Below are 72,089 nucleotides of genomic sequence, written 5' to 3'. Positions count from 1 at the left end.
TCGTACTTTAGTGCAGAGGTGTGGCAGAGGGATGTGTTCTTCCTACAGATCAGCTTTATCGGTTTTTTTTTTTTCTTTACATTTATTTAAAATTTTTTTTCTAGAATATATTTATTTATTTATTTACAGAGACAAGGTCTCACTCTGGAGCCCAAGCAGTGGTGTGATCATGGTTCACTACAGCCTTGAACTTCTGGGCTCCAGCCATTCTCCTGCCTCAGCCTCCTGAGTAGCTGGGACTACAGGTGCCCACCACCATGCCCGGCTAACATTTTTGTTTGTTCATTTGTTTTTGTAGAGATGGGGGTCTCGCTGTATTGCCCAGGCTGGTCTCAAACTCCTGGCCTCAAGTGATCCTCCTGCCTCAGCCTCCCAGAGTGCTGGGACTACAGAAATGCACCACCGAGCCTGGCATCAGCTTTACTGGTTTCTGAGAGGTTCAAAAAGCTGCTAAAACATGGGACAGCTTAGCAATAAACACTGGAAGGGTGGGTGAGGGACATGTGGCTGTGGCCAGAAGTGCAGTGGAAGACAAGACCATCAGGTAATGTAACGAGCAAGACCATCCCTCAGATTCACATGTCGAAGGCCTGACCATCAATGCCTCGGAATGTGACTGTGTCCAGAGACAGGGGCTCCAGAGGTGATTAAGCTCAATTAAAATGATGAAGTTAGGTTAAAAAAGAGGCCCTAATCCAATCTGACTGGTGTCCTAATAAGAAGAAATCTGGACAAAGATGCCAGGGATGTACCCACAGGGGAAAGACAACCTGCAAGGAAAGGAGAGACCTCAGAAGAAACCAGACGTGCCAACACCTTGATCTTGGACTTCAGCCTCCAGAACTGCGGGAAAGTAAGTTTCCGCTAGTTAGGCCACTCGGCCTGTGGCAGTTTGTTGTAGCAGCCCTAGCAAACCAGTGAGGCAGGATGGGCTACCAGAGGGCTTTGTAGACCACAGTTAAAGAGGAAAATGTTTCTGAAAATATAAAGGAATGCGAAGAACGGTCAAGGTCATTGAAAACAATGAGCATCTGAGAAACAGCCACAGATAGCCAAGGGGAGCTTAAGGAATTACGATGACCAGTTGTCACGGACCCCGATGGGATCAGATAGGACATTAGGTGAAAACTAAAGAAATTTGAATAAAGCATGAATTAATAATTTATCAATATAGATTTATGACTTGTGACAAGTCATATGTGTGACAAGTCATATGTCTTGTGACATATTAACTTAACATGCTAGTACTGGGGGAAACTGGGTGTGGGGTATCTGTGCTAAGGGTGAGGAGGAGCAGAGCGATCTTCCTGTCTCACTCACCGCCCAGCACACACTTCCGACATCGGATATGGGGGTGTCCCTACACACACCGAACAACTCTGCGACAGACACCAGCTGGGTGTTCTCTAATTCCATTCAATTCTGGCACCCCCCAGAAACAGCATCAGATCCCACAAGACTGGCCCCCACTTCAGATGCCAGCCACGAGGAGCGGGTTGTCACTATACTTCCGTCCTGCTATGAATTGGGGGCTCACACAACGCCCCCCTTGGGTTCCATTAATTTGCTAGGACAGCTCACAAAACGGGGGAATACTTTACTTATGTTTACCCATTTATTATAAAGGATGTTACAAACAACACGGAGGAAGAAATACCTAGGGCAAGCCATGTGAGAAGGGACGCGGAGCTGCCGTGCCGGCTCCTGGACCCCCACCCTGCTGGAACCTCCACGCGGTCAACTATCCGGAGCCGTCCCAGTCCTATCCTTTTGGGTCTTGTGGGGGGTTTCATTATGTAGGCGTGATTGATGAAATCTTTGACCGTTGGTGACGAACTCAACCTTCGGTCCCTCTTCCCTCCAGGGATGTTTTGGAGTGAGGTTGTAAGTCCCAGCCCTCTAATCCTGCCTTGGTCTTTCTGGGGACGCCCCCCACCCCCTGCCACCCGCCACCAGTCTCTATGCCGGGAAACAAAGATGAAAATCAAATACATATCTCACAATAACACAACTAGCGCCACAATTCTTCTGTAAATCTATAGTTAAAAAGTCTAGCCTGGGTATGGTGGCTCACACCTGTAATCCCAACACTTTGGGAGGCTGAGGCGAGAGGATTGCTTGAGGCCAGGAGTTCTAGGTCAGCCTGGGCAATATAACAAGATCCCATCTCTACAAAAAATAGAAAAATTAGCCAGGCATGGTAGTGCTTGCCTGTACTCCCAGCTACTCAGGAGGCTGAGGCAGGAGGATCACTTGAGCCCAGGAGTTTGAGGTTGCAGTGAGCTATGATGATGCCACTGCACTCTAGCCTGGGTGACACAGTGAGATCCTGTCTCAAAAAAAAAAAAAAAAGTCTATTTTTTAAAATAGTAAAGAGAAGCATTTATATAAAATTCTAGAACACTATGGTGACAGACAGCTGATCAGTCGATGACAGGAGGAGCAGGGAGAGGGTCCTCAGCAAGGGGGCAGTGGGTGGAGGCGGGCTGGGCTGTGGCTCTGCCCCTTGATTGTGGTGATGGTCACACAATTGTACACAATGACCAGAACTGATCAAACCTTAAAATGTGTGAATTTTATTGTGTATGTAAATAATACCTTAACAAAAGGGGGGGAAAGCAATGGGAGGATGTTGAAAGTCTCTTAAACTATTGTGTAAGCGGTTGTAGAAAACTATTTTAGCAGCAGTGTAAAGAATGGTTTGGGGCTGAGATCAGCGAGGAGGTTGCGGCAGAAGTCTAGGAAAGAACAGGCCAGAGCCTGACAGGGAGCCGGTGGGTTGAAGGGAGGCGACTGGGTGATTTCAAACCAGGCTGGGGGAAGGCCACGCCGTTACGACGGCCATCCCTCGCTGAGCGCTCAAAGCCACTGTCCGTTTAGTTCTCCCAGTCCCTGAGAAGGAGCGGGAGGGCCACCGCATCCCCAGGGAGAACTGACTTGGAGAAGCGCAGGCAGTCGTTGCACACGGCCCCAGAAGGGCAGCTGGCGGTCCCGGGACCCTTCTTTTCCTGTGATAAGTGAGGTTTTCGGGTCTTGAGATCTCCCCTGGTCATGTTCGTTTGTACTGTAGTTTGCGTTAGTTGCATAAAATATTTCTGGACTAGTTATCAGGTAGTCTTTCATTTTAAAGTTTACAGACCATAAGTCTCAGAGATTAATAGCAAACTGCTCATCATCTTCCAGACCTGTACCACACCTCACGCCCACATTCGGGGGAAAGAAAACAAAACCATGACCAAGTCAGACATTAATAATGGGTTATTTTTAAAACCATCTGATAACTTAAGGCCACAGAGTTCATGCTTCTCTGTATCTCTCATGGTGTCCACCACTGCGCATTATTCTTATATGAAGTACAATAATTATTTTGTGATTTATTGGCCTGGATTAGAGTCTTATTTGTTTGATTTGGAAAAAAAATGGGGGAAGGCATTTCTCAAACTGGAGCAGATTTCAACAATAACTGTTCGGATCTAGGCTTTCTGGTAAAAAAACAAAACAAAACAATAACCACAGAAGTTATTTTTTAGAGATACCACTGTAAGAATAACACATCCCAAGAGAAATGGAACTTATCATTCCCATTCATGTCTGCTGACAAATAAAATACATCTGTGCACACACACATGACCGAGGGCCCTGCTTGGATGAATGTAGAATGGTTCCCCCTTTGGCTGGTTGGTTATTTATCTAAGTACTTGTTTTAAAGCCTGCGTTCCTCACTAGAGGGGAGACGGTCTATATTATTTACCACAGTTACGTGTTTAGGAATCCGTCAACAGCTGTTGATTAAGTACCATGTCGATTAACTACCATGTACTGAGGCAGGCGTTTTAAGTGTTATCTCACTGAACCTCCTCATCAGTTGGATGGGCAAGAATCATTACCATTAGACATACGAGTACACTAACTAGGAAGCTTTAGCGACTTGCTCAAGATCCTACAGCAACTAAGTGGCTTCACTAAACAGGAATCTGCAACCAAGAGCTGCACAGTCCTAGAAGCCTGGGCTCTTTCCGCAGGTTAGAGCAGAGAACCATCGAGAACCACACGCACGCCTGGAAAAACGGCCACACCCTCTGCTGTCCTAACTTCCCCTTCCCTTCTTAAAAAAAGGACCCACTACACATAGTTTTCAGCCACCCACTGGATAATAATTACAATTTCACACTTAGATTTTCTTTAACTCGTGAGTCACAAACTAGCAGGCTGAATCTGGTCGTCCAATATGTTTGTGTGGCGTGGTGATTTTTTTTGAAAATTGAATTTGAATTTTCACACAGCCCCCACCAGACGCTGTGGTCTTGGATTAGGCTGTTTTGCTCATTTATGTTCCCTGCCCTGCACCTGTAGGCAGCCCTGTAGGGGCGAAATTGCCAAAACAGAATCCCAGTTACAATGTTAGTATCCCTGGGAGAGGTGGATACTTCAAACTGTTAATAGTTTGTACCCTATTGTGAGGAAGTTTAGAGTCCTCCATAGGGGAGCGGCTTGGAGGAGGAAAGACACAAAAGCTGAGCAAGAAGGGGAGATACTGGGAGTCGAGAGTAGGAAACCCCGGTCCGTCCCGGCTTCCCACAGGCCTTGCTGGCTCCTGCGTCCTCCCATGGCTCAATGCTCTCCTTCATCCACCCGCCTAACTCTCAGGCAGGAATTCCTAACCAACCACTTCCCAATAGGTAGCATTCATTCGTCTGGAAAATTAAATCACCCCCATAATTAGAGGACACAGCAATAACATTCTGGCATGATATGCAACTCAGAGATGCCTGATGTCTTTACCTTGTAAGATTTCACTTCCATTTTTGCTGAAACATGAATAGTTCTGAACCTTCTTCCTTGTGACTGATGAAAGTCCAGCATTTTTAATTATTAATAACGATTGTGGAGGGATAAACCCACGGCTAGTGGAAATGGGGCCACTGTATGGGGGAAGGACACGCCTGTGGCCCTGGCGTGGGCGAGGCAAATGCATTTCATGTAACCAAAATGTTTTTATCCCCATAGTATCCTGAATTAAAAAAAATAACGATTAAGTTTTATTGAATTCTTATTATGTGCCAGGCACTTTGATCTTCATTTACATAAGAACACACAGAATACATATATACAAGAATGATCAATAATTTTCAAGGACAGCAAAGAGTAAAAATCATATTTAAGAAGGAAACATCCTACAGAAATCATAATTTGCAGGGATGTAACTCCCACAGTGCAGACAAATGTGTCTGAAATATTATGCAGAACAGTAGCTGTTCATTTTCTTGGATCTTTTTATCACGAAATAGTATCATTTTTATACATATGCCAAAAAACCCCATTGACATGTTTTTCCAAAGACCGGGAAACAAGGGAACAGTCTGCCCTCAGAGATAAACTTAAGCTCCTCTTCTGGCAATATGAAGCTGAGTCTTTGCAATTATGAGTTTCTCACAGTTTCAAGGACCCCGGGACCCGGATCGTCAGGGAAAAGCTACCTGAGATCCCTCCGGTCCAGTCGGCCTGGAACGGAGCCCGGGCCGAGAGGACCGCGGGGCTCACCCCCACCTGGCACGCCTGTGTGCTCCCAGTTCTTCATTTGCCACATTCTTAACTTTAAATATAACATTTTCTGAGATAGATAATTGAAGAATTCAGTTGTGATAACCTGGAAACTATAAACTTACTATGAAATTACAATGGTTTTAAAATACAGCGTTGTATTTAGGGAAAAGTGTACCGATGTCTGCAGTTTGATTGGAAATGCACCACAAAGGAGGTGGACGGACAGCCGGCTGGACAGACGATGAAGGGCCGTGACGTGGTAATCGTAGAACCGAGTGGCAGGTGTACAGGCCATCACTGCAAAACTGTGTTGACTTTGTTGTAAGTGTTAGAATGCGAGAGGCTGTCGCTGCGGTGCCCCGAGAGGAGCAGCTCTAGCCGTGGCGGTGTCGGTGCGGGCGGCGCGGGCCGTGGCGGTCTCGGTGCGGTCTTGGTGCGGTGTCGGTGCGGGCGGCGCGGTCTTGGTGCGGTGTCGGTGCGGGCGGCGCGGTCGCGGTGCGGTGTCGGTGCGGGCGGCGCGGTGTCGGTGCGGGCGGCGCGGTGTCGGTGCGGGCGGTGCGGTCTCGGTGCGGTCTCGGTGCGGTGTCGGTGCGGGCGGCGCGGTGTCGGTGCGGGCGGCGCGGTCTCGGTGCGGGCGGTGAGGTGTCGGTGCGGGCGGCGCGGTCTCGGTGCGGGCGGTGCGGTCTCGGTGCGGTCTCGGTGCGGGCGGCGCGGTCTCGGTGCGGTCTCGGTGCGGTCGCGGTTCGGTCTCGGTGCGGTGTCGGTGCGGTCTCGGTGCGGACGGTGCGGTCTCGGTGCGGTCTCGGTGCGGTCTCGGTGCGGGCGGCGCGGTCTCCGTGCGGTGTCGGTGCGGTCGCGGTGCGGGCGGTGCGGTCGCGGTGCGGGCGGTGCGGGCGGTGCGGGCGGTGCGGGCGGCGCGGTCGCGGTGCGGGCGGCGCGGGCGGCGCGGGCGGTGCGGGCGGTGAGGTCTCGGTGCGGTGTCGGTGCGGGGCGCGAAGGCCGCGGGAGCCCGGGCTCCGGCTCGGCTCAGCCCAATCGCGTCGGCAGCAGCCCGGGCTCGGCTCGATCCGGGGAGCTGGTGGGGCCTTCGGGAAAAGAGAGCAGGCGGAAGAGGGTCGGTATTTCCGGGCAAAGACCAGAGAACAACTGGCAGCCTGGAAAAAACACCACGAAGTTGAGGTTGGTCATCATAAGAAGGAGATTGAGCGTCTGCAGAAAGAAATTGAGCGACATAAACAGAAGATCAAAATGCTAAAAAATGATGATTAAGTGCACGCAGTTCCCCACAGAATGGCACATATTTTAATTAATACTTGTCTGTGTGCCACTAACAGATTCTAATAAATTGTCGTCAGTGAAAAAATAAACATAAAAATAAATAAAATGTATAAGGTGAAGGAATGTACAAATAGATCAACAGAATCATAGAATCTTTAATCTTAGGAAGCTCAGAAACATCCCCATGAACATATGGGATCTTGGTGTTTGACAGTAGTGTTATAAAGTAGAGGAGAATGACAGATGACTTAATAAATGGTGCCGGGGAGGGAGTCTGTCCATTTAAAAAATTAGATTTCTACCTCAGTCGGCTCTACAGTCTCGACTCTTCTACTGAACTGTAAGTTCCATGAGTGCAGAGTCTGGGTCTACTTTTCCTCCTGTTGTAACCCCAGGGCATGGTGCGTATTACGTGGTCGATAAATATTTGCCAAATGAAGAATACGTGAATGAAGACCTCAGTCCTGGGAGACACGCTGTGGGTCGTGGGATTCCCGTGATCTGTGTTGTTGCCAGGGTTTGCAGGAAAGAGCCAGGCGGCTGAGTCCTGAGTCCACCCTCTTCTCTGCTCCTTCTTAGCTGAGCTAAAGCAGCTATCACGCTATCATTATTATCGATTGCAAATAAGCAAACTTAATGATGAGTGCTGGCGGTTGTCCTAGACTACTCAGTGGCTGGCAGAGCTCCCTTGAAGACTTGCTTGTAAACTCAGACCTGCTTTGGCTGTTTGCTCTTCCTAAGGCTGTAACAGATGGGATAGGGAAACAGGGTTTGAAGACGGGGTAAGAAATACTGATGTAGAAATAAATGATAGACCCCAGTTACAGATTATATACACATATAGTATATATTACATGTACATGTATTATAGATACATGTATCATATGTTACACATATATATGTGTATGCATGAATGTGTGCATGCGTGTGTACATAAAAAGATAGCAAAAATGTTTTACTATGAGCTTAGTCAGATCTTATACACATTTTCCTTATACCCCTGAAAAAGGAGAGCAAATTATTTCACAGTGAATCAAATTTGGCAAAAGGCACTTGGAACTACTTTCACATATTGATTTGAAGATTTTGCAGTCAGGACACACGTTGTACTTTGATTCTGGTAAATCACGTGCTTATTCTCGACGCACCAATCATGAAGTGAAAAAGCTGCGTTTGAATTATACATAGCATACTTAGAGCTACTGTTCTGACTGCCAAGTCAATCATAGTGTGTTTTGTTCCATTTACCATCAACATTGATATATACATTTTAATATAGTTGAACATTTTTTTTACATCTGCCAAATCTTAAAAGTCAAAGGGCTAAACTAAATTAAGGTGCTTTATAGATCTTTAGTTTTCCTCTAGTATCAAATAAATACTATAATATAAAGTGGAAACTTAGCAAACATTCTACATGTTACTGTGTATTCTATAGACTGTGTTACATAAACAACTAACATAAACATGTACGCTTTCCGCAAAAAGAACCGGAGCCCACTTTGCCTTTGCTTAGATAAGCCATATATGTAGCATAGTAAATGTTCTTTTTCTTTAAATACATAAATTCAAATACTTTTAGAATAAATCAAAGCAGATGAAGTGCGACCCATAAAAGAAATGCCTAACAACAAAGATTCTTCCCATCTAAAATCTATGTTTTTATTGTTGATCTAAATGAAATATTAATAACACATTTTCCTTCTAGTGGTTTCCTTATTCATCAATAGTAAAGTTGGCTCTTTAATCTTATGAGCATTAGAACTACTAACTGCAGACGGGCTGAGTACAATCACTTTCAGAAACACTGAACAATCGCATCCATTTCAATGTTGTGAATAAAAGATATGATGCCTAACAGGTTCATCTAGCAAGCAAACCATCGTAACACTCTTTTACTGCCAGCTCTATTCAAGTACCACCCATAAATAATAGATTAATATTTACAGTTCCAGAACCCTTACAAAAATTGTGTTTATACATCTTTGCCATAGTAAATAACTTAATGGTTACTTTGGGTATTTGTACAGCTAAAACCAAGGCGTGAGGCTGTGGTTGTCCTAATTAAGGTAGTACACGCCTGCAAAAGGCTGCACTAGAACAGACGTGCTACAACTTGCTTATGGGTAGGATGAGAGAAACTTCACCATCTTGACTTAAAGAGTCTGTTTTAATCCTTTCTATAACAAAGATGTCTACAATAATATATCAGTCTGCACTTTGACATCACACTTCAGGGCCTCCAAAATAAGAAAGAAAATTTCATTGCCTTTCTAAACAGGCTTTGTCCTGACTCCTAAACTTGTAGAGTGACAGTAAGAGACAGATCTGAAAGGGAGGTGGTCAGTGGTGACACATTGACGCTCAAGGTTCCAAAGGTTCTTCAACATGAAGAAACACACTTAGAAGGAGTTTACCATGCCTACCAGTCAGAAAAGCTGGAAGTACCTGAACTCCGGGAAGGTGTTCGCTGAAAATGAATTTCAAGTTGTCTGCTTTTCAGTAAAGCTATTCAGCTGCTTGGTTTTGGTTTTGTTTCGTTTGTGATAAAGAAAGAGCAGTTGATGCAAGGGCATAGACTGACGGTTCTTACTACATTAAAAATCAAGTCTTTGCAGAAATAGACAATACAAAATTTTCCAGGCCAGGGTCAGTGGCTCATGCCTGTAATCCCAGCACTTTGGGAGGCCAAGGTGAGAGGATGTCTTGAGGCCAGGAGTTCGAGACAAGCCTGGACAACATAGTGAGATCCTGTCTCTACAAAAAACATTTTTTTTAATTAGTCAGGCATGGTGGCACGTGCCTGCAGTCCCAGCTACTTGGGGGACTGAGGTGGGAGGATTCCTTGAACCTAGAAGTTTGAGGGTGCAGGGAGCTATGACCGCACCATTGCACTTTAGCCGGAGTGACAGAGCAAGACCCCATCTCTAAAAATAACTAACTTCCTAAGTGTCCTGCCCTGCAACATTGGTGTAGTAGATGCATTGATGTGCCACCCAAGCTCCCAAATTCCCCACTTATGACTGAAGCTGGTGGAGGCTCACAGCCTCCCTGGGAATTGCCTTCCTCAAAAGGGAGCTGCCTCACCAAAAATTATGCGCCTTCCCCAGGAGCAGCAACCTTCAATGATTAGCCCTTTGTCTCCATCAGAACAGCCAGCCCTGCTCCAGAGCTTCCCCATAAGATCAGCGGGGATTCCATTCCAGCTGCACCACAGTCCACCTCCCCTCATTCCTTCGTAGACGGTGTTGTTGACAGCTCTCCCCAGTTAACCTCCTGCAAGCAAATTTCTGCCTTCTCTGAACTCTGGGAAGGTGTCACTGAAAATGAGGTTCAAGTGTCTGCTTTTCAATGAAGCCATCCAGCTGCTTGGTTTTGGTTTTGTTTCATTTTTTGATAAAGAAAAGAGCAGTGGATGTAAGGACACAGACCGACAGTTCCTGCTACATTAAAAATCAAGTCTTCACAGCAATAGACAATATAAAATCTTCTAGGCCAGGGAAAAAGAGACTTTCCCCCATGAAACCCAATCTAAGACATATGGTAAAATTTTTTGGTACAGTTAAACATATCATAAACTATTTATGACAGTGTAGGTTAGTGGCTCTGTTGATTTGGTTTGAATGAATGGACTGGTTGCAATAAAATTCCTGCCAGTTTTTCCCGTGGATCAGTCTACTTAATCCAAGTACAGACTTGGGTGTATATATGTTAATTTAAAAAGGAGTGTGAAAAAAAAGTAAAATGTTTCCAAGTCCGTTTTTTTAAAAAATACAATTAATAAGCTTGCCAAATCACAGTAAATATGTTAATAAATAGGAGATACTCTTTAGTTTCTATTTTCTCAATTACATCCATTCTCCTCATAATGTAATTAATTGTCACTACTGGGTGACTTGCTGAGTAAGAATGAACCTTGGTCATAGAAGCACAGGGCAGCTGCTACGCCGGGTGGAGTCACAGCACGTCCCAATGTTCTGCGTACAACAGGCAGTTTGAGAAAGATCTTGACAGTCATCCATAGTATCACCTTCAAATGGCTGGAAAGTTTCCCCAAAATATTCATTCTCTGAGCGCTCATGGCACTGCTTTTGTAGAACCTATCCCTGAGATTTATACCCATTCTAACTCCCCCGCTGGAGTCCTGGTCTTCTTCAGTGGGAAGCGGTTCACATTTGTATCCCCCCCCCCCCCCCCCCCCCGTCTTTGAGCAGATCACAGTAATTAATAGGTACTCATTGAATTCCAGTTTCAATCAGTAAAGATTTATTAGCACTTACAAGACCCTGAGGGCTGAGCTAAACATTGTTGGAGAAAATGACTCACAGTGACTGCCTTCAAGGAACTTACTGTATTCATGAGGGGACAATATCCTTAAACAACTGGAGACCAAGAGATAAACTGTGGCTGATTAACTGTAGCAGACTGAATGTTTACATTTATTTTGACCCCCCCCACACACAGCACCACTAAAATAGCAGTAAAGAAATACAAAAGTCCTAAAGCCACAAGCGTAAAGAAAATTTGAATGAAGACCTTCAGCAAACAGGGTTTCAGCAAAATGTTGGAAATGTGTAACTGCCTAAATAGGCTGGGGCATGCTAAAACCTAAGCTTGCAGGGCAGGACGTCAAGAAGTCAGTCAATTCTCTATATGGCACACCAGAAAGCCTCAGGAAATGTAGACACCAGGAGGCAGGAGCACAGGATAGAGCTGAAATTAGGAAGATTTAGTTAAAAGTTTACATAAGGAGCTGTTAAAATGCAATTCCCCCACCAAAAGTGCCAGAAGATTGCCCCTGCGCCAAGCACAACAGAAGGGAGGAAGCTCGCTGTCCAGAGGAAGTGAACCAGAGAGGCTGCGGACTCAGGGACACCAGACACATCTGAAGAGAGGGGTGAGCTGCCTTACTGCAAACGGTGAAATACAGTCTACAGATAGAATGTTGAGATCACCCAACCCCACTCACTTCAAAGGAAACTGGCACCGTGCAAGAAATTAGAAAATTCCTCCTTGGGGAAACTAATCAGTCCAAAAGAAATGTTATGAAATGACATTTAGGTCTATACTATCCAAAGCAATGTGTAGATTCTATGCAATCCCTATCAAAACACCAATGATATTCTTCACAGAAATAGAAAAAACAATCCGAAAATTCACATGAGCTGGGTGGTGGGGTGGTATGTACCTGTAGTCCCAGCTACTCGGGAGGCTCAGGCAGAAGGACTGCATGAGCCCAGGAGTTCTGGGCTGTAGCGTGCTATGCCAAGCCTCTTGTGTGCCCGCACTAAGTCCAGCATCAATATGGTGGTCTCCCAGGATCGAGGAACCACCAGGTTGCCTAAGGAGGGGTGAACTCACCGAGGCTGGAAATGGAGCAGGTCAAAACTCTCATGCTAATCAGTAGTGGGATTGCACCTGTGAATAGCCACTGTACTCCAGCCTGGGCAACACAGCAAGACCCCACTTCTTAAAGAAAAATTCATGTGGAACTACAAAAGCCTCCACATAGCCAAAGCAAATCTTGAAAAAGAAGAATAAAGCTATAGGCATCACACTACATAACTTCAAAATATACTGCAAAGCTATGGCAACCAAAACAGCATGGTACTGGCATAAAAACAGATATATAGACCAGTGAAATAGAGTAGAAGCCCAGAAATAAATCCATGCATTTACAGCCAATTGATTTTCAACAAAGGTGCCAAGAACACACAATGGGGAAAGAACAGTCTCTTCAATAAATAGCACTGGGAAAACCGGCTATCCATATGCAAAAGAATGAAATTAGACCGTACCTCACACCATGTACAAAAATCAACTCAACATGGATTAAAGAATTTGGCCAGGCGTGGTGGCACTCTGGGACGCTGAGGCGGGAAGATCACTTGAGATCAGGAGTTCGAGACCAGCATGAGCAAGAGCGAGACCCTGTGTCTACTAAAAATAGAAAGAAATTATCTGGACAACTAAAAAATATATATAGAAAAAATTAGCTGGGCATGGTGGCTCATGCCTATAGTCCCAGCTACTCGGGAGGCTGAGACAGGAGGATCGCTTAAGCCCAGGAGTTTGAGGTTGCTGTGAGCTAGGCTGATGCGACGACACTCTAGCCGGGGCAACAGAGTGACACTCTGTCTCAAAAAGAAAAATAAAAAAGATAATTAAATGTAAGACATGAAACTATGAAACTACTAGTAGAAAACATAAGAAAACAGCTCCGTGACATTGGCTGGGCAATGATTTTTTGGCTATAACTCCAAAAGCATAGACAACACAAGCAAAAATAGACAAACAGGATATATCAAACTAAAAAGCTTCTGCACAGCAAACAATCAACAGAGAGAAGAGATAAGTGACGGAATGGGAGAAAATATTTGCAAACTATACATCTGATAAAGAGTTAATATCCAAAATCTACAAGGAACTCAAACAACTCAATAGCAAGAAAACAACCCAGGTAAAAAATGGGCAAAGAACCTGAGTAGACATTTTCAAAAAAAGACATAAAATGACCAATAGGTGTATAAAAAAATGCACAACATCATTGATCATCAGGGAAATGCTAATTAAGACCACAGTGAAATACCTCACATTTGTTAGAATGGCTACCATCAAAAAGGCAAAAGATGAGAAGTGTTGGACAGGATGTGGAGAAAAGGGAACCTCTGCTCACTACTGGCGGTAGTGTGAATTAGTACAGCCATTAGGGAAAGCAGCAAGGAGAGTCTTCAAAAAATTAAAAATAGAACTACCATATTTAGTAATTCTCTTTTTGGGTTTTTTGTTGTTGTTGTTGTTGTTGTTTGTTTTTTCGTTTGTTTTGGACACAGGGTCTTGCCCGGGCAAGAGTGCAGTAGAGTACAGTGGCATCATCATAGCTCACTGCAACCTCGAACTCCTGGACTTAAGTGATCCTCCTGCCTCGGCCTCCCAAGTACCTGGGACTACAGGTGTGCTCCACCATACCTGGTTAATATTTCTATTTTGGGGGGTCTCGAACTCCTGGCCTCAAGTAGTCCTCTCACGTTGGTCTCCAAAGTGCTGGGATTACAGGTGTGAGCCACCATGCCCGTCCATGATCTAGCAATTCTGAATGAAATGCAGAAGGTGGAACTGACAAAAAATGGATAGGATTTGGACAAACATAAGGTACATACATGGTGAGATCAGCATGACTATGAAATTAGCAAATGATAAGGAGGGAAGGGGAAAAGGCCAGTTTCCAGGAGTTCAGAAAGTAAGCGGTGCAGCAGTGGAACACCCTACATACATAAGGGGAAGTCAGGTGCTAGAAGGCCTTGGAATGCAAGCGGGGGAATTTGAACTTGTTTGCATAGGAAAAAAGGGAGTTGTGGGTTCTTGAGCAATGAAATGATGTAATAAAAGCAACGTTTTAGGAAAGTTAATCTGAAACTTGCAGGCAAAATTGTGGACATGGGAGGAATTATTTAGTTTTTTCACCATTGTATCCCCAGCAGCTAACTCAGTACCTGGCCCATAGTGGTAACTCAATCCATATTTATTGAATGATCAAATGGGAAAGAAGATGAGACCTTTTATGCTCTAGGGCTAAAGTAGGGAAGCCCTGGACTGGGAAGGGTTAGTGGAAATGGAAAGCAACAGGTGTGTCTTCACACGTTTGAAAAAGAAAGATGCTATAACTTCCTATTCTGAAAGAGCATTTTTAAAAAGTCATTTCACATCAAATATAAAACAGATTTTCTCACGCTAATAATGTTATCAATAGTGGTTATGTTCTTTGATCCCTTCCAACTATTTAATTTATAATTAATCTAGAATATGGTACAATCTAAGTACATTATACGTAAGTAACATTTCATAGGATTATTTCCAGGAGATGAATTTTAGGTTCCAAGTTTTAGGTTATTATTCCAGGGAGCTCCTGATAGGTAACAAATTATTCAAAACCGAGCAGCTTAAAACAATAACCCTTTTATTATAATCTCATGATTTTGTGAGTCAGAAATTTGGGCAGGCCTCAGCTGGGTGATTCTTCTGCTCCAAGAGTGTTAATTGAGATTACTCACTGGTGTTCAACTGCTGGGTATGCTGGGGTTCAAGAAGGCTTCACTAACAAGTCTGCTCCCCGGGCGGGGAAGGCTGGAAGGCTGGCATCAGCTAGGGCTACTGCCTAGTGCCTACATATGGCCTTTCCAGGGTGCTTGGTCGTCTTGCCAGTTCAGAGCTCCTAGAAAGAGTGTTCCAAGAGACTAGGGTGGAAGCTGCAAGGCTTCTTTTGAGCAAGTCTCAGATAGCATGTATTGTCACACTTCTGCCACATCATACGTGTTACAAGTGAGCCATAGGGCCGAGATCCAAGGAGAGAGGCTACACACAGGTGTGAATCCAGGGAGGCACGGTTCATTGGGGGACAGGCACTGGATACTAAGTTCCAACTAATGTTCTTAATCTGTATAGGTGAAAGCACCACTCACATTTTCAGAAGAAAAAGCTATGTTAATGAGTCTCAAACTGTACTGTCAAGGAAACCTACTGTTTCACTGCTAATGTTGAATAATGACAGTCTGTTCTATATTTGGAAGAAAAACTAGGATTAACCAGGGTTTTTTTTTTAACTCAATCTTTTGTTTCCCCATGAAATTGTTTCTTAAACCCTTGCTGCCTGATGCCATTATTCCTTAGTGGTAAGATAGGACACGTTTTAGAAATATTTTGTTTTTCCCACAGCATTTTTCTCCTTCCTGGTTTTGTGATGACAGTCAGGCTGTTTGTGCTCCCTTGCCCGGGTCTGAAAGCAGAAGGCTCTTGCAGACACTTCCCTTTCTGGCTTTTGTTTTCATGAAGCCTACACTTCCAGAATCTTTGTGTAGGAGGATAGGATGGAAGAAGCAGAGTTGAAAGGCAGCAGAAGTTAGCCAGTGCCTTGAGCAGGCAGGTTTCCAGAGCTTCGCTCCACCACCTTTCCGTCTACTTCCTTTCCCTCCCCATACTCATGGAGTCTCCCAAAGTCGCCTCTTGGAATCTCTGTTTCTGTGGAGAAGAATTTGAAAATCATTGCTCTAGATCAGTCATTCCTCAGCTCCTCTGAGTTGGGGAACATAGGGGAATGGCAGAAGTTGGGGAACTTCAGATACAGATGACCATGTTTCTCTTCTGCATGTGTAGGGGATAAAGAAAATAGTAGAGTTAAAGGTGATTGTAACTTTTTTAGCCTGGACATATGGAAGAACGCTGATATTTGAAATACCAGTGAGTAATCTTGCTACTATTCAACTGGTGTCATGGATACTGGAGAGCTGAGTATTCACTCTTGAATATTAAATATTGGCAGGGAGTGAAGAATAATTAATTTCATTTCTGTAATGCTAAGTTTGAGGTTATGGTACAACACCCTAAACAAGGTAGCCGATAAGCAGCTGGAGAGACGGAATGCCACACAGATGAAAAGGTCCGAGATGTGGATGAGAGATTCCAGCCACTGTTGAGGAAGTGAGCGCAAAGATAAGAGAGCAGAGACTGAGGACAGAGCCTTCAAGACATCCTGCAAAGGTTGAAAACTGGGGGCCCACCTGCTCCCATCCAGTGCACAGGCATGCTTTTCTTCATTCAAACATTGCTTAAATTATTTTTAAATTAATGGTTAATTTAACTTACTATAAAAATTGGGAGTTTTAATGAAATCTGGATGCCTTTTCTGGCAAATAGGAAGACTTGACAGTGTTGGGCCCACATTCTCCTGTGGCGAGAGTTGAGTGGCCTCTGCTGTATCAGATGGCACTGCCTCTGAGTGGTCAGACACAGTCCCTCTAGTCAACTTCACCCATTTAATGGCAGCAAGAAGTGACAAAGATTCTCTCCCTGATCAAACTCTAGCCAGGCTCCTATGAACCCTTTCTCAACTAGACCTCAAACTTGGCCCACAAAGACTTGAACAAACACTAACATAGTTTCTAACAGCTTAAGGCCACAGCCTCCATCAAAGTGCCGTAACGAGAAAAGTCAAGATCACCAAAAAGATACCGTTTGTTCCAGCCACACCTGAAGATAAGACTCCAGTCTCCCAGCCTCCTGGGAGAGCCAGTCAACAAGCCCAGATGGGTTTCACATGGACCAACCACCCCCCCACTTCTCTCTTTTTGTAATTTTTCACTTCTCTGGCTCTACTGGGTCCCCGCTCATCCCCCTCTGCATCCCTTTCTCCCTTTTTCAACATCCAGTTATCTCTGTACAAATCAATGGTGAGTTCAGTCCACTCTGGGCTCTCTTCCCCCTTGCAATACTGTCTTATGATTAAAATCTGTCCTTACCACTTGACTGGTGTCTGGCTCTGTTTGTTTTTGACAGAAGGCTGCTAGTCAACCCAAACCAATGAAGGGGTTAAGTTTTGTTGTTGTTTTAAAGATGAGGAGGCTGAGCATATTTGTTTCCTTTTTTTGCCTTCCAGGAAGCTGAGAAAAGGGAGAAATCAAAGGTGTAAAAAGATGTTGACCGTTGATGGGGTCCAGGTATTGGATGAAGTTGGGAAGAATTCCAAATGTAACTGAAAAATCAGTTATAGAGAGGGAGAGAGCTGCCTTCTTCTGAAATTAGAGATAATGATGACAGGATGTAGAGATGATGAAGAAACCAGATCAAGAATAACAAGACTGAAAGAGTGGGAAGGTAAAAACCTACCCTTCATTCATCAGACTGGAATATAACAGCCACAGATAAAGCCGGCCACAAAGTGAGCACGAAAAAGTATTTCCCTCAAGGACATGCTACATCCATAAAGTGTCACAACAGCCTTTTTTGAGTGACTACTGATTTCTTACTCACTGAGAAACTTGGTTCTGTAAAATCATAGAATGTTAGAAACGGCTCCTTGAGATTGTATCATTACGAATAAATAATCTCGCTGTTGCCTGAAGGATCTAAGACTTAGAAAAGAAGCCTGGATTTCCAAGGCAAGTGAGGAGTTCGGAAAAAGGGGTTTCTGAAGACATTTCACATCTATCTTAATTTTGTAGTATTCAAGGAAATAGGACCTGGGGTCTCATGTAGTCCAGACACGATGTTGATGCCTTTACTCACAGATCTGCTTTGCTTGGAGCTGCTTAAAACACTGCTTCATTTAAATTTTCCCAAAACTCCACACTTCCCCTAAAACCCTGAGATAACTCAATCTTTTCCTTTGGTGAGATCCTCCACAGTTTCTCTGGCGTGAGCTCTTTCTCATTGCAGTGGATCAATAAACCTGAATCTGTTGAACCGTGGATTTGTTTCTGGAGGTTATTAGGATGACTGGGTGGGGGAGGGGGGAGGCACTGGAGGTTTTCATAGCCCAATCCTTCATTTTTCAAACAAAAACTGGGGACTAGAAGAAAGGTTCCCAACTGTCATTGTGACACTAGTGCAGACCACCACCTACCCTGGCAGAGAGGGATCTTGACCTCCACACAGAAAGGAATTCAAATGCAGGGGCACAAGTGAGAGAAAAGAGTTCAGACACGAGGTCGGAGTGAGAGCGGAGAGGTTTACTGAAAGCAAAGTACACTCTCGCAGAAAAGCGCTGAGTGGACCGACCCACAAAGGAGCAGTGTCCCCTGGGGTTAAGGTCCATTCTTTTTTGTGGAATCTTAATGCTGTGCTAAACCTGGGGCAGAATATTCATGGATTTTCCGGGAAAGGGGTGGAGAGTTCTTCGAACTCTTTTCCTCCACATAGGGTAATTTCTGGGGGTTGCCATGGCATTTGTAAACTGTCATGGTGCTGGTAGGTGTGTTTTTTTATTATGCTAACGAATCTAGTTCATTCAGGGACAAGTGGCCTCAACGGTGCACATGCTCCAGTTAAAGGAATTCCCCCTTTTATCTTAAAGATGTTATGGCTAAAGTAAAACAACTATTGGTTACATTTATCTTAGCTAAGCATATTCACATGCTTGTGACCTTCTTTTCCTGTTGGCCTTCTCCTTCCGACCCCTACCCTCCTTGCCCGCAGGGTCTCTGACCCCTGTCTCAATTGCAGTTCTGCTTACCTCAGACCCACTTCCGCGTGAAGAGTTTTCATGGTACCCATCTTCTGAAAATATACGGTGAAGTCAACTATGGAGTGGTTTTCCTTAAACATGTAATCCACAAATCTGTCTAGGCCTTTTAAGACCATCTTTACCCCAGGTCAGTCATTCCTGCGGTATTGAGACCGATGAGTTCCGCGTGCTCATTACCGAGGTGAGACCTCTGAGTACGCGCGAGGCAGAGTGTGCGGGGCTGGGTGCCAGGCCAGGGCAGCTGAGGATGACAGAGGGGACACAGGGGTTCTTCCCCCACCTCCCCCTACTGTGCCACGTCTCTCCAGCAACCTTCTTCACTCCTTAGGAGAAACTTCCTTTCACCTTCTTATTCCTGTCTCCCCAACCCACTGTCTCAGGAAGGCGCCACCGGTTCGACTGGAGAGCCACGTCCCCCCCCGTCTTTCAAATCCTCCTTTTTTGCAAACCTGCTCTAAACACGTGGGCCAGGATTGATTCCGCACCCCCGCCCCCTACCGAACTGAAAGCACACACTTCCTTATAAGAATACAGCATTTTATTTAAACGAACTACAACATCAAGAAGTTACAACAAACCCCTTCTCCCCCAAAGAAAAGAAAGCTAAGCGCGTCCGTCTTAGCTCTGGGGAATCGTCCGGCGGCTCAGGATGGTGGCGGGGAGCGGCCCAGCCGAGGCCGAGGGCACCGCCGCCAACCTCAGTCCGGTAAAACTTGAATCTGCTACTCCCGGCGAGGAGCGGCGGCCGAACCGACGCCCGGCGAACCGACGGCGGCCCGGCGCGCGCGCTGATTGGTCGTCCGGCCTCCCGGGCCCACGCGCCTGCGCAGTCCTCCTCCCGCGCCGCCCAGCCCGCCGCCCCGCCGCGGGTCTGCAGTCTCAGGAGGGACCGGGAGGTAGCCGGCAAGCAGACGGCAAAGCGGACCGACGGGTGGGCCCGGCCTGCTCTTTACGAGGAGGAAGGAGGGGGCCCCTTTCCCGGCCCCCGGAATCTCCGCAGCCCCTGCAGCCTGCGAGGCCGGCGAGGGAGAAGCTGAGGAGCTGCAGACGCTCTGCCCGGTGCCGCCGCCGCCATGGCTGCCATGATGGGTCGGAAGTGAGCCTCAGGGCGACGGCTGCCGGCGGCGGCGCTTGGAGTCCCCGCTCCCCGGCCGCCTTCGCCCGGGGAGTCGCGGCGCGCCGACTGCTGACTCTCACGGCCTCGCGACCCCGGGCTCTCAGCGCCGGCCCCCTTCTTCCGAGACCGAGAGGCGGGGAGTGGTTCCCGGCCGCCGGCCCCGGCCGCGAGGAAGATGGCGGACCCGGCCGAGTGCAACATCAAAGTGATGTGTCGCTTCAGACCTCTCAACGAGTCCGAGGTGAACCGCGGCGATAAGTACATCGCCAAGTTTCAGGGGGAAGACACGGTCATGATAGCGGTGAGTGACCCTTGCCACCCTCGCCCGCCCCCGCTTCGCTCCTCGGGCCTGGCCGGGCCGGGAGTTCGGGGAAGTAGCGGGTGCAGAACCGAGAGGCAGCGGTGGTGTCCCGGCCTCCCCTCGCGGGTTTGCCGGCCGGATGCCCCCGGGGAGGGGACTGCGCAGCTCCGCCGCGTTCCTGGCTCGCCCCCACCCCGGTCTCCGGCGCCGCGAGACGGGAGGCACCCAGTCGGTCTGGGACACTCCCCCACCCGGGGCGCTGGAGGAGCCGTCCGGGAAGCAAGTTTAGTGCGTATCCGCGTTTGTGTGTGTGCAGCTGCGGTTGCTGATGCTTTCGGTGTCCGGGACCACCCTCACGTTTATCTACGCATAAAATAAGGAAGAATCATTTCAAGTTCAGCTGGGAACATTGAGCTCTGAGACCAGCCCTACTGTACCTTAAATAGTAAAGATACTTAGTTTTATAGAAACACAGAACTAGGTGTGGAGCCGTATTGTTTTCCCCGGGGAGAAGAAAAAAGCCACCAAATAACTGCAGCTATGCTAATACCACAAATGTTCCCCCACTCGCCTTTTGAATGATGAATGACTTCTCGTGTTAACAAATGGCAAATCGAGGACTGTGAAAAGAAGTAGTTGAGTTTTCTTTTGAAATGGGAATGATCAACTTTGTTTAATTTTCTAGCAGTTCTGACTGATTCTGACTGGGTCAGTCAGTGCTCAGAAAGATACAGAATCTCCAGTCTTACTGGGTTTTATGGGATAACAGCTTAGGAAAAAAGTGTTAACTTTTTGTGTATCAGACAGAAAGTATTATAAGAGCAAGCTTATAAAAAAGATAAAAATTGACCAGTATTAGATTGATACTTACACAGTTAAGACTTACCTTGAAGAATATTGATTTTGATAATCCTAAGAATAGTGAGATATTGTTCTTTTGTAGCGTCAGACTTAACCAGAGTTGGCTGATCATTGTCAGGGAGACCAGAATGTGAGGATTTTTGAGGTCTGATCTCTGGTATTGAAAGAACTCTGAATATAACACTCCCTGGTTCAAGGAGATTAAAAAATAGGTAGTAAGATACTGCATAGAGAACAGTGAACTGTGACTAAAAATTAAATTCACCTTTCCTGGTAATGCCATGTGGTAGAAGTTTTTTACATTGTTATGGTACAAAATTTTAATATGCTAATTTTCCCTCTAATTGCATTCTATATTTAGTACTATATGGTTAGGGCCATTTAATTTGGAAATAGGGCAGAGAGGTCACAGGAGATGGGACATTGACGATTGAAAGCATTGACATCTAAGACCGGACCAAAGTTCTTTAGGGTTTTAATGTAAAGGTTTCCAAAATTCACCTCTAGAAAATGAGTATCTTAACTCCACATCGCTCTTGTAGGCTTTTGGCAGCAAGTTATTAGGTCACTAAGAACTGCCAGCTACTACTTCTGTGTGAAGACTGTCAGGCAGGTTCTTTGTTAACAAATCCACAAGAAAAACTCTTCCCTATAAATGATGTCATAGCGAGGCCGAGCTGGAGACGTTAAGGGCAGTAATCCTTTTCCTTTAAGATGGCTTATTTTACATGGAATCATGGAGAAAGAGCTAAAAGAAAACAAATAATTACCACAGTAACATAAATTTATTCTAGGTTTCCATTGGAGAAAGTTATTTGTAAGTTCTGTTTCAAAATTTCTTCAGTGGTGTAAATACATTTAAATTATAATATTGAAAGTAATGGATAGGTGATTGGTGTGTGAATCGGCAACGAACAGTTGTTAGTTGGCCTTTAGGTAAACTGATAAACATTTTAGTTTGTTTTTTTAAAGTATAAGCAAAAATACATTACAACTGAATAACATAGCCTTAAAAATGTAAGGCAACATGTTCATGTTTAGTTCGTTGTTTTCAGGCCCTGGTTTCTTGTATATAGTGACTAATTACTCTGAGGGTTTTTTTTTTTTTTCCAATTTTTTAAAATGAATTATTTTATTTTTTAAAAGCTTGTTTGGGAATTTATAAGGGCAGCTGGGAGGAGCGGAATTAGAAAATCTCTAGGTAAAATCATCTCTTAATTTGTTTTGTTCATTTTCCTGGATCCTGATTCATAATAAATAGAGAATTGCTACAATGCAGCATTTAAAACTAAATTTTTAAAATATGATTTAAGAACATTTGTATACAGTCTTCTATTTAAGTCAAAATTTGAAGAATAGTTTATGATGTTACTGAGTCAGTGCTCATGGAGAAAATAACTTTTAAGGAGCCTGATTTTCTTCTAATTCAGTTTTTAATACTTTGTCCAAGAAAAAGTACTTTGTCTAAACTCTTTCCCTGTCACTCATGTAATCAGTGATTTTTAATGTAATATGACCCCACGGCGGTCAAGTCTTTCAATTTTATAGTGTTTCTCTGTGTGTTGTGCTGCCTTTAATACAGATTTATTTATAATGGGGCGGCGCTTAGTGAAGTGCTATCTAACATATCGAATGAAATAAGTGGATTATTTTACAAAAACTTTTAAATGATACAAATATAACCTAAACCTACTTGCTTTAAATTAGCGAACTTGTTATCCACAAAACAGGGAGAACAAAGGAAACAACCACTTAAGGTTAAATGAACTTGCTGAAACTACTAGGAAAAAATGAATAGAAGAAATTACTTCTACATCTGTTTATGCATTATGAGAGTAGAACGTGCTCATTTGCATTGTTGAGTATCTTTACTAATCAGAGAAATTAGAAGAGAATAAAACTAATTAATCTTTCCCAGTTCCTTGCCTAAAGCAAAACATGATTTTCCTTTTCATTTGAATGATGATTTGGTGTTTGAACCTCTTTGATTACCTTCGAGAGTGAAAATTAAAAGGGAAATACCTTTACACTTGTGGAATGTTGGCCCACAAGCAGTGACTAAGGAAAATCTAATATAATACAGTCCCATGTGATCTGAAAAGATTACTATTCAAAATTGCAGAGAAAGGCATATCCCTGCCAGAAGGGTGTCCTTCGTAACCAAATTTGGTGTTCAGCCTGCTCTGTTCAGACTCAAATAGGAATCACTTCACTTATGAAATCTAAGGTATGGTTGCAGCTCAGATAAACTTGTTCCTATTTGGTTTGTCCCTTTGAAGCCTAAGTCAAAAGTGAATGCATTTTGTGACTTGGAGTTAGTAAAATTGAAATTTGAAACTTGGAATATATTTGACGATACATAGAATAAAAGGCTGCATAATGTACATTTCAAGGCTAAGAACCAGGTGTTTAAAATATAGGTGTCCAGATACTGAGTTTTCCTTTGTTTAATTTATTTGAAAGATAGAGATAGAAGTAATGCCTTAGTTATAGAACATTAGAAATTTTTATGTTTCACAAAGTCATGATATTTATCCCGGGAAGCCAGGGTCAGTTGGTAACTTAGGGATAGATCTTTAATCAAAACATTTACCTTATTTACTATACTTAATTATGATTTGGTTTTGCAGTCAAAATAAGGAGACTTTTGTAAACTTGATGCTAGGTACTTCTATTAATTTTTTATTTAACAATGTTATAACTTCTACAAAAATAATCACTCACTCTCAACTTAGGTATTTTCATGTTTGTGTGTTGCCTTTTAGTAAATGCCATTTATATTATTTTAGTAAGGTTGTAGGGATAGTTTGCATATTTGCTGTAAGATGATGCTAGAGTAAACAGCTGCCCATAAAGTATTAAGGCAGGCTTTATTATATTATTTTTGGCATATCTCTTTGTAAATGGTTTAGGAGCACTATTTTCTATTGATATAAAAATCGAAATATGATTCAAAGCTCAGTATTGTTCTTTCTATTCTTTAAATGTGTATTTTAGTAATATCATTAGACTTATTTTGTAGGGATGCATTTGTCTTCATACTTTTACCTATTTTCTATCGAGTAACTTGTTTCTTCCAAGCAAAATTAGAATTAATAATTTTTTTGCTTTCGTATTATTTTTACACGTTATTAAATATACATTTGGGCTAGTTACCATCTCTTCTTGACTTCTTTACCAGATTATGAGTTCTTTAAGGCTAGAGGCTGCCACGATTTCAATTCATTGACATTACTTCGTCACCTGTATTGGATCTTAGTATATAGCTTCTTAGCTTAGTATTCAAGACTTTACTCAGCCTTATCCTCTACTACTCTTTGAACCCTACAGCCTGAAATGATATTTAATGATTTTAGAAATATTTAATTAGTAAGATTAATTAAATGGTCTGTACTAACTAAAATATTTCTAAAATGATAAATGAATGTGTTATTCATCTACAATATCTGATATAGTTGGTAAATAAATGTTTGCTATATAAATAAAGAGAAAATTACTTCCTTTTTGCATAGAAAAACAGTATGGTTTATTTCTGGGTGGTGAGTGTTACTTTGATTGTACTTGTATATGTTTTTAGAATTATTCACCATGAATATACCTTGGATCATCAGTAAAATGATAGATTACGGGTTTTTTTAGCCACACTTATAGAATTGATTGTTAATGTCTCAGCATCTGAGTAAAAAGATACTTTCATGTTTGTTATAGCTAAAGAATAATCAGATGTTGATGCCTCTTTTAAATTGATGCCAAAGTGAGGTCATCTTAGTATATCTGTCAGGAATGCTTTCAGCTTCAGAGGGATAACAAACAGCTAATAGTGGCTTAAATAAACAAGAAGTTGTTTTTCTCACATGACAAAAAGCCTGGAGATAGGTCATACTGCTACTACTTCAAGGACCCTAACTCTGTTATACTCTGTCATCCTTAGCCGTTGACTTTTCATCATCATATTTGTCATGTTTGCAAGATGGATACTACAGCTCCAGACATTCATTCCAGGAAGGAGAAGGGGCAGTTTCAGCTGAGATGGTCCCTTTTATCAGGAAAATAACACCCTTCTCAGACACCTCCTCGCAGACCACCACTTCATGTTATCCAGAACTTGGTCGTCTGACCACTAGTTGCAAGGAGACTAGGCTAGCAGGCATTTGGCTTTCCAGCTTATTCAGTGGGAGGTAGCAAGGCAAAGGGGAACTGGGAGTGGCTTTGGATAGCCTTTCAGGAGGATCTGCTTTATTATTGCTGTTATTCCAAGCTTTGGGTGGGGCAAGATTGTGGGGTATAGTATCTAAAAGGTAAATCTTTTTCAGCTAAGACCTGGGAAGTATTCTATAATATTAAGGTTTTGTTTTGTTTTGTTTTTTAAGGCCCAGCTGCTTTCCTTTTCTTTAGAAGAAACTAGAGAACAGGCAGATACTTGCAAATACCTAGAGCCTCCTTGCCTTGCTCATCTTCAGATGCTCATTCTGTCTCCCAGATTATCTTTCTTTCTTTCTTTTTCCTTTTCTTTCTTTTTTTCTTTTGAAACAGAGTCTCGCTCCATCTCCCCAGGTAGAGTGCAGTGTGTCATTGTAACTCACTACAACCTCCAGCTCCTGGGCTCAAGCGATCCATCAGCCTCCCAAGTAGCTGAGACTACAGGTGCACCCGGCTAATTTTTTTCTATTTTTAATAGGGGCGAGGTCTTGCTCTTGCTCAGGCTGGTCTTGAAGTCCTGAGCTCAAGCAATCCTCCCATCTTGGCCTCCCAGAGTGCTAGGATTACAGGCCTGAGCCACGGTGCCTGGCCTCACCTATCTTTAAAACAAAAAAATCTTTCTTAGGTCCACAGCCAAATTTTCTGCTCTACTTGGTTACCTCCCAATATGTTTTCAACCCATTCCAGTCTTACTTTTGTTATTGGATATTTTTCAGTCCGTCTTGACCTCACAGCTATATTTGACATAATCACTCCCTCCCTGAAAATTTTTTCCTTGACTTGCATGGACACTATATTCTGATTTTTTTCACGCCTCTGGCTCCTCCTTGGGCTATATTAGCATTTCTCCAAAAATGGTCCATGGAGTCCCCAAGATCATTTGAGGGGTCCAGAGGGTCAAAACTTTTCAAAATAAGATGCTGTTTGTCTTTTACGCTGTTGACATTTGCATTTGATCCTTGCTCCTTGTATTAATACATCAAGCTTAACAACTTGTTTTGGTTTTTGAGTGCTGTAAGCATCCTAGTCCCAACATCTAGACTACTTTCCCACATTAAACCTCCCTCCCCCTCCATGACTAATGTTGAAAGAGTTGACATTGAGCTAGGTGCTACATTTATTCCTTAGTTCTTAAATATCCCTTAGCCTTAAACATCCCTTCTCTGAGAGTGTTTCTCTGACATACTTCTGGTCTCCCCTAGACTCAGGTTCTCCTCGTATATGCAGTCTGCAATTTTCATAGCACTGAGTTGCATGAGTCAGAATTCTATTCACCTAATTGTCTAACGTCTACCCCTCTGTTACTGAGGTCCACTAAAGCAGAGAGTGACTCTGTCTTGGTCATCATTCTAGCATGGCGCTTTACAGTCCATAAATACTTGTTAGACGAAAGAATGACTGGAAGGCTGTTGCAGGCCAGGCACAGTGGCTCATGCCTGTAAACCTCGCTCTTTGGGAGGCCAGGACAGGAGGATCACTTGAGGCTAGAAGTTCAAGACCACCTGGAGCAACATAGCAAGACCTAAAAGTTTTTTTAAAAATTAGCTGGGCATGGTGGTGCACACCTGTAGTCCCAGCTGTTTGGGAGGCTGAGACAGGAGGGTTGCTTGAGCTCAGCAGTTTGAAGGGACAGGGAGCTGTGATCGTGCCACTGCGCTCTAGCCCGGGCAACAGAGCAAGACCCGGTATCAAAACAAAACAACAACAAAGAAAACAAGAAGGAAACACTGTTGCAGTAAATTGAAAAGCTGACTGGAGTAGTGGAAAGAGGCCTGAACTGATGATCTGGGTTTGAATTTTAATTTAGTTTTGTCGTTAACAACTTATGTACCTTTTAAGATTCTGGCTGCTTTTTTCCCCACAAAATGGTATTAGTATTGAAAATAGAGTCTCAATACCTACCAGAGTAGATACTTACTTTTAAAAAATTTCCTTGGCAGTATTTGAGTGGCTGACATAGTAGTGCTGTTTATAATTACTGTGCTACCTCGGAGAATACAGCAAAGACTGAGACAGAATTCTTGTTTTCCTGGAGTTTATAGTAGTTGGTTTGTACGTGATGGCCCTCTAAGGTCCTTTCTACTCAAAAGATTCAATGACATGAAGTAATGCATGCTAGGTATACTATTTTGAAGATTAAATATGTGACGGCATCTGTAAAGGAGCTTAGAAATGTCTTTACCTTTAATTTGTGTAGTTGAAATATTTTTGTTTTTGTTTTTTAGTCCAAGCCTTATGCATTTGATCGGGTGTTCCAGTCAAGCACATCTCAAGAGCAAGTGTATAATGACTGTGCAAAGAAGATTGTTAAAGGTAAATATATTTAACCTGCTGAGTTATCCCAGCAGTGAGTAAAATTTTGTGATCTTTACCACTCATTCAGCATTTTCTTTTTCATTTTAATGCCCCTTTCTTCTAAGTTAATTGCAGAAGAAAATTGTTTAATAAAAAGGTCAAATACAATCAGTAAACATACTATATCACTCAAATTCCATAACCTGATTATAAACAGTACCCGGTGAAGGACATTATAAGAATTATGTTGTACACTTATTCTTGAAAGATAATTTCTATTAGATATTCCCGGGAGTTTCCAGGGTGGCAGTTCTAGAAATTGAACACCATGAGAATGAAAACAAAATGGCTAGACAAGTTTCTAAAAAGTAGTAGAAAATGGCAGTCTGTCATTCTTCCATTCCATTGTCATTCTCTCCCCAAAGACTTGTCAGAGACTCTCTTGAGAAATTTAACACGGGTTGCCAAGGGCGAGAAAAATGAGTGTATTCCAGTTAATACTATTAACTTAGACTGCAGTATTATTAATTTTATATTTTCTAAAACCATAGAAGTCCAGAGCTGAGAGGGTGCTAAGTGATTATCTGGAGTTAATTCCACTCACTATACAAATGCCTTTTATCAAAGGAATCTTAACATTTAAATGGCTATTACTTTGTGATATGATTTATTCATTTTTTGACAGCTCTAGCTGTTAAAAAGTGCTTCTTATTAGACTGAGACAAAATCTGTCTTGTGGCATTCACCAGATTAGAGGGGTTGGGATCCAGTATAAAAGTGGGCGGGTTAGGATAATATAGGAGCACAGACAGTTCAACCTAGTAACAGGAGAGGAAGAATTATAGAAGCAGGTTTATAGATGTGATGGAGGGAGATGTAGATGTTCTCTTTGTATTAATTCTGTCTTGTCTAATATAGGGAATAAAGTCATCACAGAGATTGGGGATGGGGAAGAGGTTGTAGGAAAAGGCATGAAATGGATAGATTCTGGAAATGTGACAGTATTGCTGGGATGTAGTAAGGGCCTGCTTGAGGGTAGCCGCTGGAAGAAACGAATTCGCCCATTTGGAGTTTTGCCATGGAAGTATGAAAGAGGGAGAGAAGGGCAAGAGAATTGAGAAATTTGTCAAGGGAGTGATTATAATGGTGGACCATGGAATCTAAGGTGGGTAAGTTATAGGAAGGAGGACATGAGGAAGGCTGAAAGATAGTGGGAAAAGGTGGTAAGATTAGTGGGTTATAGATCTCCGTGGGGTCAAAGATTTTTGTAATCCGTGTGAGAAGGAGTAATAGAAGGTGGATAGACAGTCTCCAACTTAGGATATTTCAGTTTAAAAAATTTTGACTTTACAGTGGTGCAAAAGTGATGTGCGTTCACTAAAAACCATACTTGGAGTACCCATACAACCAGTTTTTCACTCTCAGTACGATATTCAATAAATTACATGAAACTTTCAACACTTGATTATAAAACAGGCTTTGTGTTAGATGGTTTTGCCCAACTGTAGGCTTATGTAAGTGATCTGAGCACATTTAGGGTGGGCTAGTCAGTGCCATGATGTTCAGTAGGTTAGGTGTATTTAATACATTTTCACCTATGATTCATTGGGATGTAGCCCCATCGTAAGTCAAGGAGCATCTTCCTTACACCGGAGGTTATGGAGGCAATGCAGTTAGCAATGAAAAGGTCAGGGCATTACCATGGAGTTGGCATCTGAAGTAGTAAAGGATACGATTGTGAGAAAAGTAGATTAAAGATCTGAGAGAACAGGGTATTTTAGTGGGGTTATCTACTACATGGATGTTAAAACCACCAAGAATTGCAATGGGAGTGGTGTTGGTGAGAGATAGTGAACCGGGTCTGAAATCTTTGTAAAATGAGGGGGAATGAACTTGTGACTCTGTAAGTGACTACAACAAAGAGGAACAGGCAGTGTCATCTTAGGTTGGAAGCATCAAATAGTTTTCCGTATGAATCTATCATAGAGTCCAATTATATTACATTCTTTGATTGTGATATACTTTTGTCATCTGTTTATAATTATGGATTACATTCGCTTTTTAAATAATAAAGAGTTACTGATTCATGAACTCATGGGCAATTAAATGTACATACAGGTCTTTCTCATATCCGTTGCAGTCAGCCTTAAAGCCCATTCCATGCTTGGACTTTGGAGTGCAGGCATTTAAAGTGCAGATTCTATTTTGTTCATTTTAGCTCTTGATCGTGTTTTGAGGGTTTTTTTTTTTTTATAATTATCTTACTAGAGATCTACTAAGTTGGCTTGCAGCACATTTGATGAGTTTATTAGTATCAAAGACATTGAAGTTTGAAAAATACTCTTCTAAATCATTTATAAAATGTTTAATGGGCCATGGTCCTTAGCTTAATCTTCTAAAAACTGAATAAGGTTGTTGGCAATTAATTAAATCCCACAGTTGGGTATTCAGCCAATTCAGAGCCTCTTGCCTGTGCAGTTATCTAGTTCTTAGTTTGTCAACATGCCCACAAGAATATGATGAGAAGCTTGAATATTTGTATGATACCATGGTGCATGACTCTGGTCTTTGCCCAGAGTACTAGTTAAGTTAGATCAACCATAGTTTTTCCTTAGTGAAATTTTAATATACTTATTCCCATAATCTATCATTTTTCCCTTTTTGAAAATGAGATAACAGTTGCAAATTACCTTCTTTTTGTTACCTTTGTTCTGTCTGGCTTTTAAAACTTACCTATAGTAACTGCGATTTTTCCCTGGAATGCAGTTCTTTTATAACTAGAAACTTGAACTCATTTAAAACCATTATTTTGCTGTTGTCCTACCCACATAAACACTCAACAGTGTTTATTCTGTCTGTTGGTCTGTGGTGAGGATCATGTTTGTGGAAAATGGTGTGGATGATGTCTTAATATCGTCAGTTAATATTTTCTTTTCTTTTCTAGGCAGTGCAAGTTTATTCATTATTTTTCTGAATATGACTTTAAAAGTTCTTTTTAGGGCCTTAGTTTTGATTTTGTTTTGCTTTTATAAGACTTATTTATCCTGGGCTTTTACCTTTCTCATACTATTCTAGGGAGTTTTATCTCATTTTTATGTAGTCTCTTAATTATAGGCTCATACCTACCTTTCTCAGCACTTTTTGAAATCTATTGTCCTGACGTCTAGGATATGTATATTTACTACTTTTGTTCTATTTTATTACTATTCACAATTCTAAGATGAAATAATTCATTTCCTGAAATTTCCCTCTTTTTCTCAAAATTTCAGTCCCTTCTTCACCAGCATGTTTCCTGCTTTATTTTTTTGGAACCGAGTTCAGGATAATAGTTCCTTTCTTGCAGTGTGGTAAGAGTATAGTCTTTGCAATCATACAGATCTAGACTGAAGCCTAGTGTCTAGCAGTGTGACTTTTGGCAAGTTAACTATCTGAGTCTCCATTTCTTCTTCTGCAAAATAGGAGGTATCAGGAGTATTTAAGCACACATAGATATTAGTCATTAATTGTTTCTTCTATCTTCTGAGAGAAGAAATCATTTTCTTAATTTAATCAACCACAGTTATGCTTGAGATAAACTCGTAGTCTAAGATATTTCCACTGTGTAAAATTAGACTTCCAGTGTTAGAATAGAAAGTTTCTGGCAGCTTTGCAGTTTATATTATGTCAGTATCACCTGGCTGTGACTTTTTCCTTTTTTCTTCACCCAAATGCTTTCTACCATTTTATGTAGTAGCTAGGGGGACTTGCCCTGGACAAGGATATGAATGTGACAGAGTTACCAATAGATACATAGATTAAAAGAGAGAGTTGGTGTGGGGGTAGGTGGTGGGTGCCTAGTGAGGTGGGAGGACAGGAAACCAATTAAATACATGGCAGGTTGGACTTGGGACAGTCATTGATAAACAGATTAGGTGGGAATCCATGGTTAGAAACTTGGTAGGCAAGGATCCCCAGAATGATGGGCCAGCTGGGATCTCCTTTGAGCTATGGATTTGATTAGCAAGCTTGAATGCAGAGAGTATTCTCTGGGCCCTGCCAGTGCATCGAGGCTGCATTGGTTTCTGAATTTCTGTACAAGTGTGTAACTAACTGTATTATGTATAGGGCTGTTACCCTTCCCTTTTTGTGGATTCATCAGATAGAATTGTTTCCTTTGAACAAGGTTCACCCACTTGAAGTTGTTCTCTTGCATTCCAAATCTAAGTGATTTCTGTAAGTTTGTTTCCTCTGTGCTAAGTAGCTATTTATTCAGTGCCCACTGTATGCCAGGCATCATATCAGGCCTTTGTAGATTTCCTAGTTTCCACCATGGCTTCCTGACCTGAACTGTCTACCATAGTGTCACCTTTGGAGGAGGATACTTTGGTTTTTCCAGTTGTGGACTGTCATATATTTATTTTTGTTCCCGGAAATATAGTACAGTGGGTAGGAGCATGTCTTGTGCCAAGACAGTGTTTGCGTCCCAGCTTCATCTTACTAGCTGTGGAACTACAGGCAGGTTATTTAACCTCTCTTTGCCTTAGTTTTCTCATCTGTAAAATGGAACTGCTAATAGTACCTTGCATAGAGTTTTGTGGTGATTAAATACAACAATATATGAAAAGTGGTTAGAGCCTGGCACATAAGCTTTCAAATAATAATTTTATGTGATATTTCTGATTCTCACAGCCTTCTCCTAAGCAGACAGACATTTTGCTGATGAGAGAGATTAAGTGACTTTTAGAAGGTGATGTGCTCACTAGCCAAATATATTTTTCCTGTTTATAGAAAGAAGTAATCCTTATCCATAGTTGTTCACTTGTCCGTTTCTCATAAGAATGACAAAAGTATAATTAAGAGGGGGAGGCAGGCGTTAGCAAGGTGCTGTGTACTAGTGATGGTAATGATCATTCATTCAGCAAGCATTCGAGTTCTACTGAGTGGCAGGCACTGTGCTGAGAGTTAAACCCAGTCCTGATCTCAGTAAGTTGACTGGCTGGTGAGGGAAGCGGACAAATAAATTGACAGAATGCTCAGTGATGAGTATTTTTATTGAATGTGGACATTATAAGAACACATAGAATGAAACTTTCACCCAGATTTGTTTGTGGTGGGTTATTTGTGGAGCTGAGTTAGAGGAAGAAATAAAGCCGGAGCACAAAGGATGCACAAAAAGTAGGAAGAAGGGAGGGCCTGTCTTCCAGGCACAGAGATGACACCCGGGCAAAGGCATGCTCACATGTGAAGGGTGTGTTACATGTGTGAGGAGCAGCATACATTATGGTATAACTGTGGGGTTGAGCCATATGAAATCATTAGACTTGACCATCAACAAAAACAGCAATATGAGGACAGAGATTATGGGGGGATGAAGCTGAAAAAGAAGGGAGAGCCAGGTCAAAAAGTGCCTAATTTTATCTGATTACAGATGCCCACTCACTAGGCTTTTCTTACCAGGCTTTTCAGAATATTCAAAAATGATTATTATTCATATTTAGAAGATCCATGCTACGATATCTGCATTTCATTGTACATTTCACCTCAGAGGAAAAATACAAAATACTGAATTCTAGTTAATGATATATACATGGTGAAGGATTTAGGTGGAAATGTACTGATATCTACAATTTACTTTGACATTTATTTTTAAAAAATGGATGAATAGAGGGATGGGTAGATATAGATACATGATTAAAATAATAAAATGATAAAATGTTAGGGGTAGAATCTTTGTAATTACAGGAGTGTTTATTGTAAAATTCTCTCAATTTTTCTCCACGTTTATATCTTTTAATAATAGAGTTTTGGGGGTGATTTCACTATGGAAAGCAGTCAAGAGTAGATTTGAAGATCTTAAAATCTTCCCAGGAAAATAAGTACTGATGGCTTCTTTTTCTCATTAATAAATGTTTCTGTAAGAAAGCTATTATCTAGTTAGTTGTGCCCAGTGTTGGGTTTTTGTTTCTTTTTTCTTTTCCTTTTTCTTTTTTAAATCTGTAAAAACAAGGATTGGCTTGCTTACTGCTTTACTTACTGTTATCTACTGTTGCCAGCAGAGACTTCTCTTTTTACGTTGGCTTCCTCTAGAATGGAAATTAATTTCATTGTACCTTTCTCGTCACCTTGTTTGCCCACATTCTTTTATTTTTCCCTTTGACAGCTAATTGGGGGTACACTGAGGGCTAGAAAAGATTTTTTTCTTTAATTTCATAAGAACTTTCTGAATAATTGATTTTGAGGTAGGACTGAACATGGGATAAAGAGGAAGGTAGGGGTTTGTGAGGTTTAACCACCAGTTAACCACCAGTTAGTCCTGTTTCTAAAATCTTAATTCATGTCTATACGTAAATTGGCAAGGGATTTTTTCTTTTAGGTCACATAAAGCTTTGGAATACAAATGTAATGACATTTGAGATGTAGACTGATATAAGAGATTATTGATTATAAGCAATGGAATTTAAAATTTCTTAATTAACCATGGAAAGCAATCTGGGTCCAAGAGAAAGTAATGCTTAGATGGATGGATCATCACTAAGAAAATTACTATAAAATATTAATATATTGTTTCCTTTAATGTCTTTATAAATCCTTTCTGTACTAAACTTTGACCTTAATGGATCTTTCATATTAGTGTAAAGAAAATCTGAATCTTTGTCACCATTCTTTGCATAAATACTTTATTATACAGAATTGAGTATGCATGGATTAGGAATAGGGTTGTGTGTGTGAATTTATTTTAGAGTTTTTTTCTGCATCACTAAGGATAAACATATGATGTTCTCCTATAACATTCTTTAATTTCTTATGAATTTTAAGGAAAAAATTCTCTGAAGTTTAAAATCTCTTATTTTCTCCTAGATGTACTTGAGGGATACAATGGGACAATATTTGCATATGGGCAAACATCATCTGGGAAGACACATACAATGGAGGTAATAATGTTGTATAATCTGTACTTTGATGTAGTATATTCAGTCATTCATTTGTGAAATTATTTTACCATGCTTAAACATCTTTACTCTTTATTGCTTTTTCTCATACAAATAGTATACAGGTAACATCATCAGGTAACATCATTGTTAGAGTCTAACCAGTTCCTGAGTTTGAATAGTAAGGGATACCTATGTTTGAGATTATATGTAGCTTTGTTTTATTAGTTAATAAGCACAAAATAATGGACATTTTAGAGTTAAACATGAACTTTCTGTGACCCTGTTATATGGGAAATTTTTGAATGCTTATGTGTTATTGCTTCTATTCAGAATGATTAATTTTTTTCCTTTTCTTGGCTCCTCCCCAAAATACCTACACTCTTCTCTGATAAGCATATTGCCACAGTTATCGGTGTTGCTGTTAATCCATGTGGACCTGCTCTAGCTTTTCTTCTAGAAAACAACCTGTGATGATCTTCCACTGCTACAGAAGAAAATAACTGCTTATTTTAGTGTGATTCGTATTACTCATTTTCACAGTTTCAGAGAACAAGGACATTGTTAGCATTTGCCTGAATTTTACATGAAATGGAAGGAACAATGTAGCTTTATATGGAAAGAAACTCAAACTTTTTTGAATATGTTCACATATATGTCATCGTTGAATTGGGTTTTTAGGCATTTGTGAGCCATTGCCACAAAAAATAACAATTAAAATTCCTATCCTTTATTGACTGTAAATTGTAGATTGGAAGTTTTTGTTTTTAGTTCACATTTTATAATTTGTTTAAGAAATCTAGTTTTGTTTCCTGTTTAGGGTAAACTTCATGATCCAGAAGGCATGGGAATTATTCCAAGAATAGTACAAGATATTTTTAATTATATTTACTCCATGGACGAAAATTTGGAATTTCACATTAAGGTAAATATTGTATTTTATTTTACAATTAGAATAATTAAATGCTAGTTTCTTAAAGTAATTTTAAAAATTATTTTTATGGACAAGCATAGTTGAAAGATCGTTAGAATTAGTAAACTTGGGTTCTTGTTCATCTGCCATTAGATGACCTTAAATACGTTGGCTAAGTTTTCTTTGCTTTTAGCCTCCTTCTCCGCAAATAAAGGAGTTTGCTTTACTACAGAACACGAAGGTTCCTACTCTAACTATTCTGATTCATTTTAGATGAGGATGTATGATGGAAATGACTTTTAATTTTAGTTATTTAAGGAGTTTTGCTAATTTATGTCTTCCCATTAGAATGTGAGCTACGGCTGGTATGTTGATAACTCTGTCCTCCTAGTATAGACAGTACCTGGCACTTAGACCGCAATAAGTATTTAATGAATAAATGCATGGCTGTTTTGTAATTTTAATTAGTTGACCTTTTTTCCTTTTTTATTGCCGTTTAGGTTTCATATTTTGAAATATATTTGGATAAGATAAGGGACCTATTAGATGGTAAGTTAAATTCTTACTTTTTGATCAGTTTTGACTAGCACCAGTTGCTTCTTTTTTAGAAACAGTGTGTAGCTTGTTGCCCCGGCTAGAGTACAGTGGCATGATCATAGTTCACTGCAACCTCAAACTCCTGGGCTCAAGCCATTCTCCTCCCTCAGCCTTCCAAGTAATTGGAACTACAGGCGTGCACTGCCATGCCCAGCTGATTTTTCTATGTTGCTCAGGCTGGTCTTGAACTCCTGGGCTCAAGTGGTCCTCCTGCCTCAGCTTCCCAGAGTGCTAGGATTATAGGCATGAGCCACTGCTCCTGTCTCCGTTACTTCATTTTTTTTTAATTGTAGATGTGAGACCATTTTTGGTAACCTATATGAAATTGTCTTAAACCATAGGAAACAGACATTTGAAATTTTTTATTTTAAAGTTTTAGATGACTGCCTTTTGATATGTAGAATAACTTGTTTAAAGCACACATTATGAATACTTATTTTAAGTAGTTATTAGCGCATTGGATTGGAAGTTAGAGAACCTGAGCCCTGAGTTTAGTCTTCTGTCATGTGTCAGTTGGATATATTGTCCTTGGGCAAACCATGAACCACTCAGTCTTAATGCTCTTATTTGTAACACGTGGGTAGTAGAGGTTGGAGTAGACTTAAAATTTCTGTGTTCCTGTGTTGGTTTCTGTTTAAATCTCCTACTACGTCTACAAGGTCTGCTTTAGAAAGCAATGTTTCTATTTTTCTTTAAAGTTCACTTACTGCTATTAGGCTGCTTGGGAAGTCTTTCAGTTGAATTATTTATTTCACAGCCAGTATTACAGTTTAGAAGAAGTTGCTAATAGTATTTATTTTTCTTTTTCAGTTTCAAAGACGAACCTTTCAGTCCATGAAGACAAAAACCGAGTTCCCTATGTAAAGGTACTTTTAAAATAATATATTAATAGTTGTTTAGAAGAGCCATGTAATAAGTTTTTTAAAAGATATCAACATAATTTTTTAAAAATTATTTCACAGGGGTGCACAGAGCGTTTTGTATGTAGTCCAGATGAAGTTATGGATACCATAGATGAAGGAAAATCGAACAGACATGTAGCAGTTACAAGTAAGTAGAGTATTTAACACTGGGGCTAGGGTATAAAACAACCTTAAAATATTCTTATCCAGTTGATTAACTATAAGTTTTTTATTTATGTAAATTAATGCTGTGGGAAAATTGTTAGTAAAGGAAAGCCATGTTTATCTATAGTTGTTTGTGTAATTTCATTGCAGATATGAATGAACATAGCTCTAGGAGTCACAGTATATTTCTTATTAATGTAAAACAAGAGAACACACAAACGGAACAAAAGCTGAGTGGAAAACTTTATCTGGTCGATTTAGCTGGTAGTGAAAAGGTAAATCTTTATACATTTTGACAAATATTTAAATATTTTTATAAACTTTAGCTTGAATTGGGACTCATGAAGATTCATTGTTACATCTTAAAAATTTACCAGATTGGGTTTGGTAATCTGAGAATTTACAACTATTGATACCAATGCTTTGTGATTATATAAACTGAATCATCAGTTCTAAATTACTGTTATTTGACCATAGGCCAGTTCAGCCAATATGTGCTACCTTTTACTTAAGATGTATATTTTTATTGAGAATTTGTTTGTCATATGTCATTAAAAATTTCATTAGGTATCCCTTTCTTAATTTTTGCTATCTATTTTATCCATATTGGCAGTGGGCTCCCTGTTAAAACTGGTAAATATCCGTTAATCCTTTCTGGTTTGGTTGTACTTAATTCTTTCCTTTAGATGATTGTTTCTTTATTATAGTTCTACACAGTCTGATTCTAGTTTATATTGAAATCAGAATATTCTGATTCAGAGGTCTGTTTTAATGTGGACTTCTGTGACCATTTTTGTTGTTCTGCTAATTTTGTTTCTTCTGCTAGAATGATGTACCTATTTCATTTTACTCAAAAGTCTTATACACATCTTTCAAAGATCATCTCTAATCTTGTGAATTCTTAGAAGCCATCTCTTCTGCCAACATTGCTTATTTATTTGTCTAACCTATCTTTAACATAGATATTTATACATCTTATATTTTTAAAAAAGAAACAAGTTTGCTTATGTGTTTAAACTCAGTCTCTGTTTTCTAACAATTATATCAACATTATGTGTTTGCAAATTTTAGAAGATTTCTCTCTTCTAATGTAGCAAAAGGGGACTAACAAATTAATGAACTACAAAATTTACATGTAAATTGGTTAAAGAGCACCCACAAATTAAAAATAAGATTTAATGTCTGTTTAATCATAATCTTGTCATATAACTAGTTGCTTGACCAAGTTCTTAGAAGAATAGTACTCAAGAAATAGTGGTACTTTAGAGTAAATGCTTGGCAGATAACATCATGAAGCTTTTCATGTTTTTCTTTCTTTTTTACTGGTTATCAATGATGTGTGAACTTTTTAGAAAACTCAAGGTTATCTTAAACTTGTAATTTTGTTTCATTCTTTTAAAATATTATGTATAGGTTAGTAAAACTGGAGCTGAAGGTGCTGTGCTGGATGAAGCTAAGAACATCAACAAGTCACTTTCTGCTCTTGGAAATGTCATTTCCGCTTTGGCTGAGGGTAGTGTGAGTATACATGTCTTCTATTTCCCCATTATCTTATGGGAAATTATTTAAATACAAATGTATACGTATGCGTGAGTGTGTGTGCACGCGCGTGAGAGAGAGAGTCACTGTGTTTGAATCAGTATGTGTAAATTAGTTATCCTTTAGGAGTTTATTTTATAGTATTAGTACATATATCCTACGTCGCACCTTAATATCAAGCAGTTAAAATAACTGAAATAATTTTTTAATTTATTTAAAGTAGCATATTTATATAATAAATTTTATTGTCCAGAAATCCACTGATCCTTCTATGTTTTCTTTCTTTGTTTTTTTATGTAGACATATGTTCCATATCGAGATAGTAAAATGACAAGAATCCTTCAAGATTCACTAGGTGGCAACTGTAGAACCACTATTGTAATTTGCTGCTCTCCATCATCATACAATGAGTCTGAAACAAAATCTACACTCTTATTTGGTCAAAGGTTTGTTAAGAAAATACAAAGCCTAAATGTAGATGGCCTCTTATTTATTAAATCTAAGAAAATGTCAGGTAGTTGTTATTCAAATCAGTGTATGTTGTTAGTTTGCTAGACACTCCTTTTTAATTGAAAGATAATACAAGCGAGGTCCATTTTTTTTAGGCTGCTTGGTTTAAGTTTCAGTACATATTAAAGTCAAATGTTAATTTAGCCAAATTTTTGTGGCAATCTTTAACATTAAAGAATATAAGTATTTGAATCAGATGATAAAGTAAAAGCCTAGCAAAAACAATCCTGTTGACATAACTGACAGGTTCAAATTCTATGAGATGGTTAGCCTAGGAAAGTCAATAATTTATCTTTGGGCTTTAACAATCATTTCTTAATTTAGACTTGCAAATGAATAGGAAAAATACAGGCCGTTGTTTTTTTATTTTCAGTGGATTGTTCCTTTTTTTTTAATTCAGAGATTTTGGGGGCTGACTCAAATTTAGTTGAATTGTGAAAAAACACTATACATTATAGCTTTTAGTGTTTAACAGATAACTGGACAAGAATAAATTATTTAGCCATATATACATATGCTACATAGAGTGTCAGTTAAAAATAATTTTAGTCACATCCTTTTTTCCCCTCCAATTACGTCTCTTAGGGCCAAAACAATTAAGAACACAGTTTGTGTCAATGTAGAGTTAACTGCAGAACAGTGGAAAAAGAAGTATGAGAAAGAAAAAGAAAAGAATAAGATCCTGCGGAACACCATTCAGTGGCTTGAAAATGAACTCAACCGATGGCGTAATGGTAATGACTTAAGAATTTGTCATCTTAGGTTTGTTGGATACAGAGTTGAGCTAATTTTTAAATTTGAGATTTTGACATGATTGTAAATGAAAATAACAGGCCAGGTTGCAGTGGCTCATTCCTATAATCCTAGTACTTTGGGAAGCCAAGGTGGGAGGATTGCTTGAGACCACGAGTTCTAGATTAGTCTGAACAACGTAGTGAGACTCCCATCTCTACAAAAAAATTTTTGAAAGTAGCCTGGTGTGTTGTCCTAGCTGTAGTCCTAGCTACTTGGGAGGCTGAGGTGGGAAAATCTCTTGAGCCCAGAAGTTTGAGGTTATAGTGAGCTATGATTGTGCCACTGCACTCCAACTTGGGTGACAGAGTGAGACCGTGTCTCTGCAAAAAAGGAATGAAAAAGAAAAGAGTGGGTGCGGTGACTCACGCCTGTAATCCCAGCACTCTGGGAGGCTGAGACGGGAGGACTGCTTAAGCTCAGGAGTTTGAGACAGCCCGAGCAAGAATGAGACCCTGTCTCTACAAAAAATAGAAAAAATTAGCTGGGTGTGGTGGTGTGCCCCTGTAGTCCCAGTTGCTCGGGAGGCTGAGGCAGGAGGATCACTTGAGCCCCCAGGGGTTTGAGGTTGCTGTGAGCTAGGCTGATGCCACGGCATTCTAGCCTGGGCAACAGAGTGAGACTCTGTCTCAAAAAAGAAAAGAAAAGAACAAAGCATATCCATTGTTACTTTTTATGCATTTATGCATCATCAAAAATGAATAAAATCTTTTATATTAAATTTTGATTTTACCTGAAATAACAAGTATAGAGGCACAGAGGCCAATTAGGAAGTCACAAGATGGTAGGACGGTAGAATAGGATTCTCTAGCGATCACACCATGCAGAAACATCTATTTGAATAACTAATCCACACAAAAAAATACCATTGGAAGAGCCAGGAAAACCAGGTGAGCAGTCATAGTACCTGGTTGTGGCACAATAATAAGAAAAGGATACGTTGAAGAGGGTAGGAAGGATAGTTTTACGCTACCCACATTACCTCTCTGCCAACCCCAGGCAGCACAGCATGGAGAGAGATATTGTCCACTTTGGTGAAAAAGGGAAGTGAGCACAGGACTTTGCCTTGGAGCCCACCACTGGGCCCACCGCAGTAAAACCCGGCGCCACTGGGAGCCTGCAGTTCCAGGGTTGAGGCCTGCAAGGCAGACTTCATCTTAGACTTCAGTGGCCCTGGACTTCTGGCCTGTTCAGCACTGTACCACTGCAGTGGCCCTGGGCTTCAGAACCATACCAGATGGGCTGCCTAGAATCTCTGGATGGGCTGACTGCTGAAGGGCTTCTTCAGACAAAGCCAGTCTGTGAAGACTGGAATAAGTACTTAGGTCTTGAGATGTGCAGACATCCACACAAGCCACGATGATAAAGAACAGTCAGGGAAGCATGACATCACCAAAGGGATAAAATAAAGTGCCAGCATGGACTCTAAAGAAACGGACATCTGTGCACTACCTGACAAAGAATATAAAAAGCTTTTAAGGAAGCTCAGTAAACGTCAAGAAGATGCATAGAAACAGTACAATGAAATGAGGAAAACAATAAATGACGAGAGCAAGAAATTTAGCAGAGACATTGAAATTATTTTTAAAAATCAAACAGAAATCCTGGAGCTGAAAAATACAATGAACAAAATGAAAAATATAGTAGAGAGCATCAGCAGCAGAATTGATCAAGTGGAAGAAAGAATCTGTGGACTTGAAGATAGGTTATTTGGAAACATACAATCAGAGAAGAAAAATGAATAAAAGGAAACTGAATAAAATTAAAATTAGTTTAAGTCATGTAGATATCTATTAACCAGTCTATGGTCTTATTTTAGGGGAGAAAGTGCCTATTGATGAACAATTCGACAAAGAGAAAGCCAACTTGGAAGCTTTTACAGTGGATAAAGATATTACTATTACCAATGATAAACCATCAACCACAATTGGAGTTACAGGGAATTTTACTGATGCTGAAAAAAGAAAGTGTGAAGAAGAAATTGCTAAATTATACAAACAACTTGATGACAAGGTAGGTATTGTTTGTTTTAGATCTGTTTTGAGAATATTATTGATATAGGTGCTTTTTTCTAAATAATTTCAATAGTGTGGGTACTATGGTTATACATCTTTGATTTCTGTTAACCTTTTAAAAAATCACTGTGTTAACAAAAAATGTAAAATAACTTCAGTTTCTGTGTGGACACTGTGTATGAGGGCATATCCTTTTATTCCCTCTTTTTTAAGCTAATAGAACTTTCTAAAGAAAATTTGGCATTAAAGAGCCTTAATGATATGACCTCCTAAAATCAGGGATCCGAGGACCCTCTCAAAAGATGAGGAGACAAAAGACTAGGGGAACACAACAGCATGGAAATCATACGCTGCTTTGCTCTTGTCAGTAATGTTAGTAGTGTGGAAAAAATTATAAACGGAAGGCAGGGACAAGAGCAATAAAGAGACTAGAGAAAAATTGTTTTTTTTTTAAGTTGATATTTTTAGTATTTTAAGTGGAGATGGCAGATACTGAGTAGTTACATGACCATTATTTTCAATATTAGCCTTAAACGTGTTCTTTTTTAGCATTTAAAGTATTTAATGAATCGCTTTCATAAACATAAGCCTTGTGTCTTACTGTGTGAAAAATAAGTTACACTTACTGATAATTCCTTCTGTTTTGTCATTTACTTAAGAAAGATTAAAATACCGATGCTGAATTTGGAGAAACGGGTTTGAAATATTTCTGGGGGAGTAGTGGTCTTACAACTTGCATTAGGAAACAATTAGAACCAGGTTGTGGGCTACATTGTTAACTGGGTATTAAAAATTCTAGGATGAAGAAATTAACCAGCAGAGTCAACTGGTAGAAAAACTGAAGACACAAATGTTGGATCAGGAAGAGGTGAGTTAAATAGCTTTCATATTGCTTTTGGAAAAGCTTTATAGTTTATGATTTAAACATAAACGATGAAGGAATCTATAATGCTCAGAATATGCTAATGATATATGTAAAAATTTTTTAAATATCTTCCTGCTTTATTGTGGATATTCTATGAGATCTACTGGATTGAAGCAAAGATTGTTTCTTTTTTATTTTTTTGAGACAGGGTCTTTGTCATTCAAGCTGGAATGCAGTGGCGCTAACGTAGCTCACTGCAGCCTTGAACTCCTGAGCTCAAGCCTGCCTCAGCCTCCCTAGTAGCTGGGAGTACTATGGGTGTCACGCACCACCATGCCTGGCTATGTTTTTGTTTTTTTTTAAGAGACGGTGTCTCACTGTGTTGCCCAGGCTGGTCTTAAACTCCTGGCCTCAAGTGATCCTCCTACCTTGGCCTCCCAAAGTGCTGGGATTATAGGTGTGAGCCATCATGCCTGGCCCCTGGTTGTTTCTTTTTGAAGTTTGAGTTCCTTCTAATCTGAAGGGGAGAAAAACTTTTAATTTTTATTTACTTACTTCAAAGTACAATACTGTATATCACCTTATTCTCCCCTAAACATTTTTTATTGATCTGTGGGCTGAAGCAATCTTAGATTCTCCCTCCCTCAATGAAAAGTATTTACATATGGATATGAGGGAAGAAATATGAAAATGTAAGTTTTTGTGTTTGCTTAAACCCAAGATGTAGGTCTAAAGGATTATAAAGAAAGAAGATACTGGTTTCTAAATCCCATTGACTTTGTCTTTAATAGTTGTATAATTTCGGGTATGACTTTTTATGGGAATGAGAATTTCTTCTTAGTTCTTACACATTTGTCTCCTCCTCACCTACTTCAGACCCTTATTTTTATCTCCCTGGGCACAGCATGGGGATAATCAGTCCTTTGTTTAAGGTTTTTTGGGGGGTGGGGGAGTGGAGACAAAGACTGTAAAGCTTTAATAGGAAAGAGTTACTATCAGTGAAATTAATCCTGATAAGATTATCTTTATACTTATGTCAGCAATAGCATTGTTTTTCAGAGGGGCACCATTGACATTTTGGGTTGGATAATTATGTTCTGTCCTGTGCGCTATAGAACCTTTAGCATCCCTGGCCCCTACTCCTAAATGCTGTTAGCATCCCACCCCATTTGTAACTCTCACTCCCATTTCCAAATATCCCTATTGAAGAGACACTGGCCTGGCTGATTGCACTGTCCTCCTAATCAGTCTCTTGGCTTCCCTCCAGTTCAGATTTTGCGTTTTTTCTGAGTCATAGCACAGATGCCGTCACTTCTTGCCATAGCAGATCTAAACTTGTAAGCAGCTCTTCTACACATCTAATTTCATGGTTCTGTACACACCATTCATGGGCCTAGAATGCCATGTTCTTCTATTACATTAGTTTACACATGACTAAAATCTATCCTGAACAACTTCTCCATGAATATTCTCCAGAAATATCCTCCTTTCTTATACTACTAAGCAATTTGTCTCATCCCTCTTTTGTGGCTCTTACGTTCCATTTTGTATTGCACTTACTTACGTACCTGTCTTCTCTTTGACTTCGGTTCCTTGAACACAAAGTCTTAACTGGGCGCGGCGCGTCACACCTGTAATCCTAGCACTCTGGGACACTGAGGTGGGAGGATCATGTGAAGTCAGGAGTTCGAGACCAGCTGGAGCAAGATTGGGACCCTGTCTGTACACAAAAATAGAAAAATTAGCTGGGTGTGGTGGTGCACGCCTATATCTACTTGGGAGGCTGAGGCAGAAGGATTACTGGAGCCCAGGAGTTTGAGGTTGCAGTGAGCTATGATTATGACACTGTACTCTAGCTGGGGTGAGAGTAAGACTCTGTCTTCAAAAAAAAAAAGCAAAGTCTTTGACTTCGTTACTGTCTTTCAGCATCCAGCACTGTGCCTGCATATAGTAGGCATTCAGTAAATCTGTTGAGTAAATGTTGCCACGCTTAATGGGATCCACATTTCACTCCCTTTGTGCTTAGCAAATGGTGAAACTCCATTGATGATTTTTAAAAACCTGTATACTTTTGATGAAAATAAACATTTTATACTCTTTCTTACAGCTTCTGGCATCTACCAGAAGGGATCAAGACAATATGCAAGCTGAGCTGAATCGCCTTCAAGCAGAAAATGATGCCTCTAAAGAAGAAGTAAAAGAAGTTTTACAGGCCTTAGAGGAACTTGCTGTAAATTATGATCAGAAGTCTCAGGAAGTTGAAGATAAAACTAAGGAGTATGAATTGCTTAGTGATGAACTGAATCAGAAATCGGTAGGATATAGTTTTGTTTTCTTTTTAATACTTTAGTACAAGTATTCTTAATTTAAAAATTACTTGTTACTTCTTTCTGTATAAGCCCAAGATTGATAGTATTAATTCTCCAGGGACTAGGATCTCAATTTCCATTCCTTCTATATGTGAATGAAGCCTTAGAGGTGAAGGAAGACAAGTTATCTTTTTAGTTCCTAAAGATCCATTAATGATCTAATTTAAATGCTATTTTAAAAGATGTTGCCATTCCTGATGTTAAAGGAAAAATAATTAAAAGTTACCTGTGGTTGCTCAGTAAAGCTGAGTTGGATCATCTCTAGTTAGATGATTTTTCAAACTATAAATTAATAAACATGAACCTAAAAATAAAAATGTTGTTTGACCAACTACATGAATTATTTGGAGTAGCCATAAGGATGTATAACTTTATATACTTTGTGTTTTGTTTACTGTTTATTCCCACCACCTGGAACAGTGCCTTCCTGGCAAAACGTGGTAGGGTCTTCCTTGTGGTTCCCCACTAGATGGGGATTTTACTTTATATCGTTGCTGTAGGACAGGGATTGTAAACCAACAGTCATGCCAGAGATAGTATAGAGCTACGATTGTTTCAACACTGTCATTTTATTTATTTGTTTATTTATTTGAGGCAGAGTCCCTCTCTGTCACGCTGGCTAGAGTGCCGTGGCATCAGCCTAGCTCACAGCAACCTCAGACTACTAGGCTCAAGCCATCCTCCTGCCTCAGCCTCCCAAGTAGCTGGGACTACAGGCGTGCGCCACCATGCCCTGCTAATTTTTCTATTTTTTGTAGAGACAGGGTCTCACTCTTGCTCAGGCTGGTCTTGAACTCCTGGCCTCAAGCGATCCTCCCACTTTGGCCTCCCAGAGTGCTAGGATTATAGGCATGAACCATCTTGCCCAGCTGATTTCAGTCTTCAAGATAGTTAACATTTGTTATCTCAGTTGTGGAGCTGAAATTTATCAGCATTACATTGGTAATAGGAGTTAGAAACCCCTAGTGTTTAGCATCTTTTCATATGCTTAAACAGTGTTGCTATTCATTTCTTAGAGAAAATATGTGGTAATTTAAACACTTATGGTAGAAAGATGCTACATTATTAGACTTGCAAGATAATTGGTATCATATCGTAGATTAACCTGGGTGAACATATACTCTACTGATACTCAGAAACTGAAGGAAATGACCAACCACCAGAAGAAAGAGTAGTTGAATGATGGCACCGTTACTAAAGATAATGACTAAAAGTCAATAAGTTGCATTAAAAATGCACTACAGGTTGAGTATCCCTTATACTCAACTTCTGGTCCCAGGCATTTCAGATTTTGGAATATTTGCATTATACTTAATGCTTGAGTATTTCTAATCCGAAATCTGAAACGCTTTAATGAGCATTTTCTTTGAGCATCATGTAAACACTCAAAAAGTTCCAGATTTTGGAGGATTTTGGATTAAGGATGCTCAACCTGTGTCTGATCCAAGATTCAACGAATAGTTTTAAAAGTGGCCAGATTGGGTTTGACTTTTCAAAATTTGGTGACTTTATAGCGAGTAAACCAGCTATTATTTTAAACTTATAATTATAATAATTAAACCCAGATGGTAATATTACTTTTATCATCAGCTCCTGGATAATTGCTTGTACCATAGTATGAAAAACAGTGATAATTATCATCAAGTAGATTTTCAGTAAGTATAGAAAGTAGATGAAGAAAGCATGTAACCATCTAGAAACTGTCAGTTCCATTCTAACATGAATTATCTCAGACTCAGCTTTCAAAGATAAGTGATAATATAGTAATAAATGATAAATTTAATTAATTTTGAAGTTTCCCATTTCTAGGCAGAAACATTATTCAGTCTCAAAAATTTAGTGGAATAATACAAGCTGCCTGCTCTTAATGGAATACAGCCATAGCTGATGAGGTCTAAAATATTTTTTAAGTTTGAGCTGGGAGCTAGTCCAGAACTCAGTAGATAATTCAAGAAAATGAAAGCAGGAAATATCATGGTTTTGTGTGGGCTAGGTAAAAAACTTGAAATGCCTATGAATATTTGAATTGAGTTTTTATTTAGTAGATTTAACTATATACTTCTTGTTTTGGGTTATGTTAGGCAACTTTAGCAAGTATAGATGCCGAGCTTCAGAAACTTAAGGAAATGACCAACCACCAGAAAAAACGAGCAGCTGAGATGATGGCATCTTTATTAAAAGACCTCGCAGAAATAGGAATTGCTGTGGGAAATAATGATGTAAAGGTAAATATAATAAGATATTAAGTATAATTGTCTGTATGCAGCTTGCACTTTTGTTTGCTACTTATTTTTTTTCAAAGTTCGTCATACCAGTTACCTCAGCTTCACAACAGCCGTGTGTGGTAGATGATATTAACTCCATTTTGAATAGATGAGGGGGGAGGGTGAGAATAAGGAGCACCAATATAGACGTATTCAGTAAGTAGCATTTATTGAAACTTTTTTTGATTTTTTACAATGTAAAGATTTCACACTTAGAAATTATCTTAATAAATTACCATACATGAAAGTATGTGATTGTACCAACAGTGAAGATTAGCTCAGCAAGTAAACTCATAAATGATTTAGCCTGTTGTTGCTTTAAATGTTAAATAAAGGTAACAGATGAGCACTACTTAATTCCTTTTTTAATTTTGCATGAAAAATTTCAAACATACAATATTAGAGAGAATAATGAACTCCAGAGTTATCAGTTATCAAAATATTGCCATACTTACTTTATTTTGTGCCTTTTTCTTATGATAATCTTTTTAAGGACACTATATTGATCATATTAACATTAGGTATGTGACCTGGGAGACTTAGAAATTCAGACCAAAAAACAAACTGAGATTCTTAACTGCAGAAACATCACATATACAGGAAAGATTCCTATGTTGCATTAGCTGTTTGTTTGGACTTTACCTTTTGATATAAGCCTAATTATAGTAACAGAGAAGAAACTTACACTTGGGTTTACAGTGAAAGCCTGCTGAGAAGCCCAGTTTAACAAGGGTTGGAAATGAAATAAAAGTTTTCAATATTGAGCACACATTCCTTCTGTCTGGTGTGTTGTTGAAAGTTGCTGTTTGTTGGTGGAGGCAAGGATTCTTGTTCCTCTTCTCATATGTCATTTCCTTATGTTGACTCACCTCATTGAAACAAAGGAAAAGTGTTATTTTTAAATACCAGGTGACTTGACTTTCCGTCTTACACCATCTGTCTGAACGTTGTGCCCCATCCTGTTTGTTGTGGTGAGGTAACGTGAGATGCAGAGATGTGGGGGTCTTCTAGGATGGGAAAGGAGATTTATTTCATATCGCTGAACACTAGAAAGGTATTGTTCAAAATTAGCTGTATAGATTTTTCAACTTTTTTAAGAAAAACCTTTCCCTTTCATTTTCTTTTTTTGAGACAAGAGTCTTCTCTGTTGCCCGGGCTAGACTGCCGTGGCATCAGCCTAGCTCACAGCAACCTCAGACTCCTGGGCTCAAGCGATCCTCCTGCCTCAGCCTCCCGAGTAGCTGGGACTACAGGCATGCACCACCACGCCCGGCTAATTTTTCTATATATTTTTAGTTGTCCATATAATTTCTTTCTATTTCGAACTCCTGATCTCAAACGATCTGCCTGCCTTGGCCTCCCAGAGTGCTAGGATTACAGGCGCGAGCCACCGCGCCCGGCCTTCATTTTCAAATAATCATAATTTAAGTGAAAAGTGGTAAAGATGGAGAAAATAAAGAGTGGAAATGGCTAATGGTTAGTGGCAGAGCCAGACATAGAATACAGGTTCCCAGACTCCTAGACTGCTTTTTTCAATATATCATTATAACATTTTGAAAATAAGTCAGCCTTGCAAATAGGTAATTTAAAAAAACAAAAAGATCCTTGGTATTTTTGTCATTTACACATAATTCTTTTCATCAGTAAGCACTGTTTGAGCTCTACTTCTTTTTATTTTTACATTACAGTTCATTCTTTGTGTTTTATACGTGTATAGATTTCTTAAAATGCATAATATTGTAGATTCACCATTACAGCATCTTTTAGAGTAGTTTCACCACCCTAACATATTCCCTGTACTTTATCTATTTATCCCTACTCTGTGAACCTCCGGCAGCTGCAGTTTTTACTACTATCTCTATAGATTCACTTTTTCCAAAATTTTATATAGTTGGAATCATACAAATATGTAGCCTTTTTAGACTAGCTTCTTTCACTTAACAATATACATTTAAGGTTCTTCGATGTCTTTTTGTGGCTTGATAGTTCATTTCTTTTATCACTAAATGATACTCTGTTGTATGAATGTGTACCACACTTCATTTTATCCTTTCACCTACTTGATTACTTCCAGTTTTTGACAATTTTGAATAAAGCTCCTATAAACATTCATGTGTAATTTTTTCAGTGGACATAAAGTTTCAATTCAGTTGGGTAAAATACCTAGGAGTGTGATTGCTAGATCCTATGTTAAGACTATGTTAGCTTTGTGAGAGCCTCTCAAGCTGTCTTCCAAAGTAGCAGAAGCATTTTGCATTCCTGTCAGCCATGAATGAGAGTTCTTGTTGCTCTACATCCTTGTCAGCATTTGGTGTTGTCAGTTTTTTATTTTAGCAGCTCCACTACATTAGTAGTGTTATCTCATGTTGAATTTGTGTTTCGGTTGTTTCTTTTCTTCTTGTTAAGTTTTGAGAGTTCTTTGTGTGTTTTGTATGTAAGTCCTTTATCAGGTAGTGTCTTGCAATATTTTTCCCAGTCTGTGGCTTGTTTATCTTTTTATTCTCTTAACAGGGACTTTTGCAAAGCAGAAATTTTTAATTTTAATGAGGTTTGCTTTGCCAATTTTTTTCATTCATGGATTGTGTTTTTGGTATTGTATTTAAAAACTCATCACCAAACCAAGGTCACTTAGATTTTCTCCTATGTTACCTTCTAAAAATTTTTTAGTTTTGCATTTATGTTTGGGTCTGGGATTCATCTTAGAGTTAATATTTCTGAAAGGTGTAAGGTCTGTGTCAGGATTCATTGTTTTGCATGTGGTTGTCCAGTTGTTACAGCACCATTTGTTGAACACTATCCTTTCTCCATTCAGTTGCCTTTTCCCCTTTGTCAGAAATCAATTGACTATATTTATGTAGATCTATTCCTGAGCTCTCTGTTCTGTTGACTTGTCTGTTCTTTTCCAATACTATACAGTCTTGATTATTGTGGCTTTACAATATGTCTTAAAAGTTGTATAGTGTCAGTCCTACAATTTTTTTCTTTAGTATTGTGTTGGCTGTTCAAGGTCTTTTGCCTCTGTGTATAAACTTTAGAATCAGTTTATTGATACACACAAAATAAGTTGCTGCTATCTCGATAGGGATTATATTCTTTCATTAGTGTTTTGGTGTTTCCTCTTATAGATCGTGTACATATTATGTTAGATTTATAAATAAATATGTCTTTTTTTTTTTGGGTGCTAATATAAATGGTACTGTGTTTTTTTGGGCTTTTTGTGGGGCTTTTTTTTGAGACAGAGTCTCGCTCTGTTGCCCAGGTTGGAGTGCAGTGGCACGATCATAGCTCACTGCAACCTTGAACTCCTGGCTTCAAATGATCCTCCCACCTCAGCCCCACAAAGTGCTGGGATTATAGGCGTGAGCCACCGTACTGGGCTGGCACTATGTTTTTAATTTTGAATTCCAATTGTTCGTTGTTGGCATGTAGGAAGTGGTTGGCTTTTGTATATTAATCTTGCACCTTGCAACCTTGTTGTAATGGCTTTATTAGTTCCAGTAGTTTTTTTTAAATAATCATACCATCTGCAAACAAAGACAGTTTTCTTTCTTCCCAAGCTCTGCTTAATTTTGACACTGATTATTGTATTGGAATTTTGTAATGAAACCTATGAAAGTTAAGGCATGTACAGTGACCATAGTTCCTCTTGTTTGAACTTAAAAATCATTCTTTCCCTGCCACATAAACATCCTTTTACTTGTTAAGTTTTAAACTGAGCTTCTACACAATTAATAATGAATTTACTGAAGGGGTCTTGTAAGGAAGAAGTATAAAAATTGAAAGAGGCAGAATTCATCGGTTTGTTTTTGTTTTTTTAGGTTTACATTTATTTTCCTTATAGGCATATATTAACATTTTATGGTTTAAAAAGTGGGGAATGCAAAAAGTAAGCTCTATTTATTTATCCGTTGTTGAAAAGAGTAATAAAAGAAAGACTAAATTCCAGACTTCCTATGGATTTTGAGCCATATTAAAATATATTTTATTTTGTTATAAGATTTTAAAGTCTAATTGGAAAACACTCTGAACATTTTGGGCTCTAATTTTTTATTTCACTTTTTTCTCACAGCAACCTGAGGGAACTGGCATGATAGATGAGGAGTTCACTGTTGCAAGGCTCTACATTAGCAAAATGAAGTCAGAAGTAAAGACAATGGTGAAACGTTGCAAACAGTTAGAAAGTACACAAACTGAGAGCAACAAAAAAATGGAAGAAAATGAAAAGGAGTTAGCAGCATGTCAGCTTCGTATCTCTCAAGTATGTTACATTACAAAGTTCCTTCGTTTTTTCAGCCATCCACATACAAATTTTATTTATTATAAAAGTTTTCATAAAAATGAGCTTCTGTAGGTTATTTTGAGTAACAAAATAAAAAGGCTGATTTAGTCAGTTGCCTTTCCTTATCTAGCTACAGTATAATAACTTGGATGATTTAACTGGGTTATCCTTGCTAACGTGTATACGGGTTACATACAGAAATTTACTAGAAAGATGTGAGTGATGCTGCCCATTGACAATTCTAGAAGAATTCCAGAATGGGCCACACTGCAGGGGACCAGTTTTCTGGCTTTCACAAATGAACTAATGGGGCCATTCATCAAGATAGGAATTTCACAGGGAAGGGAGGGTTACATTGGTTGAAGATAACTGTAAGAATATTATTTCATATTTCAGTCTTCAGTGCTTTAGTTTGCAAGTGGTATAAGCTATACAGATGGCCATTTAATTGATTAAATTCTTTAACATTTTAAATCTGGCTCCTGAACATTTTAGATTTAAATATCTTCAAGTTTATCATATAGTTAGATATATCAGTAAAACTTGCTAACTTTCAAATATTCTTAACAAAATAATGTGCATGAGATATTTTTTCCATTTCATATAAGTATATTTTTTCCAAAAGCATGAAGCCAAAATCAAGTCATTGACTGAATACCTTCAGAATGTGGAGCAAAAGAAAAGACAGCTGGAGGAATCTGTCGATTCCCTCAGTGAAGAACTAGTCCAGCTTCGAGCACAAGGTATTAGCTTCCAACTATTTACTATATGTTAATTCTTTATTTTAATGTAATTATGGTAAGCTTACATTCACATTGATGGAGAATAGTGGGAATATGGATAACTTGGAATGGTAAACAAATCATACATTTTAATGTTGCTTTAGAACATATTGTTTCAGATTGTGTTTGAATGTGAAAATGGCCAATCTGGGAATTTCCCACAGTTAGGAAGGGAGCTGTTTGTGTAAATCTTTTTTTTTTTTTGCTTTGTTACCCGGGCTAGAGTGAGTGCCGTGGTGTCAGCCTAGCTCACAGCAACCTCAAATTCCTGGGCTTAAGTAATCCTACTGCCTCAGCCTCCCGAGTAGCTGGGACTACAGGCATGCGCCACCATGCCCGGCTAATTTTTTCTATATATATTTTAGTTGGCCAGATAATTTCTTTCTATTTTTAGTAGAGATGGGGTCTCGCTCTTGCTCAGGCTGGTCTCGAACTCCTGACCTCGAGCGATCCACCCGCCTCGGCCTCCCAGAGTGCTAGGATTACAGGCGTGAGCCACCGCGCCCGGCCTGTTTGTGTAAATCTTAACATGGGACTTAGAAGCTACCTTCTTTCCCTACCATGCCTTTATCCCATCTGTTCTGGGATTAGGCAAAGAAAATACATAAAAGAATCCATAATATCAACACAAGGGATATAACTAAGTATGCTAGTCACCATGTCATTGAGCTAAGAGAGAGAGCAAGATTTACTTTTTGACATTTGGATAATTTAAAGTCAAGTAGTGCTAAGGACCATACTTCATAAAATTCTTTTGCTCCTTGGTTACGTGAGGAAACTTAAGACTTATTTCACTCTTCTGTTTTCTCTCCTTACCCAAACAGAGAAAATGCATGAAATGGAAAAGGAACACTTAAATAAGGTTCAGACTGCAAATGAAGTTAAGGCAAGTATGATGTTGCATTGGACTCGAATGACTTTAGTCCATTGTTGTTAATTTTATTAGTCTGGCTTTAATATCCTTTTCCCCCTCAAAATTTTAGCAAGCTGTTGAGCAACAGATCCAGAGCCACAGAGAAACTCACCAAAAACAAATCAGTAGTTTGAGAGATGAAGTAGAGGCAAAAGAAAAACTTATTACTGATCTTCAAGAGTAAGTATTACACTTTTCTTTTAGATGTTAGAAATAGAGAAAGATGGACTATTTAGACAGGAGGAAATAATAGGTTACTGATGGACAGTATGTCCTTATGAGAAACCTGTAGTTTTCATTGAAATTATAATTTTTAACTTGGAAATAAAGTATTTTATCATTTATGAATAAAACTTAGAAGTTCATGTCAAATTTTTGAATATTTTTCTTAGGTCTTTTGACCTAAATATTCACTAAAAAGAAAAAAAAAAAAACACAACTTATTATTGTAAATAGATAGCGCAGTCTCCTCCAAATCTTTTAAGTAAAAGTTTCTTAACTGAGAAGAATTTTATTCAAAATTGTGGGTTTTAAAAGCTTTTTTCCCAATGGAAGTTGTCATGTTAATTTATCTAGAAGACATTTTTCTTACTTCTGCAGTCATGTGCACAAACATAGAATTCATAGATACTGGAGCCTGCGACAATTTGAGTAGGAACCAGAGGAGAGTAACAAAACAACAAAAATGATGACGTTTGGGTCATGGTCTTATTACTACCTAATAGAAGTAGGAATAAGGGTTCAGGAAGGTAAGAGACATAGAATAAAATCATGATTTCAAACCAAAATATGAAAAATACTATATGGCTGAAAGTAATCAGGCCCTTCCCATTCTTTTCCCGCGGGGCACAGGATAACAAAGGAGGCCCTGGGTATTTGAAAGATGACATTATAGAATTTAAGAGTTTGAAGCATTTTAACAACAAAATTCAGAAAACTATGATGTTGATAATGTGTTACGATTTTTTCTCTTTCAGCCAAAACCAGAAAATGATGTTAGAGCAGGAACGTCTAAGAGTAGAACATGAGAAGTTGAAAGCTACAGATCAGGAAAAGAGTAGAAAACTGCATGAACTTACGTGAGTAATTGTTGTGATGAAAGTTTAAAAATAAAAACTAAATTAGAGGATTGCAGGCATTAGCCTTGGATATATCCAGTGGGTACATTTTTAACTTTGTATGAGCTAAAGCAGCGGTCCCCAGCCTTTTTGGCACCAGGGATGGGTTTCATTGAAGACAATTTCCCACTGACTAGGGGTGGGGCTCATGTGGTGATGCGAGCGATGGGGGATGGCCGTGTAGATGAAGCTTCGCTCGTTTGCCTGCTGCTCGCCTGCTGTCTGGCCCCAGGTTCCCAAGTTTCATGGAAGACAATTTTTCCACACATAGGGGCAGGGAGCTCTGCAGCCTGGTCCCTAACAGGCCGCGACTAGTACCCGGGGTTGGGGACTTCAGGGCTAAAGGGTGTTTTTCTTAAATCTTCTGAGTTTGATTTGTATCTAAAAACTTGAAATATATGCTTGTATTTTAGTGAAAGCAAGGTCTTATATTTCATTGGCTGTCAAGATTTAAATTCCCATCTTGTCAGCCTACTTGTTGTTTTACCATATTACTTTAAAAATCAGCCTAAAACATGACATTAAATAATTTAGAAGATTTTCAGGATCTATCACAAAAACTGAATTTTTGTCAAATTTGATCTTGCATAAAAGAACATTATTGTTTTAGCCTTTGCCTTTTTGAACAGAGGGTTTCACTGTTTACTCATTCTCATTTACTGAGTCAGTACTTGGTTTTCTAGAATGAGTAGATAGAATACTCATGATTATAATTTTTCACATCCCCTGAATTTGTGAGACAATTTGCAAATGAACTGCTATTATTGGGATGGTTAGACCAGCAGGGCCAGTTCAGAGTTGATGTTATAAAGCTTATGCTGAATTGCAGCCATAATTTTGTATAGAATAATTTTAGTGTAAAATATTTTCATCTTTGACAATTTGTAATCTCTGTAATCCTCAGTTAATCGGTATCATTTTGGCCAGGTGTGGTGGCTCACGCCTGTAATCCCAGCACTTTGGGAGGCCGAAACGGGAGGATTGCTTGAGGTCAGGAGTTTGAGACCAGCCTGAGCAAAGAGCGAGACCCAGTCTCTTTTTAGCCGGCCATGGTGGCACATGCATGTAGTCCCAGCTACTCGGGATGCTGAGGCAGGAGGATCACTTGAGCCCAGGACTTTGAGGTTGCTGTGAGCTAGGCTGACACCACGGCACTCTAGCCTAGGTGACAGAGTGAGACTTCATCTCAAAAAAAAAAAAAAAAAAAAAAAATCAGTATCATTTTGTATAAATAGCAATAGATACATATGTGGCATATTTTAAAATATAAATTGGAACCATTTCTTAATATTTGAATTGTGCCACATTTTATTTCATCTCTTCCTTCCTGTGAAGTGGGGATTTTTTGGTAATAAACTAGATTTAGAAGGAGATTACAGGGCATAAAAATTCCTTGAAAGGCAAACAGGTAAACTATTTTAAAATAAGCATCTTTCATTTATTTAAATTATTGATCCTTTCAGATAAAGTATTCAACTCCTGTGCTAAATAAAACCAGAATTTTATGGGATCAAAGTTGAAAATATGTGTGTATATTCTTCCATTGATAGGGTCATGCAAGATAGACGAGAACAAGCAAGACAAGACCTGAAGGGTTTGGAAGAGACAGTGGTAAGAAAAACATGAAAATAAATAGGATGGGGAGTATTTTGTGGGTTTCTTCCACTCTGTCCTAAATTTGAAGTCTGAATTCCAAAAATATTGCTGTTCTTAATTCAAGGCAAAAGAACTTCAGACTTTACACAACTTGCGCAAGCTCTTTGTTCAGGACCTGGCTACCAGAGTTAAAAAGGTAATATAAGTATACTGAGGTGTGGGTATTTGTATAAATGGCACTTCCTGCATGTAATTCTTTGTTTTCATAAATGAAGTAATTTTACATTGTCATGTCAATTTTTGTATAGATCCTTTTTGATCTTTAAATTTTTTACAGTATTCATCAACCTTCTTTTCTCAGAGTGCCGAGATTGATTCTGATGATACTGGAGGCAGTGCTGCTCAGAAGCAAAAAATCTCCTTTCTTGAAAATAATCTTGAACAACTCACTAAAGTGCACAAACAGGTAATAAAGAGTGTATTTTGTGATAGCTGCAACATTGTAAGAATCAAAAATTGAATGGCAAGTATTTTAATCTTTCAGAGTTCTAAGGAATTTTTATACCTGAATCTATTTCAATATTTTATCAAGCAATAACATACAAATAGCACTAGTTACTTTTAGAGGAGTTAATATTTTTAACAACCTTATTATCAAAAGGGGCAATAAAAACATGCATTGTTATTTTCTCTTCAGGGTTTTCAGGACTGTCCATTTTCTTGATTTATTCATGGTAATTTTTAAATCTCCAGTAGACAAGTCTTTGCAGTTAAAATACAGTCTTTTTTGGGAAGTCTTTTTACATTTAATGCCCAGTGTATGAAATATATGATGAGGCATTTCATTTTTTCTTTTAAATAATGCTTACTAGGTTTTTTTTTTTTTTGCTTATTCTTTATTACTGCTGGTAAATGATTTAGGTTACTGATAAAAAAGTTTAACACACTTGACTCTTGTATATCTTTGTTAATGTAAACCCATTATTTGCACTAGAGTAAGGTTAAAGACATTTTAGCTCTTCAGCACTTACTGAGGGGCTTGCTAAGTTTGTTTACTTGTGTACTTAGTTTATATAAAGGGATATTCATTCCCTAGATTAGTTATCGTGTCGAAGAAACCTAGCACTATGTTGTAATTTATTGTCTTTGCCTAGCAGGGGAAAGAACAATCCACCTTAACAAATTGAATTATATCTTTATGAGAAATGTGTGTATGAATGATATGGATGGATGGATGTATTTTCAGTGGGTTTCTTCCTAAATTAGCTAAATGAAAAAAAAACTTTTGGTAATGATTCTTTTCTAAAGAGCAAATATGAAATGTTCAGACGTTCTCAAATCCTCTTGTTAAAGCTAGAATCCTTGTTTTCTTTGTGTACCTTTAGTTGGTACGTGATAATGCAGATCTTCGCTGTGAACTTCCTAAATTGGAAAAGCGACTTCGAGCTACAGCTGAGAGAGTGAAAGCTTTGGAGTCAGCACTGAAGGAAGCCAAAGAAAACGCATCTCGTGATCGCAAACGCTATCAGCAAGAAGTTGATCGCATAAAGGAAGCAGTCAGGTCAAAGAATATGGCCAGAAGAGGGCATTCTGCACAGATTGGTTAGTAGAACACATTAAAACCTGTACACCTTGCTCAGCTTGAATGCTTTCCTTTAGTTGAAAACATTATCTGAGTTTTATAATGTGTTGTCAGGGTGTGTCTGTCTTTACTTCTAACTTACCCAAGAGTGGCACTGTTGGGAAGGAAAAGAGAAATTGAGAAATAACCACATTAACAGAACAAGAAGATAAATAAGAACTGGAGACATAAACAAGAATGGTCAGGGATAGTAGAAACTGTAGAGCAATATTGTTAAAGCAAAGGAAAGAATTGCAAGAAAGTAAGTCATCAGCAATTATTTTATGTTTCAGAATAATCACTGGGGCAGGAAGATTTTTAAGACGCTAAGGATTGTATAGGTCCTAGAGAAAGGGGGGATGTAACTGAAAAGAAAAAGAGAGAAACAAACCATCGGGAATTTGGAGTGACTAAAGAGAAGAGACCTAGACTGTCATTCATTACAGTCTCACGTGTTAAGCTTTATTCTAAAGTCAGCCTTTGTCTTTCATACTAGCTAAACCTATTCGTCCTGGGCAACATCCAGCAGCTTCTCCAACTCATCCAAGTGCAATTCGTGGAGGAGGTGCATTTGTTCAGAACAGCCAGCCAGTGGCAGTGCGAGGTGGAGGAGGCAAACAAGCGTAAATACTTACATACACCCACAGGTTTGTCATTTGTATCTGGCTTTTCATAGGTATATGTAGAAAAGTTGAGCCATTGATCATTAAATAGGTTTTTGGACTGTTTTGATTCTCACATTGGTGTCATAAGTTTTTTAAAATATAAGTGATTATGAAAGTAACTTAGAGCCAGGCACAGTGGCTCACGCCTGTAATCCTAGCACTCTGGGAGGCCAAGGTAGGAGAATTGCTTGTGGTCAGGAGTTCAAGACCAGCCTGAGCAAGAGCAGGAGACCTCCGTCTCTACAAAATGTAGAAAAATTTTCTGAGCATGGTGGCACACACCTCTAGTCCCAGCTACTTGGGAGGCTGAGGCAGGGGAATCGCTTGAGCCCAGGAGTTGGAGGTTGCAGTGAACTGTGATGACACCACTGCATTTTAGTGGGGGGACAGAGTGAGACTCTGTGTCAAAAAGAAAAAAAAGTAACTTGACTACTTCTAGTGCTTTTTATAGTTCAGATCATACTACATATTAAAATTTCTGTTACTGTTTATAAACCTAACATTTTGGATCATTTGTAATAGCTTTTGGTGTTCTGTCTAATGGATATACCATGGCTTATAGCCATTCCTTTTTACTGGACATTTAATTACATTAATTTTTCCCATATTTACAGTTTCCATATATGAAATTTGAAATGTGAAACATTTTTTATACTGCCTCACCTTTTAGATTATTTCCAGAAGAGTCCCAGAAATGCAATCATAAGGAGGTGTGAACATTTTTCAGGCTCTTGCTACATATTACCACATTGCTTTCTATAGAAAGACTGCACCAAATTGCATATTAGCCAAAGATACTATTTTGTTATATCTTTGCCAGCATTGAGTGTCAATTTTATGTTTCTAATTTAATTGGCCAGAAATAGCATCTTATTGAGTTATTGAAAATGGATTTTTTAATATTTATTGGCCCACTTATGTTTTATTTTTTTAATGAATTATCTCTCTGTGTCCTCTTTTTACCTATTGTGGGTGATTTTTCTAATGGATTTCTGAGTTTTATTTGTTTATTTTTTAATTATATAAGTAAAATCTCTTCCCTCTAGGGGATAAAAAAATATCACAAAGTAGGCCAGGCACAGTGGTTCACACGTGCAATCCCAATACTTTGGGAGGCCAAGATAGGAGGATCACTTGAGCCCAGGAATGCAAGACCAGCCTGAACAATGTAGTGAGACCCCGTCTCAACAAAAAAAATTTTTTTAAATTAGCCGGGCGTGGTGGCACGCGCCTGTAGTTCCAGCTACTCGGGAGGCTGAGGCAGGAGGATGGCTTCAGCCCAGGAATTTGAGGTTGCTGTGAGCTAGGCTGATGCCACGGCACTCTAGCCTGGGCAACAGAGCGAAACTCTGTCTCAGGACAAAAAAAGATAGCTAAACCAGCTAAACTAGGTTTTCAAGACTTGAAAATTATAATATAAAAGTATAATTGTTTACAAGTTTGTTTCATTGCTGGTCCAAAGGATAGCAGGTCTTATTTTTTAAACTCTTCAATCAATCTTAAACCATAATTGGGAAATACATGATCTGCTTACATGATAAATTGTTGAAAAGTTAAATACTTTACTTTGCAGAGAAATTTTTGTTAAGAAAAACATTTCCAAACACTGGTTTTATTTTTGGAAAGGATGACAATGTGTGAATAATACTGATACCTTTAGTTCCCAGTTCTTCTGACTTGCATAATAGTTTAAACAGGTTGAGTTTTTCTAAATGCATAGGTAAGTAGGCAGGTAATCTAAGGATGGCTCCAGGTAACAGCTACTGGAATTGTTTCTTTCACTGTTTCTTTTGCTATTTATCCCTATTCCTCCGCTGTTTTTCACCTTCCCTTTTGTAACTACTAGTTGCTAGTTAGTTGTCTTTGGTTTAAGAATGTTACTAACCAGTCTGCTGGTTAAAAGATTAGCCTTCTTTTTCTTTTTTAAACAAATATTATGAAAGTATCAGCTCACCCATGGCTTTATTATGGAGAATAAAAACATATTAAGGACTAGCCTCCTAGTCCTTGCTCATAAGTAGTTCTGAGTGGAGGAGGTTAACAAAAGGAGAAGAAATCGAATCATTTAATACTGTGATTTCTTTAATTTTGGGGAAAGTGGTCAGAGCTATTAGCTAGAATGTTTATAAACTATTGGCATATTTTATTTCCTTGTTTTGTTCTTCTTCATGATTACCTCAAACATGAGTTTTGTAAAACTAAACGTATTTTCTCTTTATGTTTTCTCCCATTTTCAGGTGTTGAAAAGGAACTGAAGTATGAAGAGGACATGGTATCAGTCAGTCAGTCAGTGACTAACCTCTACCCCCTTGGAATTGTAGAATTATAACTTTTCTGTTAATGTATAAATTATACCTGGCCTGTACAGCTGTTTCCCGCCCACTCTTCTTGTAAACTCTGCTGCTTCCCAACACAACTAGAGTGCAATTTTGGCATCTTAGGAGGGAAAAATGACAGTTTACAACTGTGGCCCTATTTATTACACGGTTTGTCTTTCTTGTCTTAAATTTAGTCTTTACTGTGCCAAGCTAACCATACCTTATAGGATTGTGCTTTTTGTATTTGTTTTTTTTGTGTTTATTTTTAAATCTCAGTTTAAATTACCTAGCTGCTACTGCTGCTTCTTTTTCTTTTCCTATTAAAATGTCTTCCTTTTTTTTTTTTTTTTTTTTTTTGGATAAATGGAACATTTAGGTTAAATGTCTTAAATTTTACCACTTATAACACTACATGCCCACAAAATATATCAGGTCAGTACTGTATTTTAAAATCCCTTGAAATGATATCAGGGCTAAAATTATTTGTGTCATTTCTGAAGGTTGCTTCTGAAAACTACTGTTTGAGCACTGAAACCTTACAACTGCTTAATTAGGCGTTTGAGACTGAGCGAGGCTACTCAATTGTTATCTCATGAAAAGCCTACTGCTGAGTTGTTTTGAATTGAAATATTTTACAATATCAAAAGCCGATCTCAGTTTAAGAGAGTTTGGAAAAGGAATTGTATTTCTCTTCTTCCTGATTCTGTATTCAACATAGCTTGATGGAATGAAAATACCCTGCTTCATTCTGGGGAGCCTGCCAGCTGGTGTAAGAATTAGACAGATACTCATTTGTCATCTTTAATTAATATAGTGACATGAATTAAGATATTATAGGAATAAACATAATTTTATCTTGTTAGTACTTCATTGGCTGATCTAAATTTATAGCCTATGGAAATTGAGAAAAATGTGAAGAAATAGGGCAGATACATGGTGGATTTTTAAAAAAATACGTAGATAAATTTTGGTCTGAAATCCCTGAGATGTTTTTTACCTGCTACACTAAATCATACACTATAATTTGTTTCTTTAGTCTAAAAATAGCAAATTGTTTGCAAGTTGCTAATCCTCAAATTATTTTGTTGGCTATAGCCCATAATTTTGTAGTCAGTACTAAAAATGTACCTATTTTTGCCACTTTTTCCTCAGATGATTAAACTAAGTCAACAGTTTATTTTAGGAAAGTATAAAAGTAATAGGGAAAGAGATTTCAATATTTGCTTCATCAGTGGTGGGTGGGAGGTGACTGCAACTGTGTTAGCAGAAACACGCAGAGAATGGGGATTTAAGGTGATTCGGTCAGTAGAGAAACTTGGAAAGTTCTGTGTTAAGATCTGGCTGGCAGAATTAACTTTTTGAAGAAGTTTTATACACAGATATTTGTATTATTAAATTTGGAGCCATGGTCAGAAGACTCAGATCATAATTGGCTTATTTTTCTATTTCCTTAACTATCGTAATTTCCACTTTTATAATAATTTTGATTTTAAAAGATAAATTTATTTATTTATTTTTTTAACAGTTGATCTTTGCTGTTATAGTCTGCAACCTCTAAAATGATTGTGTTGCCTTAGGATTGATCAAAAAAACACTCCAAAAATTGAGATGAAACCTTGGTGTGCAGTAAGATACAAATAATGCAGTAAACAAAAAAAGTGCTACAGCCTCTTTATGATGATAGTTTTCTAAATGGAGAAACATTTGGGTGCATTCACATAGACATTTACATTTTGTTTTCACGTGAAAACTTGCTTCTTCGGCAATATTCACAAATGAAGCAAATTTTTTTCTCTTTTGTCTGAATATGTTAGTTTCATTCTTGTAAGCTGTATCATGGGTATTGGTGCTGTGTAACAAACAATGAATTGTAACTAGCATGTGATTCAGAGTATACAATATTAGGTTTTTAAAAATATCTTACTGGTTCTTTTCTATTTATAATTTCAGACTTTCTTAAAGTGTACCAAGAATTTCATATTTGTTTTCAGCGAACTGCTCTTTTTGCTATGGTAGGTCATTAAACACAGCACTTACTCTTACAAATGAAAACATCGGATCGTCTAGAATATTGACCTTACTTCAATTTGCAGTGTTTTTTTGACTGGGTATATTAATGTTCCTCTGAATGGTATTGATAAATGGTTCAGAAGAGAAACTCAATGAAATAAGAGAATAATATTTATTCATGGTGATCAATTAAATTATTTGCCTAACTTAAGAAAACTAACTACTGTGCATAACTCTGGGTTTGTGCTTAATTCAACTCAACTGACGTGAGGTTACAGAAGAGAGTCAGAGCCTACCTGTGGAATATGTTGGTTTATTTTCAGTGCTTGAAGACACATTCAGAGATACTTGGTTTGGGAAGACGCCATATAATTTTAAGTTAACCTGCATGCTGTAAATGTGTTTTATGTTTAAATAAAGAGGAAAAATTTTTTGAAATGTAGTGGCTTTCTTAAAACTTGATGAAGTATAAGGGTGATTTTATATAACTGAGTGGCCTTCTGTTTTGATAGAATAGTGACTAATACGTAATTATATTCATGGATATTGTGTTTTCTAATGTGTTGGCAGGCTTTTGGACAGGAGGTATTAAATATGTAGCCTGAAGAGCTAGAGATGAATTACCAGTCTCACCCATTATTTTTTTTATTTTAAAATATTAATTAAGAAGGTACAAGTGTTTTTGTTACATGGATACCTTGTATAATGATTAAGTCAGGCGTTTTGGTGTGCCCGTCACCAGAATAGTGTTCATTGTACCCAGTGGGTAAGTTTTTATCCCACACCCCCTTCCACTTTGCTCCCGCTCACCTGTTATTTTACTGTAGTATTGTAGTCTGCATTATCTCAATCTGATTATTAACAGTGTAAGAAGAATACTGTCAAAGTTTGTTTTTCAGATACTTCCTCAGATATTGAAAAAAGACTTCCTAAATTCAAGTGGTGATTCATTTCTTTTTTGTTGGGGGTGTTGAGTTATATCTTCTTAAATTATCATGGAAACATTTAATCGTACATAAAAGCGGACAAGACATAATGAAACCCCAAGTAACAGTCCTTCAGTCTCAACCATTATCAATTCATGGCTAATCTAGTTTAATCCATCGTCCACTCATGCCCCCCATATTATTTTGAAACATTCCCACAGAACATATGCTTCTTTTGTAAATATTTCAGTATGTATCTTTAAAAGATAAAATACGTACTTAAAACAGAAGTGCCATTATCACATCAAATAGTTAATTTCATAATAAATTCAAATTTTAGTTCTTATAAGTAATGTTTCATATCAAGATCCAATTAAAGGCCATATATTGCAAAGAGTCCCAATCCATGTTATCTCTGTTCTTTTCTTTGCAATTAATTTATGAAGAAAACAAGTTATTTGCACTGTAGAGTTTCCCACATTTTGCTGATCGCATCCCTTTGGTATCAGCATATTCGTCTGGCTTTTGTGTCTCCTGTAAATTTGTTTTGGATCCACAGACTTAATCAGATTCAGATAATTGTTATGTTTTGTTGGCGGGGGGACAGTATTACCGAGTAGGGGTGGCATTCTTCCGTCAGTGGCACACAAGGTCCACTTGTCTCATTGGGTCATTAGTTGGCATTACTGATGAGTGCCTAGATCCATCAGTTGGGGGTTACACAATGGCAGCATTAATAATTATGTCATCCTCTATTTGTTAGCTGCAATAGAGATTCTTTCCCTCTTCTATTTGGTTACCCAGCGATGTAGTTTGTATAGGAAAGACAGGATAAAAGCTTGACTCTTTCCCCTTTTTTGAAAGTTTGAAAATAATGAGTTACTTCACTATCATCTACGAATGGTGACCAGGTAGTTGTGCATTTCCTTATTGTTTTTTATTACTTGATTATTTTTTAAGTATGCTCTATAAGCCTGCAAATCATTTTCTCTTTTCCTGGAGAAATTTGAATGGAAACAGGGTTTTTCTCCAACTAAAAAGGAAAAAAAAAAAAAAAATCACAGCACATCTAAGGAATGGGACACAAAAGGAATAAAGAAGTTTACGAAGCAAAGAAACCAGTTTGAATTTAGGCACAGGCAGGTAAACATAAGAGGATGGACATGAACATATTATCATAATTGACACGGCCAGAGAAGTTACCATTTCTTGTTATAATCAGGTGTTTGTGCAATAGAGAACTCTTCCAGGGGTTCTCCCACTTTTGAGGCAATGGTCATTAATAACAAAACATCCAAATCGGATTCATCAGAATCCACGTACTGTCTAGTTGCAGAATTCTACAGCTACAGCCAAGAGGAGTTTACATTGCTCTTTGGGCAAAGACCAGGCAGTAACTTTCTTCACTTTGGTTAAAGAGGTAATTATTTTTCATATTAAAATATAATTGGTTAGGGGGAGAAATTTACATAAAGAAGTGGTCGCTGCTGGTACCAATCATACTGAAACTGTTCCAAGAGATAGAGGAAAGAATCCTTCCTAACTCATTCTACAAAGCCAGTATCATGCTGATACCAAAGCCAGGAAAGGACGCAACAAAAAGAAGAAAGCTACAGAGCCAGGCGTGGTGGCTCACACCTGTAAGCCCAGCACTTGGGGAGGCTGAGGCAGGAGGATTGCTTGAGGCCAGGAGTTTGAGACCAGCCTGGGCAACATTGTGAGACCCTGTTTTGACAAAGAAAAGTACAGACCAATCCCTAATGAACATAGATGCAAAAATCCTGAACAGAAATACTAGCAAACTGAATCCAACAGCACATCAAAAAGATAATATATCATGACCAAGTGGATTTTATCCCAGGAACACAAGGGTGGTTCAACTTATGCAAGTCAATAAATGTGATTTACTACATAAGCAGAATTTAAAACATAAAGCTGTATCATCTTTATAGATGCAGAAAATGTATTCGATTAAATCCAGCATCTCTTCATGATAAAAATACCTCAACAAACTAGGCATAAAAGGAATGTTTTCTGCAATTTTCTCTAACTTTCTGCAGTTTGAATATAATATGTCTAGGTATAGGGTTTTTTTTGGTATTCATCCTGCTTAGTGTTCTCTGGGCTTCCTGGATCTATGGTTTGGAATCTGTCAATTTTGGGAAATTCTCAGTTGTTATTGCTTCAAAATATTTTTTTTCCTTTCTCCAATTTTGGATATTCAATCCCATCTTTTTCATTCTTTTTTTTTCCTCTTTGCATTTCAGTTGTGGAAGTTTCTGTTGACATATCTTCAAGCTCACTGATTGTTTTCCTCAGCCTTGTGCACTCTATTGAGCCCATCCAAGGCATTCTTCATTTTTGTTAGTGTTTTTTATTCTAGTACTTCCTTTTGATTCTTCAAGTTTGCACTTCTCTGCTTACATTACCCATCTGTTCTTGCATGTTGTCTACATTTTCCCATTAGAAATCTTAGCATATTAGTCACAGTTATTTTGAATACCTGGTCTGATGATAATTCCAAACTCTGCCACTGTGTGAGTGTGATTCTGATGCTTGTTCTGTCTCTTCAATGTCTTGTGATTTTTTGTTGAAAGCTGGACATAATGTGCTGGGCAAAGGGAACTCAGTTCTGGCTCTAGCAGTGGGCCTATGGGCTCACATCATCTGGGCTTCTGCTCCAGTAAGCTTGGATTCTCTATTCACCTGTCTCCACTTTTGGGGACAGTGGTTTGCCCTGTGACCTCAATTTTCTGATAGACCTAAGAGCTGTTGATTTTCTTTTCAGCTTTTTCTTGTGAGGATGGGAGTGATGACTTCCAAACTCTGTATGTTGGACTGGAAACCAGAAGTCTCCCTTTGCCACTGTTTCTCAGGACTACACTGGAGTGAGGCTGTGGTCCACGTATGGCTTGGATCTACATCCCAGCTCATCCGCGAAAGAAACTTGGGCTTTCTCCTCCAACAGCTCGTCACAATGGCTCCCCACACGCTGGAGGACTGAGAGCAGAGCTGTTGCAGTAGGGGTGGGTGACAGTGGGGACCCGGCAGCCTGCTCTTGCAGCTGGCTTGTGCCCTCTGGGCTTGCCCAAGCTCAGTCCTGGATAGACGACTGACCTTTTCACATGGCAGGTTTGACCTGCCCAGGATGGCAGCTCTGGATGGCAGTTCCGAGTGCACGGTCACTAGGTTCTGTGGGAAAATGTGGACGACAGGTGCTCCATCTCTACCGGGGTCCAGAACTAGAAATTATTTTCCCACAGGCATAGAATTCGCTGCAGATGCCACGGCCTTGCTCCAGAACCTCAGGAGCTCCCGTTGGGATTCACCATAGGGGGTCGTCACAGCCACACTCGGCATCTTTTCCCACCACAATTACTACTGCCTCTAGTGACAGGGCCGCTTGCACCTCTGCTCGCGTTGCTGCACAGCCCTGTCCTAGTCCAGACCCCGCCTAAAACCAGCAGCATTTTCTATCCACTGGCACAGGGCCTGAGCAGTATTGCCGGGTGTGGAATGTGCTGTTACCAGAACCCAGAGGCACACCAGGCTTTTTGCTTCATGTAGGAGCAACGAGACCAAGGATTTGTCTTTTACTGTTCCTTGGCGAGCACATTTTGGCACATCCTGACTACTATCCTGTCGCTGTGGATGGTGCCTGAGTCTCCGTAAGGTTTATCCCCTACGCTCTGACCACGTGTGTCTTAACAGGGCCTCCAGCGTGCTGCCCCCTCGGGCTGATCCGGCTCCATGAGCTTAACAGTGTCGATGTGACATTCTGCGGGATGCCCACACATCTTCAGACCATATTACGTCAGAGAGTCAGCACAGCCCTGGGGCAAAATCGTACACATGCGCTGTTGCTGCTGCGTGTGATTCTGAACGGCTTCTGGTCTTCTGATCTGAAAAGAGAAAATTATTTGCTAGTTTGGCCAACGAAGGTGGGAAGAGCGAGCACAGCTGTTTCAGCGGTTTCTGTTTGGCCTTTGTTACCACACAGCATGGCCTGTGTCCACGGGCCAAAGATGTAACGTCAGGGTTCACGCCAATTGCTGAGTATGTCAATTCCAGCTACAGGTACAGAAATAAGGAAATGACCACCAGATGGATCCACAGAGCACGTGCAGTTTTTTTTTCTTTTTCTTTTTTTTCTTTTTATTAGAGACAAGCTCTCACTCTGTTGCAGTGGCAAGATCATAGCTCACTGTAGCCTCCAACTCCTGGGCTCAAGCAATCCTCCTGCCTCAACCTTCCTAGTGTAGCTGGGACTACAAGTGCCTGCCACCATACATGGTCATCTAAATTTTTTTAATTATTTTATTTTATTTTTTTTTAAGACAGAGTCTCACTCTGTTGCCCGGGCTAAAGTGCAGTGGCGTCAGCCTAGCTCACAGCAACCTCAAACTCCTGGCTCAAGCGATCCTCCTGCCTCAGCCTCCCGAGTATCTGGGACGACAGCCATTCGCCACCATGCCCGGCTAATTTTTTCTATATATATTTTTAGTTGGCCAGATCATTTCTTTCTATTTTTAGTAGAGACAGGGTCTCGCTCTTGCTCAGGCTGGTCTCGAACTGCTGACCTCAAGCGATCCACCCGCCTCGGCCTCCCAGAGTGCTAGGATTACAGGCGTGAGCCACCGCGCCCGGCCCCAGCTAATTTTTTAAAAAAATTTTTTGTAGAGACTGTCTTGTTGTGTTGCCCGGGCTGAGTGTGCAGCTGTAATGTGAGCACTTGCGTGTTACCTATACGTTTAGACCTCGGCCAGCACCCCCTGCCCCCACATGCTCCTGCCAGGACGATCGGGAGGTGTGGCTGTCAACTCAGACCCTGCATCCAGTGGCCCTCAGAATAGTTGGGTGTCCGCCTTTCTCCAGTCTCCAGCGACCTGAGTAAATGGCCGTGATTCTCTGGGGGCGGGACTGGGGGATTGCATGGTCTGTGCAAGATCCTTTCTCCTGGGGACCCGACCCGATGGCCCCTGCAATCAGGTTCAAGTGCAGTCATCAGGGTGGGCCCTGATCCAGTATGACTAATGTCCTCATGTGAGGGAAATCCGGACACAGAGCCATGCATGCAGGGGGATGTCATGAAGAGACAAGGGGAGAAGATGGCCATCCACGAGCTGAGGAGAGAGGCCTGGAACAGAACCTTCCCTCAGCCCTCAGAAGGAATCCATCCTGCCAAGACCTCACTTTCGGCCTTCCAGCCTCCGGGACTGTAAGACGATCAAGTTCTGTTGCCGGGGCCGCCGGCCTGTTCCTCGCAGCAGCGCCCGCTGCTCTGCGGTGCCCGGGCAGGGCCCCTCATCCTCCTGCTTTGCACGGTCAAGTGCGAGAGAAAGGGCCTCTCTTCTTGGCTCTGGCCTGCTCCAGCTGGCTGTTTCCTATCACCGTCCAGTTGTCAGTGGCACAGCGGGGGGACATCCAGTGGGGCTCGGCCCCACCTGTGCCCCAGGGCCCGAAATCCGTCAGGGAGCCTTGGCCCAGACCCGGGACTGCGGCTCTCGGAGTCCTGACCCTCGGCCTGGCCCTGCGCCTCAGCTCACAGACGCCCAGAGGCGCGTTTCGCCTGTGCCCCGCTCGCCTGCACCCCGCTCACCTGCGCCCGGGCTCGCCTGCGTCCCGCTCACCTGCGCCCGCTCACCTGCGCCCGGGCTCACCTGCGCCCGCTCACCTGCGGCCGCTCACCTGCGCCCGGGCTCACCTGCGCCCGCTCACCTGCGCCCCGCCCCGCTCACCTGCGCCCCGCTCACCTGCGCCCGCTCACCTGCGCCCGCTCACCTGCGGCCGCTCACCTGCGCCCGGGCTCACCTGCGCCCGCTCACCTGCGCCCCGCCCCGCTCACCTGCGCCCCGCTCACCTGCGCCCGCTCACCTGCGCCCGGGCTCACCTGCGCCCGCTCACCTGCGCCCCGCTCACCTGCGCCCGCTCACCTGCGCCCCGCTCACCTGCGCCCGGGCTCACCTGCGCCCCGCTCACCTGCGCCCGCTCACCTGCGCCCGGGCTCACCTGCGCCCCGCTCACCTGCGCCCGGGCTCACCTGCGCCCGCTCACCTGCGCCCGCTCACCTGCGCCCGCTCGGCCGCCGCACCCGGGGCTGCTTCCTTCCTGCGGGTCCCAGCTCCGGTGTCCCGCCTGCCTGGCGACTGTGCCCCAGCTCTCGCCGGGGGCGATCAGCGAACCGCCCTGCCACCGGGCTGGGGGCTGCGACCACACCTTCTCCAGACTGACTTGGGGAGCGGGAGCCCTCCCCAGGTTTATCCCCACCTCGGTTTCTCTTCCCCAGCCACGGGGTGTCCTTCAAAGTTCTCTGTATCCGTTTGCAGGCGGTCCCCTGGCACCTTGACTGACACAGAGGGTAATTTTAAAGTATAAACTTAAATAATTATTTACTTAAATAAATATTCAGAATATTTAAAACCAGCCCTTTCCTCCTCCTTGGCTCTCTGCACCCTGGCAGCCAGGCTTCTGCTCTCAGCCAGGAGATGAAGAGATTCTGCTGGGAAAAATCTGACGGCCATCGCGGGTCCCTAGGGAAGCAGCAGTTTCATAGACGGCCACAGTCAGAAAATCCTAGTCACAGGCACCGGCCGCTTCCAGTCCGCTTCTCTGTGGACCCCACTGACACAGGGCCGGCCGGAGCCACCAGGCACTGGGACCGCTCTGGGGCCAAAGGTAGGATCAAAACAACCAGCCACATAAAACAAAGACAAAACCCCGCGAGCCAGCATGGAAGAAAGTGGGACTCTGCAGGGGGAAGAAAACATTGTTAAACAACTGACACTAATATCCGCAAATTTTGAAATAGTAAAAAAATTTTTCTCCATTAAAAAAAGGAACATTCAGAAAATGAAATCTTGAAAATGAAATTAAAAACTCAACAGAATGGTTAGAAGATGAAGTTGAGGAAATCACTCACCAAGTTGTACAAAGAGAATAGTTGGAAAGTAGGAAAGAAAAGACCAGAAAAAAAGGCCTCGTCTGAATAACAAGCAGCCCACAAAGAGAGAACAGAAGAAACAGAGGAGAGGAAATCATTAGTGAAATAATCTAAGAAAATTTAACTGAAAACCACCAGTTTCCAATGCCCGGCACAACAGAGGAAAATAGACGCACACTAAGGTAGGTTATTGTGAATTTCAGTACAAAGAATACCCTAAAATAAAAGCACAAACAAAAAAATTTTCATATGAAGGACTGAGAGTCTGAATGCATCAAACAACAACACCAGAAATTAGAAAAAAGTAGAACAATGCCTTTAAAATTCCGAGGGAAAATTATCTCCAGCCTCAATTGGTAGGTAGAATAAAAAGGTTTCCAGACCTATCAGTTCTCAAAAATTTCTTTTCACGTACCCTCTATGGGAGGCTTTTATTCAACCAAACTGAGGGATTAGACTGAGGAAGAGGAGGACGGGGCCACGACAGGAGGGCGCAGCATTCCCGGAGCAGCAGCGGGACAGCAACAGCAGGCACAGCCTGGGCAACGCGAGACTGTCTCGAAGGAAAGAAAAGAAAAATGGAGGGTCCAACAAAAGAAGGGAGTCACCGCGGTGAGAGCATAAAGGGGACCCAGTCCAGACGGGAGCCCGTCAGGCCACCAGAGACGTGTTTCCAGGACACAGTGGGCAGAGCAGTGGACATATCTGAACACTAACAGAAATTACTGATTCAAAAAAGAATCATAAGCAAGAAAAGTCGTACAGGCTCAGCTGTGATTGGCGTGTCATCATCACAGCGATGTGTTAACTAAATCGTGACGCGACCTCGCTGGGAGGGAGGTGGCAGGGGTGTGGGGTGACGCTGGGAGAAAGACTCTGTCCTCTTCTCCCGCCTGGTGACTGACGACGCCTCCACACGCGCCACTGAGGGGTCCAGAGATGCGGAGGCGGAAAGGACAGTGGCTGCTTCCGTGGGGTGGTCCAGCGGGGGGTGGGACAGAGGACCCCCGGGCTTTAAACAAGTTTTCTAGAGCTCGTTTGGCTTCCCAGGCCCTGCACCGTACTTGGCCGCCACGTGGCCCCCATTGAATGTGGTGTCGGGGGCTGTCTGGGTTCTTGACCTAACCTGGAATTCAACTTGCTCATTCATAGAACAGCGAACTGTCATTCGAAAATCTCAAGGTGACTCTTAGGTCTCTTGCTGCCCTCTTATTCTGTGATGCCGAGTAATCTTTTCTAGAGTTATAGACTCTGAAGGATTTTTTTTTTTAAATTAAGCCTTCACAATCACTGACTTTATATGAAAACAAGCCCACAATTTCTCTCAAACTTAAATTAGCAGTCATCGTAAGTACAGTTGGCCTCCGAATCTGCAAGTTCTGCCTCTATGGATTCAACCAATTGAAGATTAAAAATATCTGGTGGGGGGGGAAACAATAAAAAATAACACACCAATAAAAAAATAAAATG

General features: G+C 40.2%; 1 protein-coding gene across 1 annotated transcript; it reads left to right on the top strand.

Annotated features, from left to right (window-relative positions):
• Positions 1-19,702: 19,702 nt before the first annotated feature.
• KIF5B (kinesin family member 5B) lies at positions 19,703-63,191 on the top strand. Its single transcript, XM_069458618.1, has 26 exons — positions 19,703-20,256; positions 27,543-27,630; positions 34,450-34,523; positions 35,341-35,445; positions 35,934-35,982; positions 36,841-36,896; positions 36,993-37,080; positions 37,248-37,372; positions 38,511-38,615; positions 38,937-39,082; positions 39,732-39,880; positions 41,758-41,951; positions 42,753-42,821; positions 44,926-45,132; positions 47,269-47,412; positions 51,521-51,709; positions 52,356-52,473; positions 53,337-53,398; positions 53,496-53,605; positions 54,403-54,504; positions 56,094-56,154; positions 56,264-56,335; positions 56,501-56,605; positions 57,525-57,741; positions 58,257-58,407; positions 60,663-63,191. The coding sequence occupies exons 1-25, from the start codon at positions 20,131-20,133 to the stop codon at positions 58,385-58,387; spliced, it is 2,892 nt and encodes a 963-aa protein (XP_069314719.1). The 5' UTR covers positions 19,703-20,130; the 3' UTR covers positions 58,388-58,407; positions 60,663-63,191.
• The last annotated feature ends 8,898 nt before the right edge of the window (positions 63,192-72,089 follow it).

This window comes from Eulemur rufifrons, chromosome 25, assembly GCF_041146395.1.
Source record: "Eulemur rufifrons isolate Redbay chromosome 25, OSU_ERuf_1, whole genome shotgun sequence".
Lineage (NCBI taxonomy): Eukaryota > Metazoa > Chordata > Mammalia > Primates > Lemuridae > Eulemur > Eulemur rufifrons.
The sequence above is the reverse complement of the archived record's forward strand: the minus strand, read 5'-3'. Positions and strand labels throughout refer to the sequence as shown.

Bases quoted from the DNA above. Each gene is read 5' to 3' on its own strand.
- KIF5B (XM_069458618.1), top strand. From the start codon at position 20,131: ATGGCGGACCCGGCCGAGTGCAACATCAAAGTGATGTGTCGCTTCAGA. The intron at 20,257-27,542 runs GTGAGTGACCCT...TTTGTTTTTTAG, and splicing joins AAGACACGGTCATGATAGCG to TCCAAGCCTTATGCATTTGA. The intron at 39,083-39,731 runs GTTTGTTAAGAA...TACGTCTCTTAG, and splicing joins ACACTCTTATTTGGTCAAAG to GGCCAAAACAATTAAGAACA.